Source organism: Tiliqua scincoides, chromosome 3 (genome assembly GCF_035046505.1).
Source record: "Tiliqua scincoides isolate rTilSci1 chromosome 3, rTilSci1.hap2, whole genome shotgun sequence".
Taxonomy (NCBI): Eukaryota; Metazoa; Chordata; class Lepidosauria; order Squamata; family Scincidae; genus Tiliqua; species Tiliqua scincoides.
In genome coordinates, this window is record NC_089823.1 from 229,488,522 (window position 1) to 229,560,610 (window position 72,089).

At 47.0% G+C, this 72,089-nt stretch overlaps 3 pseudogenes; all 3 read right to left on the reverse strand.

Moving 5' to 3' along the window:
* Positions 1 to 10,691: 10,691 nt before the first annotated feature.
* LOC136646189 (5S ribosomal RNA) lies at positions 10,692 to 10,811 on the reverse strand (annotated as a pseudogene).
* A 15,376-nt stretch (positions 10,812 to 26,187) lies between these two features.
* Positions 26,188 to 26,307, reverse strand: LOC136647142 (5S ribosomal RNA; annotated as a pseudogene).
* A 10,450-nt stretch (positions 26,308 to 36,757) lies between these two features.
* On the reverse strand, positions 36,758 to 36,876 carry LOC136646417 (5S ribosomal RNA; annotated as a pseudogene).
* Positions 36,877 to 72,089: the final 35,213 nt, after the last annotated feature.

The following is a 72,089-nucleotide window of genomic DNA, read 5'->3' on the forward strand; positions in this document are numbered from 1 at the left end:
CCTAGAAAATTTAAAGTGTGCTATAAATCCATGAATAAGTGTATTTGGAGGTGGTAGGACAGACCACACCACTTCACATTGTAGTCGCATTGTTCCTGTTCCATGTACAATTAAACTAGGACTCTCACATGGCAGGAAGGAAAGCTTAGTCCCAGCCATTTGCTTGCCCAGCCAGCCTTTGATCCAGAGGATGTTTTAAGCATCTGGAGAAGGGATTGCTTAACTCTTCCAACAATTGTTAGTTCTGCTCAGGAAATGCTCTCCTCTGACTGTAGTCACAATGGGTGCCTCTTGCTTTTTTGCTGGTCCCATCTTCTGCTTTATTTTTTCTTCTCTCTTCCACTTGGTTCCCTCCCTTTGCTTCCTGGTTCCACCTCTTATATGGAAGTTTTTGGTATGTGTAGAGCTTCCAGATGAACCACACGTGTGTGGCACCACAAACATCCAAAGCAAGGCTCAGGAGAGGCTATGGTACTGTGCTGGACAGGCCCTGTCCCGTGGTGTTTTTGGAGGAAATTCTGCCCTCCTCAGAGTCAGAGAGAGTATGAGAGTGAACTGACTGAGGGCCCAATCCAGAGCCCAGCACACCAATTTACTGCTGGCGTGCACTGTCGCAAATGTGCCTTAAGTCCATACTTGGCCAACTCTGGCCCTGGGCCTGCATTTGCCACCTGGCGCTCGCCCGGTCTACCGGGTGGCAGACAGATGAGTGGGTGTGTGGAGGGAGAAGGGGGAGGCATTTGGGGATGGGAGGAGGTGGGGAGGGTAGGGAGAGGGTGAGGAGGAGGCATAGCAGCGGGAGGCGGCAGAGCGGGACCGGCGGAACTCAGCTCCACTGGATCCTAAGCCCCATGTCAGGCCTCGCAGCCTGATACGGGACTCCTTGATTCTGCACTGGCTCAACAGCCACCCCAGAATCAAGTAGCCCCATTGTGGGGCCACTTCCCTTACCCAGGGGGAGAGGTTGAATGTCCCCTTCCCCCCCCGAGTAGCCGCCATGGGCTGCCCAGCGTGCTTTGGATGCCGCGGTAATCATTTTGGCACCGCGACAGCCTTGTGTGCCCGGCAGCTCAGAACTGGGCTGCGAAATAAATCGTAGAAGACAAATGCCCACCTTTCTTTTCACAATGGAGAGAAGTGAAAAGTGGTGTGCTCCAAGGATCTGTCCTGGGACCGGTACTTTTCAACCTCTTCATAAATGACCTGGAGATAGGGTTGAGCAGTGAAGTGGCTAAGTTTGCAGACGACACCAAACTTTTCCGAGTGGTGAAGACCAGAAGTGATTGTGAGGAGCTCCAGAAGGATCTCTCCAGACTGGCAGAATGGGCAGCAAAATGGCAGATGTGTTTCAATGTCAGTAAGTGTAAAATCATGCACATTGGGGCAAAAAATCAAAACTTTAGATATAGGCTGATGGGTTCTGAGCTGTCTGTGACAGATCAGGAGAGAGATCTTGGGGTGGTGGTGGACAGGTCAATGAAAGTGTTGACCCAATGTGCGGCGGCAGTGAAGAAGGCCAATTCTATGCTTGGGATCATTAGGAAAGATATTGAGAACAAAACGGCTAATATTATAATGCCATTGTACAAATTGATGGTAAGGCCACACCTGGAGTATTGTGTCCAGTTCTGGTCGCCGCATCTCAAAAAAGACATAGTAGAAATGGAAAAGGTGCAAAAGAGAGTGACTAAGATGATTATGGGGCTGGGGCACCTTCCTTATGAGGAAAGGCTATGGTGTTTGGGCCTCTTCAGCCTAGAAAAGAGACGCCTGAGGGGGGACATGATTGAGACATACAAAATTATGCAGGGGATGGACAGAGTGGATAGGGAGATGCTCTTTACACTCTCACATAACACCAGAACCAGGGGACAGCCACTAAAATTGAGTGTTGGGAGAGTTAGAACAGACAAAAGAAAATATTTCTTTACTCAGCGTGTGGTCAGTCCGTGGAACTCTTTGCCACAGGATGTGGTGATGGCGACTGGCCTGGACACCTTTAAAAGGGGATTGGACAAGTTTCTGGAGGAAAAATCCATTACGGGGTACAAGCCATGATCTGTATGCGCAACCTCCTGATTTTAGAAATGGGCTATGTCAGAATGCCAGTGCAGGGGAGGGCACCAGGATGAGGTCTCTTGTTATCTGGTGTGCTCCCTGGGGCATTTGGTGGGCCGCTGTGAGATACAGGAAGCTGGACTAGATGGGCCTATGGCCTGATCCAGTGGGGCTCTTCTTATGTTCTTTCCTGCCCCCCAAGACAAATTATTAAACACAGAATAATAACCTGTATACCTGTAATCAGCACATCATACCTGCCACCCAAGCTGCAAAGCCACCTGAAAAATGTATTGCACCCAAGTTTATTTCTAGAATGGCTCACCTGCTGTTTATGTTTTCTTCCACCAAGAAATTAAATGCCAATGAAGGGAGTAAATAGAAGCTGCAGATTTTCTTGCAAAGGTGTCCTCAATGCTGAAATTCCCTGAGCAACCCGGGAAATTGGAAGAAGTTTCTCTGCCTAACGTATGAGGTGGCTGCTGCCTTCCTTTCTACAAGGTGAGGCCAAAGTGAAGGAGGCACCATGTTCAAAAAAACCCTGTGCCGGGGCAAGTGAAGAGACAGCCCTGCTGGCAGTAGAAGGGGGCAGCCATTCTCTTGAGTTTCTTCCTGCTTTCTCTTTGTGACTGGGAAGCAGTAGCGTAGCTATGGGGGGCTCCTGCCATAAGTATTGCAGGTGCTGCAATGTGTGGCACCTATCACTCACCATTGGAGTCATCCTGGGTAGTAAGAGCGGTGTGTTGCCAAAAATGGTTGGCAACCTTCAGTCTCGAAAGACTATGGTATAATGTGTTGCCATTACTGCGCTGAATGACAGTGAGTGGGAGGGGCTGGTTACATGGTATATGGTGGTGCCTGCAGTATTTATCGCCCCCCCCCCCCATAGCAATCCAACTACCAGGAAGAGGAATAAAGTGCTGTCCAGGGAAGTTTCTCTGCAGTGGGTTAGAGGAAGGGGGATCCCATCAGTTCACTGACCCCTCTAAGGTGCTGCTCATCACAGGTTACAAGTCATAGTAGGTATGTGCAAGCTCCTGGTTTTAGAGGCAGGCTGCCTCTGATTGCCAGATGCAGGGGAAGGGCCCCAGGACGCAGGTTGTGTCTGTTGTCTTGTGTGCTCCCTGAAGCATTTGGTGGGCCACTGTGAGATACAGGAAGCTGGACTAGATGGACCTTGGCCTAATCCAGCGGGGCTCTTCTGATGTTCTTATGCTCCACACCATGCATTCAGACCGCATCATCAAGGGACCACCCACATTTGGAACTGAGAATCTTTTTTTGTAAAGGGTAAAATTTGACTGCATGCTGATGACAAATTGCTCCATGATATCATTTTAAAAATATTGTGCTGTACCAGACCACATTTTTTTTCTTTTGCTGCTCCAAAACATCTTTTAAATATAATTCTTTTGGCAGTTTAGGCGATGTCAAAAATTCAGGGATTGCCAAGTCCTTCTATTAGGCTCAAGAAAATCTACTGTGTAGTTTGAACGTTATGAGACTTCACAGTTTCATTTTAATTCACTCTTTAAGGAAGTTTGCCTCGTCCATTCAGTAAATGGAAGCTGCTCTGGTGCAATACAACAAAAATGGACTTCAGTCGAGTGGGTAAGCAGCAGTGCACAGTGCGCATTAGTAAATGGGGAAGTGGGTCCCCTGTGTGATGTGCATCTGTGCCGGCTTGCATGTGTGCAACATGGCGCTGTGTGTGTTTATGCATGATGCACAATCTGTTTTGGGAGAATAATGGTATGTGTTTGCATGTGGCGCATGGGTTTGTGTGTGACGTGCGCTTGATGTTTTTCACACTACAAAACATGTGCAACCTGTGCATACTACTGCGTGGTTTGCATGTGGTATATTCCAGTGAGTGCATGTGGTGTATTCTGGCATACACTCTGCACACTGCAGTGCTTGTTCGTACATGATTTGCACGTGGCGTGTGGCAGCATGGTGGGTGGCAAGTAGCATACTGTGACACATGTGCAGCAAGTTTGCATGCATATGTTATGTTGTGGCACCCATTTGTGCGTGGTGTGTTGTGATGTCTACGTGTGACATGTGCATGTCATGTTCTGGTATGTGTGCGGCATGTTGTGGAGTCTATTGCATGTGGTGTCTTCCCACATCTGTTTACTTGTGGTTGCTATGATGCTTCTTTGTGTGGTGTACCATGTGTATTTTGTCATCTCTGTGACATGTTTTGGTGCCTGTTTGAACACAAAATATCCCCCCCGCGTGCGTTTGTGGCATACATGTAGCATGTAATGGCTGTGTGAGTGTTGCAGCAGTTTGTATGTGCCATTTTGTGGCATGTATGTTACCGTGTGTGTTGGCTTGTGTGTGGCATATTTTGGAGCCTGTTTGCATGGGGTGTGTTGTGTCATGTTGCAGTGCCCCTTCATGTGGTATGTGTGTTGTAGTTGCAACAACATTCCCACGATGTGATAGGCAGCCCAATCCTTAACTGCGCTGGAACATTATGCGCCGGACCACGATGGACTGTGTGGCTCAGAGTCTAAGCCTCAAAACCATTTTTTGGGAGCAGTTTCAGGAATTTGGATCTGGTATAGCTGCAGGAATTCCAGTGTCAGCAGATAGTGAGTGAAAAAGCCAGGAATGACAGCACAGGCAGTTTCAGGAAGCAGAGAAAAGGATGTGGGGGATGACTGTGAAGATTAAGACATACGGTACAATTTGGGACATCATTGTATTGGAATTGTGGAAGATCTGGCAAGGAGGTAGATGTGGTATCAGCAGTGGCCCCTTTAAGGGTAAGGCCTGGGCATCCAGCAGAGTGTGCTGCACAGCTGCAGCCACTTGAAGGCAATAGGACCCTCAGGCATAAAAGCACCTGATGAAGGAAGAGTTTGGTGTGGGTAGCAGAAGGAGGAAAGGACAGACTGAGGAATTGATGGCTGATGTGTGAATGGACTTTGGAAGCTGCTGGAGCAGAAACTACTGGAGACACTAAGACTGGTGTTTGGCTGCTGTGCCCAAGACTTGCTGAGGACCAAGGGGCTGCTGTAGTGGTGGGAGGCTGCTGGCAGGAAGGAGGACCTCTGTAGGTTAAACAGGCGAGCTACCCTGGTGGTGGGGTCTAGCAGTAATGCAGGGCAGAACCAGGGTCATTTTTGAGGAAAGAAGAGGAGCTAATTAGCTAAAAGTGGGCATAATTCTCCAGGTGGAGCTTGGACTGGGAATCTGGCAGAACAATCATTGATACCTTAGTCCAATATATGCATTATTTTCATGACACTTTTATAATACTGGTATTACACAAGGAGCTGATTATTGTTGGCGGAATACCAACCAGTGATAGCCTTACGGTGCAATCCTGTACTGTTTACAATCTGTCTCCTTCCCCCTTCTGCTCTCTTCATGGGGTGAGAAATGAGTTCATGAAACATGCCTACAACAGGGACTTACAGCCCAATCAGAACCTGTACTGGAATAGGCAGGTCCACTGGCCTGCATCATATCTAGCACAGGGTTAGAGGTGATTGGTGTGCAACTCGGGGTAAGGGGTATTTTTCCCCTTACCGTGAGCAATGCCCCAGCTGCCACAATGAGGCTGCTTGGATCTGTGCCAGATAAATTGATGACATAGATCCAAGCAACTAGGTGTAAGGCTGGGCTACTCAGAAGGGGGATTAGGATCTGGCCTAAGTGCCAAAGGCCGGTCCCACCCCCTCCTGGGTCCAGTTCACCTACCAGCCCACCTGTTGCCCACCCTCCTCTGCCCCAGAATGCCCCCAAAATGCCCTCCCCTTGCCCTTTCCCAATCCTTGAGCTGCCAACCCACTGGTGGTTCGAACTCACTGGCACACAGTGGGGAGGCCTATGCATGTCCTTGTACTAGCCTTCCTGACTCCTGTGGTGGCAAAAAAATGTGCTTTACGGCACATTTGTGACTGCTGGAAGCCAGCGCAAGGGACTTGAGTTGGCTTGAGCGCAACTCAGGACTGAGCTCTTAAATTGTTTAAAAAGTATTCTTTATCTGCAGGGTGGTGGTTGGTTGGTACCCTGGGAACAATTATTTTGTGGCAGAGACTTGGGATTTCAAATGGCATCAAACTACAGTTCTTAGAATTCTTTGAGGGAAGCCATAACACTCCAGCTGGTGTAAACACAAGATCAGTTGGCCATGTAGTGCTGCTCCACAGTCTCCACCCCCCACCGAAGCTCAGTCATAATAATGCTTGTTGCTACTTTGCTGATTGTGTCCACTTAATATTTAATTTCAAGATAACCGCCTCTGCTTATTCTCTTTCCCCCCGAAAAGCTGCAGAACAGAAAACATCTTTTCCCTTTGCTCTGTGTGCTCTGGTAGAAAATGCCCAGTCACAATGTACTGGAGCTGATAATGATGATATATGGTTGTACTGTTCAGATTCTTAAGTGGTGTCTTGCAGAGAGAAAGAAAATTGACCTGATTTGGAAGCAAGAGAGTTAGTTTGCTTTGTGAGCCTTTTTTCTTTGTCCCAGCCATGCTTCCCATAATGTGCAAATGGTCATTTCCCTATGCAGCATTAAAATGAACCAACCTGAATGATGGCCAGCAATATATTTACATGTCCAGCAAGAGGGAACAAATGAGACCCGTGATTGATCGTTTCGGAGAGGAAAGAAAAATAAACCTAGGAAGCAGTATTGAAAGAACACTGGCCGAATCCTACCCCCCTCCCCAAATTATGGCAGCAGGACTCTCATCACAAGGCCCTGCAATGGTGCATATAGTGTACTGCCACTGGGCCAGTCCATGACACCACCAGAGAGCAGCATCAGAGCTGTGTTGCTATGGACCTCAGACCATGCCAGGGTAGGTACATTGGTGGTGATGGTGGTGGATGTTTTGTGGCTGGGGAGGACAAGGGGAGTTTTAGAGTGGATTGGGGATGGTGGTGAGCAGGCTAAAGAGGTGAATCTCAGTGGCAAATGTGTGTCAGATCCTATCCCCCCATTTTTCAGCCCACTCTGCATAGCTGGTGTATATCCAAAGCGAGAAAGGATGAAAAATGCAGGATAGGTAGTTCAGAGACCCATATTCCATCAGGGGGCCTATGCAGAGGGAAAGGAAGAATACTTTCTCTTAATTTGAGCAGGTATCCTGATTAGCCCCCCACTAGAGCATGCATGGCTTGCGCTGCATGCTTCTGCACTGTGGGGGGATAGGATTGCACAATATGTTTAATTGATAATGAGCTCAACAGATAATAATGTGTTCTTGTTGGTCTAAATGTTTTTAAACACATTATACCTTATTGTACAAGAAGTTATATTATACAAGAAGTAGCAGGTAATGAGGGTTAAACTTAGAAACTGTGTTGATTTTTTAAAATTGTAGTTTTAAGGGTAAAGACAATGCTTTCTTCAGCATTGCAGAGCTGAGAGCTTTCAGTTTTGGATTCCCCACCCGGGGAGGGGCTGATGACAAGGAATCTGTCAGTCGGGTCTTTGGTTGTGTGTTTTGTGCAATGATTTACAGACGATGTGTAGGGAATGCTCACCTGCTGCAAGACAGGTTGAAGAGTGGATTGAAAAAATTAAACCATCATGATGAATACAGTGGCGTAACTAGAGGGGGTACAAAGCACTAAATTTTGCAGGGAGCCTCACCACAGTGTGCAGGTGGACCCCCTCTTCATTGGAGCCATCCCAGACAGGGGGAGCAAAATGGCTCTGAAGGGGCCACTCATACGCTCTGCTGAGGCTCCCTGCAAAGCAGTGCTTTGCACCCCCCTAGCTACGCCACTGGTTGAATGCACCCACAACATATGCCTTTGAGAATAGAAGGACTGAATAATATTGGTCCCCTCTCTCACTGCAAACTTGACATCTTCTGGAAGGAAGAAAGGAAGTTTCCTTGACGCATTGTATGCTGCAACTAACATAGGCAGAGGAACCCCTAGAAGTATCCCCATTGTCCAGAAAGCACAGCCTCACCCCAATTGGCAGGACAAAGAAGGTAGGATGCCACGCAGGCAGTCTTACCATGATTTTCCAACATGATTTTCCATGATACCATGATTTTCCTACAGCTGCTAGGTTAACCCCTTTCAAGCGTTCAGAATCTATGACTAATACCAGGGCAAGGCACGTTCCAGCATCAAAGAATGACTTATATGAATTAATTAGAACACCCTGCAGAGGTAAAGTTCTCAGTCCTATAGACATTCTAATAAATGTGTGTAGGTTGGTAGTATCTCAGATCAAAAGTGTAGCTACTGGGGAGTGCAGCAAGTATTGCAGGTGCCACATTGTGCCATGTAAGTGGCCCCTCCCGCTCGCTGTTGGAGCCACTCCGGCTGTCACTGCCCAGAATGGCTCTGACCAGTGAGTGGAAGGGGCGGCTTATATGGTGAGTTACAGTGCCTGCAATACTTTGCTGTCTCTACCCAGAATGGCTCCAGTGGCGAGTGGGAGTGCTTACATGGCTTATTGAGGCACCTGCAATACTTACCAGAACCAACACTAGAACCAGGAGACATCCAATAAAATTGAGTGTTGAGAGAGTTAGGACAGACAAAAGAAAATATTTCTTTAATCAGTGTGTAATTAGTCTATGGAACTCCTTGCCACAGGAAGTGGTGATGGCATCTGGCCTAGATGTCCTTAAGAGGGGATTGGACAAATTTCTGGAGGAAAAGTCCATCATGGGCTGCAAGTCATGATAGGTATGTCCAAGCTCCTGGTTTTAGAGGTAGGCTAACTCAGAATGCCAGATGCAGGGTTGGGCACCAGGACGCAGGTTGTATCTTGTTGTCATCTGTGCTCCCTGAAGCATTTGGTGGGCCACTGTGAGATACAGGAAGCTGGACTAGATGGGCCTTTGAGCTGATTCAGCGGGGCTCTTATGTTACCATGTCAACACTGCCCCATAGCTACACTACTGGCTCAAGCTTCAGGCTTTAGTTTAGATTGAAAAAAATGCCTGTGTCACGATGCTGTCTTGAGTTCTGAATCCACATTCTTCGGACCCCTCCCGATTTTTAGGGTGTTTGCCTGCCTGCTTGCTGGTGATGTCATTTGCTGGAAAAATCGCCCTGGCTCAGAGTCCGCTTGTGTCAGAAAAGGTGGTGTCTCTGCCTGCCTGTGAGCCAGCAACCTAATTGAGCACAAAGCCCATTAATGTAATAGTCTGAAAATGGAAAGACCCAATTGCACCTGCAGAGAAAGATGAGAAGGAAAGATCTGGTATATAGATCTCCTTGCCAAGAAATGCAAGAAGCTGTCTTATGCCTTCAGGCAATCTAGCCCAGTGCTGTCTGATTGGCAGCAGCTCGCCAGGATCTCAGACAAACATCTTTTAGGAGGAGAATTGTTCCTAATAATATCTTAGGTTCAAATCTTTAAGGACTTTAAAAAGCATCACTAGCACTTTGAGCCGGGCCTGGAAAGTAACAGACAATCAAGTTCCTATAAAAATCAACGTAATATACTCTCTGCGGCCGTTATTGGTTAGCAACCAGTTACAGAATTCTGGGCCGGCTGAAGTTTCTGAGTGCCGTTCAGAGGGAGCCCCACATAAATCACTTTGCGGTAGCCCACTCAGGAAATTTTGAAAGCGTGTACGGCTGACGGATTATCCCCCAGGGGCAGCACAGTTGGTGAATCGACCCAAACTGGGAAGAGGCCACAGATATTACTGAGAGTTCCAGAAGCAAAGCTTGGACCACGAGCAACTCTGTGTTGTACAATTTGTACCAGGTACACAATTTCTGTACTCCTTTCTGTACTCTGTGGGCAGATTTGTCACATATGGGCTTCACAGAATTATGCACCCTTCAAAACTACAGGTGGAAAAGCCTGCCAGCTCAGTGGCAACAATACAAAAGGCACAAGGGGAACATATCAGACCTCCTAGTGAGAGGTTACATTCTTTCCTTAATGCTTATGTCAATTCTTACCAACCGTGTCTTCTCCACAGAGGATCCGGTAAATAATCTTCATAGGATCAGGTAGATAATCTGCAGTACACACACACACACCACTTTTCATCATAGGATCCTATTGCGCATGAAGGCTAGAGGTGTCTGTGCACCAGTGTACTGTCACTGAAGTACTGGGGGCCCAGCTGCAAAGTCCCCAGCCTGGTACTGTATTGAGTGTGTTACCATTGCACTGGCACTGATGATTCAGGGTGTCCAAGCAAGGCCTCTGATAGGCATGGGAACTCTGCCAGTGCCCAACCAGGCCAATCCCTGAGGAGTATCTTATGTGTATCCCTCTGTGTATCTTAAGATTACCATCCACTATATGTGGGTATCTGTCTCTGATAAGCTCAGTCATGATTATCTGTAGAGCCATGCACATGAGGTCCCCTCATACACAGTGCTTGATCCAGCAAGGCTGTTCTTAAGTTCTTAAGAGATGAGTAGCTAGCACGGTGATCATAAGAACATGAGAAGAGCCCTGCTGGATCAGGCCAAAGGCCCATCTAGTCCAGCTTCCTGTATCTCACAGTGGCCCACCAGATGCCCCAGGGGGCACTCAAGACAACAAGAGACCTGCATCCTGGTGCCCTCCCTTGCATCTGGATCACACCATGACCACGAAGGGAAACATCTGGAGAAATGGAGGGTCCTATGGTTGGTTGGCAACCTTCAGTCTCGAAAGGCTATGGTATAAACCTACAGCACCCAGTATTCCCAGGCAGTCTCCCATCCAAGTACTAACCAGGCCTGACCCTGCTTAGCTTCCAAGATCAGACGAGATCAGGCATGTGCAGGGTAACAGTTGCTGCAGGGCTCTATGAATTTCTCTCATAGAATAACACTTGTAAAAACCCCATTTAAAAAAATACAAAGGGGGGGGGTGGGAGTTATGGTCAGCATGCCTATGTAAACCACCTGAAGTCTACAAGAAAGGCAGGATATAAATGAATGAATGAATGAATGAATAAGGAGAATTTGGGGAGGTGTAGGGCCAGGAAAAGGAGGGTAGGACCTTGTGTGCAACTGCCACTGAGATCCATCCCTCCTGCCCTCAAACAGCGGCCTGTCCACCTTGTTCCCTGCCTTGCCCATTCCCTGATCCCTCCCCTGCACTGCCAATAAACTGCTCCTGCCACCACCTTACTTGCTCTGGTGCAGCTTGGGTAAGCCACTAGTGAGTGCACGGGGCCTCCGGACATTGTTCTGCCTCCGGACATTTCCCCGCAGCAAATAATGGTGGCGTACCTTTTGCAGCACCACAGCAGAACTTAACAGCAGTGGATCATGTAATCGTGAGGCTAGGACTGGGGTACTGGTCCATGTTGGACTGTGAGATGAGTTCAATGCAGAAATCTGAATTTTTAAAAAAATAAAGTACAGTTATTAAAGAATTCATAATTGGTTTGCTCGCCTCTCTTCCTAATCCAAACATCACACAGAGTCAAATTAGCAAGTAGCGTACATTACTGTGGTCAGACGGCACCCAAGCACGGTCCCGTTTCAATGACAGAAAGAGTCTGTAGGCAATGTAGTCTATGGGTGTTTTGCAAGAGAAAGGAAATCCAAGCCCATTCCCCTGCAGAGAACAAAATGAGAAAAGTGCGGCTTCTGAAATTCTGTGGCCCACTCTGACCATTGCCATGGGAATATATCCATCTGCTACAGCTGTGGGTGCCTATTGAAGTCTGAAGCCCCAGAAGCTTAATTGGGGAAGCAGGCAAAAAGTTAACAGATCTGTGTCCAGCGAGGTTAATGGAGAGGCAAACCGATTAAGATGCAAAGAAAACCATCCTGTGTTCTCCTGCTCCCAATGCAGGAGCCATGCTGCTACTGGAAGGGGAACAGAAACATCTCCATAGGTGGTCTTCACCAATGAAAAGAGGCTCCCCATGGATACCAGTTTCTCTTTATGAGTATAAATACGTTGGCCCTATTTTTCCATTCACTAGCCATGATTGTTTACAGCCCTGGCTATTCGCAGATCACCTGTTTCATATAATCTCAGGTATTCCTTTCCATTTTTGTCACACTTCCATGATAACAGGTGCTGTCCCAGGCAGCCTGGTAGTAGCTACAATTCAGTAGATATCACAGAGGCCAGCTGCTCCAATTTGCGACTTCCTGCATCATTCTGAGAAAGGGAATGCGTCAGTCATAACTAAGCAGGTAAGCAGTGTAGCTGGAGGGGGGCAGAGTGCTCAGTCCACCAGGGAGGCTCAGCGGGGGGAGCAAAACGGAGCTGTATGGCTTTGTTTTGCTCCCCCCCACTGGGAAGGGAGGGGCCGCTTGCCCGCCCCACTGAGCCTCCCCACCGGAGTGAGTGCTCCGCCCCCCTCCAGCTATGCCATCGGGCTTGGGGCTGGCTCCATCCTTAGCGGCTCCCACTCAATTCTTCAGTCAAAATGAATAAGTTGCACTCTGGAATGCAGGCGAGAGGGGAACCAACTGTGGTCCTAAACCAGGGTTTTCCAAACTTTTCGGCACGAGCGCTGCATCGTATAGCTGATACGGAGTTGAGGGCCGGAAAATAAATAAATAATAAATACATGGAGAACCGATGATTGAATACAATAAATGGGTGGGGGTGGAAGGAGGGGGGAGCGGAGGGCAAAATTGACTTGCACAGGAAGGGGGGGGGATGGATTTTGAAAAAGCATCAATGCAAACACAAAACTTTTTGTCCCAGTTTCTGCTCTGTTTTAACTTTAACAAACTTTATACAGGTAATCCCTCCTTATCCACTGGGGTTCTGTTCCAGAACCCCTAGTGGATAAAAAAATCTCTGTTTAAAAAGCAGTGGAAAAATAGATTTAAAAACCCGCTTCCAGGTTTCTTGCCCTCCATTACTCCTAATAAGGTTGTGTCTCGTCATTTACAAGGGTTTGATTCTGGGACTCCCTGTTGATAACAAAATGGGTTAAATAAAAGCAATATAAAAAAAATTAAAAAGTGTGTCTCTTCACAATTGTGGTTTAAAAACAACCTTTCTTACTGTTGTAGACAGGTGGTCAGCAATTAGAAATGCAAAGGATCCTTCGCCTGGCTCAGCTGAAGAATGGAATGATCTCTTGCATGACTGTCTCTCTACAACAGTAAGAAAAGCAGTTTTTTAAAACTGATTTTAAAGAGATGCATTTTCCTCTTCTCCAAGGATCATCACATTCCTTCTCATTTGCAGTGGCCATTCGTGTTGAATGGCCGTGTATAAAAAAATCCGTGTATAAAAAAATCCGTGTATAACAAGGTTGGTGGTGTATATTCCAGGTCTCCCTGCGTCAGTATACATCTCATTCAGCCACTAGAGGTGCTGAATGTAATGGAACAATTTCTTACCATTACATTGTATTACATTCAGCACCTCTGGTGACTCAAGTATATATCTGAAAGTGCATCTTTTAAGTTATTTTTAGCTGCAAGAGGCTGGGGAACCACAAGGACTGGATAAAGTCATCCAGTGGACAAGATGTGGCCCATGGGCCAGGGTTCGGAAACCCCTGTCCTTATTGCACACCCTGAAGCCACCATGGGTAGGGAAAATAATAATAATAATAATAATAATAATAATAATAATAATCTTTATTTCTATCCCACCCTTCTCTCTAAAGGGACCCAGGGCGGCTTACAACATATTAAAAACAGATTAAAACATAATATGTTTTAATCTGTTTGTTAAATTAAAAACACATTAACAGAAACCATAAAAACACTAGTCAGATAAAAGTCAGCATAAAAAAGAGCATAAAACAGCAGTTCATAGAGGAATCAGGCCTGTAAAAAACAACTAAAAGATGTATAAAAGATGTTAAAAAGGCCATGAAGTCAGAAGGCTTGTTTAAAGAGCAGGGTCTTCAGGCCTCGCAGAAAAGTCTCAAGAGAGGGAGCCTTTCTCAAATCAAGGGGAAGGGAGTTCCATAACGTTGGTGCCACTACTGAGAAGGCCCTGTTTCTTGCCGCCCCCCTCCCACGTACCTCCTTAGGCGGCGGCACTTGTAAAAAGGCCTTCTCTGATGACCTGAGAGGACAAGCCGGATTGTACGGGAGTAGGCGATCTCTAAGATACCCTGGCCCATAGCAGTATAGGGCTTTAAAGGTCAAAAGGGACTTGCACTGGCCCAAATGTGGGTCAGGATTGCACCCTCAATTTGATTTTTTGTGTGTGGGGAGTGTTAAAAATTTTCCTGTGTGTTGATGTGACTTCAGGCTGATCACTACCAGGTACCTGATCACTACCAGGTTAATGACATCACTTTTGGTGGATCCTGACAGATTGTCATTCTAAAAAGTGGGTCCCAGTGCGAAAGCATTTGAGAAGCACTGATTTATGAGATTGTTTTTGGTGCTTACCCAATTATGGACCCAATCCTATCCAACTTTCCAGGACTGATGCAGCCACAGTGCAGGTCTGAGGTAAGGGAACAAATATTCTCCTACCCTGAGGATGCCTTCATGACTGCCCTTCACTAGAGGATGCAACTTGTGCTCCATTGGCACAGCTCCATCATTGCTAGAAAGTTGGGTAGGATTGGGCCCTATGTATATCACATAGGGTTTTTTTTCCCCGAGAAAAGAGGTAGACAAAGTTATTTCTGTGCCTTTAATACTAGAGGAAACAACCCAACTTCCCATTGCAAATTTAGAAGAGTCGACTCACCAATAATAGGATTTGCTATCCATTCCCAACATGGTTTTGCTTTGGAGATAGCCCATGGTCCAACTATTTGACTCAGTTGGAGCTGATCTCTGCAAAACCGAAATAGGAAGAAGAATAAGATAAATAATATGAGGTTTCTGGAGACATCATTGGTTGAAAAATAGATTCCATTTCATTTTGTAACTGTCTTCCTAGAAGAGAGGAGACGTTGTAAAGAACCAGTGTGCTGACGACAACAGACATAACTGCTAAACAATCCCGGTGCACACATGGAAAAACACTTTTTCCAACAGAATGCCTGAATTTGCTTTTTACCCACATGAACTGGCCTTTGTAGTCTCTGCCCATTCTACTAAGCATTAGAGAGGAACATCTGTCAAGGGTTACAAACCATCCAGTTAACTAGTCTAACCAGTAATACCATGTTCCATCTGGAAACCAGGATCTGGAATCTGAAAAGCTATTGAACTTCAGTTTCTTTGAGGCTGTGACCATTATCCACCAGATTCTGTTTAGTCGTTGCTTCTGTTCTAGGGGACAGTTACCCCAGGAACCATCTGCTCCCACATGAATCTTCCTGGCCCTTGATGTCAGAGGACTTGCTCTTGGTTGCGTCTGTGAAATCAGACAAGCAGATACATTTTTTTTTTCCAATGCTAGAGCTGAGATTGTGGAATATCTTCCCTGAAGATGCACTAAACTCCCTCTTTTTGTATTTGTAGATGTTTTAGGGTTTGAGATGGACTCTTTCCAGCCTGATGAACCTGGGACCATCAGCATGCAAAGCATGTACTCTATCACTGAACTATGGTCTAGTGCCTTAGCTAGAGGGGATGCAAAATACTAAGTTTTGCGGAGAGCCTAACTGCTGTGTGCTATCAGCCCTTCCCCTTCGGAGCCATTCTGGACAGTGGGAGCAAAACAGAGGTGAACACCACTGCTGTAGCTCCATCCCCAAACCCCTGGGGCAGGCAACAGCAGTGGGGATTGTCAGACACCTGGCAGAACAAACAGACATGGTTGGTGGGTTGCTTTGAGATGATGCAGTTGTGTCATGTAGGCTTGATCTTGATTGAGGTTCCATCTCCAGATACCTTGGAGATGACAGCCTTCAACCTCTTGATGAAGGAAATGAGCCCTGAACAATCTGAAGCGGAATGGTTCAAAGGGCAGCCATTTGCCCTTCACAGTTTAGACCTGTGAAGGGAATCAACGTTCTTCTGATTTTAGTAGTCTCAGTTATTTAAGTAGCTAACCACTTGGTGTCAGGAAATCTTGGAAGACAGTTTTAGCTGAGAGAGAGAGAGAGAGAGAGAGAGAGAGAGAGAGAGCACCTGCAAATGCAAGAATAAGACAGAACATTATTTATGGAAGAATGTAGCCCTCCCAAATGTTTTTGGGTGTAAGTCCTCTTTGAGTTGGTTCTCGTCCTACTAACAATTGTTTTCCAGCTAATGGGCAGCCCAGTCCTACCTAACTCTCCTGGCACTGATGCAGTCATGCCAGTGGAATGGACACTGTATCCTGTGGGGCACAATTGTTCCCTTGCCTGAGGGCAAGCCTCAGCTGCCCCAATGGGCCTACTCCAGCTACTTTGGATCCAAGCAGGCTGCTTTACTGATGTAGGTCTGAGTGGACCCAGGAGGGTGGATTGAGGCTGTGAAGGCCTATTTTGCTCCCCCAGTTCTGCCTGCCCCCATTGCCCCCTCCCCCTTTGGGAAGGGGCCCAGAAGAAACTTTGCACCCCCTGATAAAATTCCTCTCAGAGGTGCTGCTGGTAATGGCTGTGACTGGGGAGAGATGAACTGCAAGACTCTGGGCAGAAGGCTGCCCCCTTACAGTCTCCATTCTCTGAGTGAAACTGATCCCCAGGGGGTGGGAAGTAATCTGTGGGGAAATAATGCCTCAGTCCCCCTCTGGCCCTTCAGAACAACTTCCTCCCTGAGAGCTGTCCAGGGTCCTGCAACTCTGATCTGCCTTGCCATTCTGCCATGGCCCAGTGTTGCTCTCTAGGCCTAGGGCAGGGGTCAGCAACCTGCGACTCTAGAGCCGCATGTGGCTCCTTCAGCTGTCTGCTGCGGCTCCTCCCAGTGAAAGTGGCAAAGGGGTTAACAGGAGGCACCTGTGTTGGGAGGGCAGACTGCTTCCCTCTGCCCCCTGAGCTCACTGCCCTCCTCTCCCTTCACCCCCACCTGCCCCGCATTGGTTTCCCTTTTCAATTTTGCCATTCTGCAGGCTTAAGCTCCCTGTTTTTCCCTTCCCCAACTCTCCAGCAGGCTCAGCCAATCAGCATCCAGCAGGCTCCTGGCTTTTTCTAATGGAATGGCTCAGGGCCCTTCACTGGCTGATCACCAACCAATCCTGAGCTGCCCTCCTCCTCAGCCATTGCAAGCCCTTGCAGCCCGCCTTTCCTTGAGCAGGTCTCCACTCAGTGCAAGGAGAGGCTTTTCCTCCACAGCAGAGGAGACATCCTGTGTGTCTACTCAGTAGTAAGCCCCATTACAGCAGATGAAGCTTACTCCCAGGAAAGGGTGCCTGGGATGGCAGCCTTGAAGCCTGCTCAAGGCCAAGCGCAAGGATGGGTGAGTGGGAGCCCGTGCAGGTCTGTTCAAGAGTAAGCCCCGATGTAGTCCCTGGGCTACTCCCAGGAAGGTGTGGAGGGCTGTAGCCTCAGCCGCCTCCTGTGCAGGTCTACTCACAAGTAAGCCCCACTGTAGTCAGTGAGGCTTCCTCCCAGGAAGGTGTGGAGGGCTGCAGCCTCAGCCCCCTCCTATGCAGGTCTACTCACAAATAGTCAGTGAGGCTTCCTCCCAGGAAGGTGTGGAGAGGACTGCAACCTGAGAGCTCCAACCAACTTGTCTGCTCAGAAGTCCCGTTGTAACCAATGGGGCTTACTCCCAGGACAGTGTGGAGAGGGTTGCAACCTAAGTGAGGGAGGGCAGGCAGGCAGGCAGGGTAGAAGCTGGCCTGTGGCTGCCCCCCCTTCTTCTCTTCCCCACCTCTGGAGTCTGTGTCCTTTTTTCCTTCCAGCAGGGTGCCTCTGGAAGGTGGGGGGAGTTCTTTAGTATCCATGTAAGATAAGCAGATGTCATAACCGACATATGTATTCGAATCCTGGAAGATCTGGTGAGGAGGTAGATGTGGTGTCAGCAGTGGCCCCTTTAAGGGTAAGGCCTGGGCATCCAGCAGAGTGTGCTGCACAGCTGCAGCCACTTGAAGGCAATAGGGCCCTCAGGGCCTTCCTTCTTTGCCTCAGGGCTATGGGCCTTCCTTCTTTGCCTCTTTGTCTCAGTCTGTTGGCCAAGTGTCTCTTCAAACTGGGAAAGGCCATGCTGCACAGCCTGCCTCCAAGCGGGCCACTCAGAGGCCAGGGTTTCCCACTTGTTGAGGTCCACTCCTAAGGCCTTCAGATCCCTCTTGCAGATGTCCTTGTATCACAGCTGTGGTCTACCTGTAGGGCACTTTCCTTGCATGAGTTCTCCATAGAGGAGATCCTTTGGGATCCGGCCATCATCCATTCTCACGACATGACTGAGCCAATGCAGGCATCTCAGTTTCAGCAGTGCATACATGCTAGGGATTCCAGCACGTCCCAGGACTGTGTTGTTTGGAACTTTGTCCTGCCAGGTGATGCCGAGGATGCGTCTTGCAAATAGCTTACACACACATGTATAGATATACAAACATAGGCTCGCCTTTTCAGACACCCTGCTGAACATGCAGACCTTGGGGGTGAAGGCCACAGTCACACTCCTGCTTCCTGATCCCTGTGTTGAAGGTACACATAGAGGAAAGGTGTATGAACAGCACTTAGCTCTTGCATAGTCAATAGCTATCAACACGGCAGGCCATTTCCGTCCCATTTTCTTGCAGTCTGAAATGGTACAACCCAAGAAATAAACTTGGCCTCTTGAGTAGTGATATAGGTCACAGGACGTCTTGGGGCTCCACGAATCCAAAAAAGAACCCTCATCAGCACCCAGTGAGAACCTCACGGTAGTGCTGGGAATGGGGCAGATAATACTGCATGTCAGACTCTGAACTGATCTTCTGACATAGTTATTCATCACTAACTTGGTGCTGCTTCTGTGGGTGGTGCAATGGAAGGCAAAGGTATTTTTGTCTCATCCATCACTTCCACCCGCTTCAAACTGCATAGCCAGGCTAGCTCAGAAGCTTGTAGCGCCAACATAAAATACCATATGCTTTGGAGTGCGTAGGCAACTTCAGATTCAGTCGTTGCCAGCCCAGCTTGATTTCAAGCAAGGTTTCCAAATATCATTTGCAAATTAGTCTTGTCCTGATTGTACCCTCTTCTTTAAGGGCTTCTGCAGGTCTAACACATATGTGCCTGTTTCCCGGATCATTAATGGGGATGTTCAAAAAGATTAGACCTAACATGTGTGATGACTACCTCTTTTTAAGTTGATAAGAGTGTTGTTTCTGCTTATTACCTTTCATCCTATGTGCTTACTGCTGGCTATGTTCTATGGTTATCTGAATGCATATTACCCTAAGAACATAAGAAGAGCCCCACTGGATCAGGCCAAAGGCCCATCTAGTCCAGCTTCCTGTATCTCACAGCGGCCCACCAAATGCCCCAGGGAGCACACCAGATAACAAGAGACCTCATTCTGGTGCCCTCCCTTGCATCTGGCATTCTGACATAACCCATTTCTAAAATCAGGAGGTTGCACATACACATCATGGCTTGTACCCCATAATGGATTTTTCCTCCAGAAACTTGTCCAATCCCCTTTTAAAGGCATCTAGGCTAGACGCCAGCACCACATCCTGTGGCAAGGAGTTCCACAGACCGACCACACGCTGAGAAATATTTTCTTTTGTCTGTCCTAACCCGCCCAACACTCAATTTGAGTGGATGTCCCCTGGTTCTGGTGTTATGTGAGAGTGTAAAGAGCATCTCCCTATCCACTCTGTCCATCCCCTGCATAATTTTGTATGTCTCAATCATGTCCCCCCTCAGGCGTCTCTTTTCTAGGCTGAAGAGGCCCAAACGCCGTATCCTTTCCTCAAAAGGAAGGTGCCCCAGCCCCGTAATCATCTTAGTCGCTCTCTTTTGCACCTTTTCCATTTCCACTATGTCTTTCTTGAGATGCGGCGACCAGAACTGGACACAATACTCCAGGTGTGGCCTTACCATAGATTTGTACAACGGCATTATAATATTAGCCGTTTTGTTCTCAATACCCTTCCTAATGATCCCAAGCATAGAATTGGCCTTCTTCACTGCCGCTGCACATTGGGTCGATACTTTCATCGACCTGTCCACCACCACCCCAAGATCTCTCTCCTGATCTGTCACAGACAGCTCAGAACACATCAGCCTATATGTGAAGTTTTGATTTTTTGCCCCAATGTGCATGACTTTACACTTACTGACATTGAAGCGCATCTGCCATTTTGCTGCCCATTCTGCCAGTCTGGAGAGAGATCCTTCTGGAGCTCCTCACAATCACTTCTGGTCTTCACCACTCGGAAAAGTTTGGTGTCGTCTGCAAACTTAGCTGCTTCACTGCTCAACCCTGTCTCCAGGTCATTTATGAAGAGGTTGAAAAGCACCGGTTCCAGGACAGATCCTGGGTCTACCCTGTCTACCCTGAAGCTAGACTACTGGGTCTACCCTGAAGCTAGACTACTGTAAATTGTTCTTATGTACCGTTCTTATGTACCGTAGAATTGTCCTTATGACTCTTCCACAGTGAGGCTATTACAGAATGAGGCAGCTTCCCATCTGTGAGCTACTAATTGGGTACTTCCTTGGGAGAAACCTCAGGACCAGCTTTCTAGGACCATCTAGATAGGTGCGGTGTCAGCCATCGACCAGGTCAGGCAGTGACCAAGATCCACCTGGATGGGCTGATTCCTGACCCAGTGCTGATGGCAGAAGTGGTACCCAAAATGCAGGGGTGCTCTGGGGCACTTAGTGCAGGGCTGTGCCCCAGAGCTCCCAATAGCCTGGTGCCAGTGTTGCTTCTTGGCACAAGTCACAGTTTTGATTGGATTTATCCCTTGAGCAAAAGAGCCAGGGTCCTGTTTGGGGTCAATCATGTTTTAAAGGGCCTTGCAAACTAGAATGGAATTACAACATCATTATCATTCATTATGAAAATGTGGCCATAATGATAAGCAAGAAACAGAGACAAAGAGTCTATAAATAGTAGTGAACTCTTAGCAGGATACAATTATTCGTCACTGAACTGTCAATGGAAACTGGGCCACTTTGTATCAGAAGTGTTACTAGATAGGTTTTACCCCCAGAGTCTGTGGTCTTAAGCAGGGTTTCAGGTTTCAGGGGACCTTGGGCAAAGTGATCTTTGGTGAGTGCCCTCCTATGAAAGTCGGCAGTGAAGGAAGTCTCCTCTCTGTCTGCTGCCTGGGGTGGTGGTGTGTGTACACTAGTACTCTCTTACACTCTACAATAATGGGGAACTGGCAGTGAGTGTGCAGCTGGGGACCTGTAACGGAGGCCCCCCCCCCCCAAAGGTGACACTGCTGCAGTTGCCTGCTCTCAAGGCCACTTCATACAAACAACAATTCCAGACCATCCGAGGAAAAGCCACACCACTGATGGTCACATTAGTTGGAGCCTGATAGAGCAGCTTCAGGAGAGCGGAATAGAATATAAGGCAAGAGAACTCTTGGCCCAGTGGGATGCAACTCTCTCCTCTAGCAAGCATCTCAAAGTGGCCAATGTCTTCTACAGCTTCAGCAGCTTGTACGCCAAGCCAGCAAAGAGCACTGAAACATCATGGTATAATTAGTGGTGTACTTTGATTCAACCTCAGAGTTGTCTCTGGTTACAAAAGCGAAATGGGTCTGCTCTGTGTGTCTCCAGCAGAAGAAATCTGCCTTGTCCATGCTTTGCTTATGTAAAAGAGACGCTGGGGAGGGTTACTGCAGCTTTCTCTTCCCTGGTGTGAGCCTGACAGTGAGTTCTGACTATCCACTCAAAGCCTCATAATTGAAGTCACTATCAACCATAGACCAGCTCTCTTAGGAGATTGCTTTTGGTGATTTATATGGGACTAGATGTGCCCAAGGATAATTTATTTCCAAACAGGAGAGAAATGGAATCAAAACAAACCATGCTGGACATGAAACCTCCCACGCTGGTCTCCTGTCTCCAAACGGAAGCTCTCATTTTTTTGCACTTGTAGATTCTGAGCCTGGCTTGTTCGGGCCAGCAGCAGAGTTTTGTTTCAATTTTAGCTATACTTCTATTATTCATTGCAATTGTTATCCTTAAAAGGAAAAAAAACAAAAAACAAAAAACTGTGAGAACCAGTGGCAAAAAACATGAATGTGTTTGTAAATGAAAATACAGAAGTAGCTATGATTTGATTCTTGCCATTTACAGACCACCTCTAAGGACTTTTATTTGTTTATTTTCTTCAGCTTTTCATTTAATTTCGGAAGTGTGCAAAATGGGTATATCATCATAAAACCACAAATGTTTAAAAAACATAGCAAAGCATGACAGATTAAAAAAAGAAGAAGAAGAAGAAATCTCAGGGGGATAACATTGCCCAAAGACTTGCTGGAACAAGTAGGTCTTCAACAGCAGCCATGAAAAAAAGAACTGAGTGAATCTCCTGGGGCACAGAGTTCCACTCCTCCTGGGTGCTGATACCCATGGAGAATAGTCTCCATGTCCTGGTTAACCACACCTCTGACAGTGCCCAAATGCACAGAAGGCGGTGATGTTCAACCTGACAGGCAGGTTCATGTCACCTGGTGTCTTCCTGCTTGCCTGGCTCTTCCAGGCTGCTTTAAAGTGCCTCCAGGCAAGCAGCAAAGAACTCTCCCTCCCTCACCTTTCCATAAGAAATCATGTGTTGACCATCAGGAAGTTGCAAAGGGCTGTGGCTCAGTGGTAGATAATCTGCTTTCTATGTGGAAGATTCTGGCATCTCCAGGTAGGGCAACTGTGGAAAACCACTAGCCTGTGCTGACAATGACCTAGATGGCTCAATGGTCTGACGTACCATAACGCAGCTTCCTATGAGATGTATTCCCCTGTTCTCCCAATGAACTAGTACCCCTCCACAGGTTGCCCCTTGCCCACCAGGTTTCCATGCCTCCAGGGCAACAGCTGCAGCCTACTCCATCCACTTGCTGTGGGACCATCGATATGAGCTCCGTTTTCCCAGTGGCACTTTGACCCGTGTCACAGAAAACATGGGGAACTATGTGGAGCGATTGAAGAGAGTGAGAACAAGCAGGGGACTGGAGAAGAGTCTGCTTACATCAGCTGGAGATGCTATCTAGAGAAGGAAAAACACTTTTATTTCCCCCGTGGACTGGCAGTTCATTTTGCTGCAGCAGAGACTCTAATGGAAAATAATAAAAACCCATTTTAGTCAGGCTGTATCTAGAACAATTACAGGTCAAGGCAATCCTCCAAGCAGGCCGTTGAGCAACATAACACATTACTTTGTCACACTGGCATGTTTTGTAGCCTGGGGATTTTTACCATTTGGAAGCGAACTGGAGAGGTCGAGGCCTCTTATGATGTAAGGAGAAACCCCACCCCCCGCAACCCTGGCTCTCAGCCTTGGCTGCCAGAGCTGGATTGCGGAAGAAATGTCAGCACATGAAAGCACACAATGGTCTCATATTTCTTAAGTGGTGTATTGATTTTTTGCACATTGGAACAAAAACGTACTTTTGTACAGAAAAGGGGCCATCATCTCCTCCCAGAAAATTCAAATCCTCCAGCTGGGTATGTGGAAAGGAACAGAATGAACCACTGACAATAAAACATCCAATATTGTGGTGAATGCCCTGTTTTTCCCCTTCCATTTTTTTTTTTTTAGTTTTGGACATTTTCTATCATCCAGCACAGCAATTTTCAACATACTGACCTCTATGGAAGTGTTTTTTCTCAAACTGTGGGTCGGGACCCACTAGGTGGGTGGGCCTTTCGTGGCACACCAGTGTTGAAATCGCTGCTCCAGAGGCTTCTGTGCTGGTTTAGTACCCCCAGAGCTGCAAGGCCAACTTCCTACAGTGGCATTTGTCTGAAATGCCATTCCCAAACAGCCCCATAGCTGGATGTACTGGGTTCCTTCTCTATGTCTGAACTTTCCCCAGAGACTGATCCAACCTAAGTCCCCTCCTGCTGATGCAGCTATGTCAGTGGGGCATGTACTGCATCTCCCCATTCAGGTCCCAGAGGCCTCACTTATTCCTTTTAGTTCTCATTTGTTCCCAGGCAAGCTTCCAGTGCCCCAATTGGTCCACTTGGATCAGCACCAGCTACAAGTCTGAGTGGACCTGAGCAGGTGGACTGAGCCCAGGAAAGGGAGATAGGATATCAGTGGGGCCGTCAATATCGCCCCATTCCTGACCTCGACACGCTCCCTCCCTGCCCCAGACTCCACCCTGTTCCTCTCTGCCCTGTTCACAGTAAATCTTCAGGACTGCTTTGAGTAGTCACCTGGAGACTGACACTGATTCCTGGAGAACTCGTAATCCTCCTCACACCAGATTCCGAGACAGAGGCCCTGCACCTGACCAGGTGCTTCCATCCTTCAGCTAAAGTTTCGCCATCCTGTTTTTCTCTGTTGCTCCCTGTCCATCCTATGCCGCTTATTTTATTTCTTCAGGCACACATCTTACACCCTCTCTTACACACTCTCTCTCCCTAGATGGAAGGGGGCAGGGTGTAGCTTCTTTCCCAGATTCCGATGGCTTTCTCCACTCCAAACATTCCCGAGAGACTCTGCATGCAGAGATTCCCTCTTAAAAATTAACCCCCCCCCCCCATAAGGTAGCACCATCATTAAGGAACAAGGACATTCTTTTGCAAATCTTGAACACTGACTAGGTACAGCTTTCAGGCAAACTTGCAATAATATTTTTAATATGCCATCAGTATAATGGTGTTCAACTTTTCCTAGATTTTTGCAAGTCAGTCACTTTGGCAGTGGGGAACGATTTAGCCATAGTTAACTTGGCACAGTCGATAACATAATATGGTTTGTTCCTGACAGCTTATAGGTGACACCATTTTCATATAATTGAAAATGCAGAGAAAATGATCCAACTTTGCCCTTAGATTTCATTTCCCAAGACTTTCAACACTATTTCAACACTATTATATAACCACACATGCAGCAACATCTTCTTTCTTCCACACATTATCAGCTTGTACCATTATATGATGTAGTTTCCAGAGCAACATAGGAGAATGAATAACTGTCTTATCCTCTGTAGGCAACCTTTCAGTCTCGAAAGAACTCTGAATGGTGGTTCTGGCACAGCGTCTAGTGTGGCTGAAAAGGCCGATTCGGGAGTGACAATCCCTTCCACACTGGGAGCAAGTGCAGTCTGTCCCTGGCCTGTCTCCCTGCCTATGGGCCTTCCTTCTTTGCCTCTTAGCCTCAGACTGTTGGCCAAGTGTCTCTTCAAACTGGGAAAGGCCATGCTGCACAGCCTGCCTCCAAGCGGGCCGCTCAGAGGCCAGGGTTTCCCACTTGTTGAGGTCCACTCCTTAGGCCTTCAGATCCCTCTTGCAGATGTCCTTGTATCGCAGCTGTGGTCTACCTGTAGGGTGCTTTCCTTGCACAAGTTCTCCATAGAGGAGATCCTTTGGGATCCGGCCATCATCCATTCTCACAACATGACCGAGCCAACGCAGGCGTCTCTGTTTCAGCAGCGCATACATGCTAGGGATTCTAGCACATTCCAGGACTGTGTTGTTTGGAACTTTGGCCTGCCAGGTGATGCCGAGAATGCGTTGGAGGCAGCGCATGTGGAAAGCGTTCTGTTTCCTCTCCTGTTGTGAGCGGAGAGTCCATGACTTGCTGCTGTACAGAAGTGTACTCAGGTTGCAAGCTCTGTAGACCTGGATCTTGGTATGTTCCATCAGCTTCTTGTTGGACCAGACTCTCTTTGTGAGTCTGGAAAACGTGGTAGCTGCTTTACCGATGCGTTTGTTTAGCTTACGGCACACTGTCTTATAACATGTTGAAAACTGAGAACCTTCGGAAAAGAGAAAAGGCCAGGCCTCATCAGGAATTATTGTGACCTACAAATCTCCATTCCACTTTGGGTCCAATCCTATCCAATTTTTCAGTGCTGGTGCAGCCGTGCTGATGGGGCTTGCACTGCGTCCTGTAGTGGGGAGGCTATCACAGAGGCCTCCTCAAGGTATAGGAACATGTGTCCAGGGCTCATCCAAGAACTTCTACCAACTGAGGCAGCAGCCCAAATGCTGCTCCCCTTACCTGGTGATGTGCCTCACATTCCCCCCTTCTGCTTTGATCTTTGATCTAGTGATCTGGGAGATGGGCAGGAGTCTGAACTAATGCACATTTTACATTTTGAAAAGAAATTCCCATTTTCTCCCCAGAACAGAAACAAAATTGGGGCCATGATATCGCAGGGACAGGTATCAGAAAATGAGGACTGCTAGTGATGAATAGGGTCAGCTGAAATCAGTGGCGTAGCTAGAGGGGATGCAAAGCACTGGTTAGTTGGCAACCTTCAGTCTCGAAAGACGATGGTATAAGCCTACAGCACCCGGTATTCCCAGGCGGTCTCCCATCCAAGTACTAACCAGGCCTGACCCTGCTTAGCTTCCAAGATCAGACAAGATTGGGCATGTGCAGGGTAACAGTTGCTGTCCACTAAGTTTTGCCATTCCTGGAGGGGGAGCAAAACGGAGACCTATGCCCGGAATGACTCTGAAGGGGAGAGGGAAGGGCTGCTTGCATGCAGCAGTGAGGCTCCCTGCAAAACTTAGTGCTTTGCACCCCCTCTAGCTACACCACTGGTTGAAATGTATAACAGCCACTCCATTTGTGAGTTCGCCCGTACTCCAGTAATTATTCTATATTCCGCCCATATTCCAGTAATTGCTGGTGATGGTTTTATTTATTTCTCTTTTTAACCTTTTTTTAAAAAGGGCTTTAATATTGCTGATTCCACAAATGTCCCTGCCCTATAATGAGACAACTTTTTTAATGACTAAGAGGTTTACTAAATTAAATGTAAAACGCTTATGGCTGAGATGCCCTGCTTTAGATTACGGTGCCATTCCCCGTTGGAGACGAGATTGTTTACTCCTGTAGAAAATTATCTTTGTTAAGCCGCAATCAATTTTTGCTACAGCTCTTTATGTTCTTGACAATTTGGTCGCTCGGCTGTTCAGAAAGTTCTTTTTACTTGATTACTTACATTGTTGATAATTGCCGTGGCTTTTGGCAGCCTGGGATCGTTCTAGCGTGCAGATTGCGATGCAAACGGGTGTCGCTTTGCTGCCGTTGCCAACGTTCTTGTGGTTTTTACCCAACACCTAGGAATGTACAAACTCAAGCAGAATCCTTAGAAGACCTATTTGGATTGCTTCACAGTCCCAGTCTGGGAGCGAAAGCACATTGTGCAATGGAGCAGACGGTTGTTAGGAGCCAAAGGACTGTTTGCACTTTGATGTGCAGAAAGGTCCCTTGGGTATGTTCAGAGTTTGATCAGGGTTGCTAGTTTGCCCAGTTTGCTGTTTCTTCAGCTATATTTATTTTCTCCTCCATTTTTCAAAGATTGGCAGTTGTCTGGCATCACCAGGTCTTACCTCGGAAATCTCAATTTATTTAATGCATTGAATTGGATAAACCTAAATTTAATGGAGAAAGCCCATTTGCACATACAAAAGCATGTACAAACCAGTTGGTTATCTTCACTGAAATGGACTGAGAAGCCATTCTGAATAGGGGAGGGGAGTGTCATGCACATTTCAAATCTCTTGTGCCAAATCTCTTGTGCCAAAAAGAGATGAATTTATCCCACCTGGTTGACTTTCTTGGCATTCTTTCAGAAATTGCACTCTTAAGCACCTCCCATCCACAACAGGTGGGTGCAGTGGCATAGCTAGAGGGGGTGGAAAGCACTAAGTTTTGCAGGGAGCTTCACTGTGGCGTGCGAGCAGCCTCTCCCCCTCCCCTTTGAGGCCATTCTGGTCAGGAAAGCAAAACGGAGGAATTCACCTTCATTTTGCTCCCCTCACCTGGAGTGGCTCGGAAGGAGAGGGGAAGAGGCTGCTTGCATATGGCAGTGAGGCTCCTTGCAAAACTTAGTGCTTTCCACCCCCTCTAGCTATGCCACTGGGTAGATATGGGAAGTGTCTTTGCACCCAACCCATGGAGAAGGACTATCAGCCAGTCAGGAAATAGGTTCTGGCCTGATATTTAAGATCTACCTTCTTTTGTCGTCTCCAGCATTCAGCACCTGCCTTCCTGGCCACCCTTATGGCAACCATGGGACCTTGGCTGGCCACATTTAGTGGCCAGGTAGGATTTTTGTTCCTTCTGTAATCCTAATTGTCTAAGGATGCACAGACATTTTTTTTTGCCTTTTCCTCACTGCAGTCTGGGGGTGGGGAAGCATGGCTTGTTGGGGCAGGCAGCTACAAAAAGAGACTTGTTAAATGGGTCACAGCAGCACAGTGAAGGCAGGAAAGGAAGAGGGTTGATGGGAGGGGTTGATGGAGAGGGATCACCAAAGGGTGCAGAGGGATTTCCTCCAGGCTAGAAGGCTGAATGGCGCAAGGATTGTGTGGCACTTGAGGCCCACCTGGCTCACTCACCCCAAAGTTAGGAGGCCCAGGAGGTGTTGGTGGTGACTTGACCCTACATTTTTTGAGGTGTGAGCCGGTTGAAGTCAAGAGCAGGAGGGCGCTGTTGTGATTTGAGCCAAGGCAGCATGGGAGGGCATGAAGGGGTAGGGAGAAGAGCTTTGTTGATCGTGTCCTGAGAACGTAGAACTCAACAGAGCGTAGGCACCTTTAAAAAATAAAACAGGACATTTCTTGGGATCACAAAATCATTAGCACTGAGAGGTGATGAGTCAGGGATGTGTGAATCATTCCTCGTAAAGCCTACATTAGTGGCTTAACATACTGATCTGTTGATTCACTGTTTTTCACAGAAACAATCTGATTTCAGAGTTCCTCTCCTGGCAGAACTCATTGTAAATACAAACAGGAAGCTGGATTACTTTACTAATAGCTTGGGCCATGATGGTTTCAAATGTGCTTTTCCATTGAGTGTTCTTAAGCAGTTGCTTTGGTCATTGGCTAAGGGGATGTTGCCTCCAATGGTCTTCCAGTATCTCAGTAGTGACCTGCTTCTGCCCTTTCAGTATGGCAGGAAAAAAAAATGGTTGCTAGATTGTTAAGGAAACAAAAACAGCCCTGATGGTTCCTCTGCATTTGAAGGTTGGCTGAATGATTGCTGGCTGTGCATTAATTCATATGCAGTCTGGTCTGCAGCATATGGTGACAGGTGACAGAAAAACTCACATAATGCTTTGGTCCCAGTTACGGATCTGCCCCCTGTTGTGTCCCATGGCACAGGTCCATGATGCCGCTTTCTGAGCAGTCCTAAACGCCATGCGGGTCTTTGCCTGCCCCCAGAATGGCACCCCTGCAAGGTCCATGGGTACAGTGCCCAGGGCTTTTGCCCCCCTGCTCCCCTCCAGGCCCACCACCATTTGGTCCTACTGACAAACACTTATTGGACCTCAATCAAACCTCAAATTTTCACAGTATGATCCAATGCACATTTACTTTGAAGAAAGTCTCATTGGGTTGAATGGAATTGATTTCCATTCCAAGTAAGTGTATACAGGAAAAATGACCTCAGCTAAAATATACCTGTACAGCAAACCACATTTAGATTTAGGGGTCATAGAGCCCCTTCAAAAAACCCTGGGAATTGGGTATATAATAACTTTCATTTGGAAGAGGCATCTACCAGAAGAACAAGTGGGGAATGGTTATCTCAGCAGTAGGGGCTGTACTATGCATAGATATGGTCATGGGTTCAATTTCCACTGTCTCAGTAAAAAAGGATTTGGGGAATAACCTCTGTCTTAGTTCATGGAGAGACAGTCAAATGTAAGCAATATTGGACTACTGGTTTGGTAGAAGGTCCTTCTTTGTTTTATTTCCAACTGGGGAATTGGCCCTACCTCAACTACTGCCATGGGAAAAGCCAAGCCCACCTCAACCCTGACACCTACTGGATAGTGTCTGTGACATCACTGATTCGGTGTAAAAACCGTTCTACTGTGTCTGTGTGCTGTGGTGTGATCCTCATACCAGTGCAGAGTTCAATGTGACAAAACTTTTATAATAACCCATGAAACGGACAAGCATAGTAGATCCACGAGTTGACTCCATTCAACTAGAGCCTGAATAAACCTGGAGGTAACGTCTTTGCTCTGCATAGTGGTGTCAAGAGATGTCCCACCTCTCCTCTTGTGATGATCACTAAGAAGCATGCTAACAGATTGCTTATATAGAACCTAGGAATAAACAAATATGAGAATAGAAGAGGAAGGATGCGAGATAAGAATGCATGAAGGGAAATGTGAACTTATTTATGCACAGAGTTTGTACATGATTGGCTTGTTTTTCTTACAGTGCAATCCTAACTTGTGCTGGAATAGGCAGGCCAGTAGGCTTGTGCTGTATCCAGTGCAAGTTTGGGACTGGCTGTGGCTTGGCCAAAGGCAAGGGGAAATAATTCTCTTTACCCTGGGTAGATCTGATACAGCGCCAATGGGTCTACTTGGATCTGTGCCACTTGAAGCTGCCTTGGGTTGGCCAGGAACAGAGTTAGGATAATAACAACCACCACCACCACCACCACCACCACCACCACCACCAGTATTTATATACCACCTTTCTGGTCATCGGATTACTCCTCTGACTTTATTCAAGGCGGTTTACATAGGCAGGCATTTCTAAATTCCTCAAGGGGATTTTTACAAACATATGAGGTTCTCTCTTTCAAGAACCAACATTTCAGATGGATCTTCTTGGTTTGGTCTCACTTCTGGCCTCCAGTTCTCCCACGCAGGCTGACAAGCAGCTCCATCTCTCACATGGAAGGCAGCCAAGAGGCATAAGAATCCAGCATAAGTGCCAGAACCTGGCCACAACCCCCACTTCCTCGCCACCCACCCTCCCCCTGCCCCAGGACATCTCCTCCCCTCCTTGTATCTGTCCTTCCCATGCCCCCTGCAAACCCGTGCGCTGGCTGAGCTTGGCCGGCGCAAACTTACCCAGCTGGGGTCTTGCTCTGGTGTGGGGAGGCCTGCACACATCCTTGCACCAGCCTCCTCAACTTGAAAGGAGGCGCAAGTGTGCTTTACGGCACGTTTTTGACCCTCCTGGGCTGGCGCAAGGGACTTGCACCATCCCAAGGGTGAATTAGGATTGTACTCTTTGTTTTTTGTTTTTTTACTTTTTTGGTCCCAAAAAAATAAGCAGTGAAGAAAGAGAGGGACTGCAAGTGTTTGTTGGAAGAACAGGCATAAAGGGAGGCCAAGAGAAATGAATGGAGATAATTAACGGAGGACGAAATGTGAGGTTTGATGGGACAGATAAAGGCAGAGAAATGGAGCTCACAGGTGAAGAAATACTGGAAGATCAGGGAGGGCAGATAAAGTGCAGCCAAGCCATTAATAGCTTAAAGAAGAAGAAAATTTTTTAATGGCAAATGTAAGGACATTGGAAGCCAATGAAGAGAATGAAAAAGCGAGGGGATATGGTTGTGACACTGAGCACAGTCAAAGGGCAAGATTTCTCATGATACCATCAACACACATCAAAGGCATGGGGAGTTTTCAAAGTCTGCTACCACCTGCCTCTGGAGTACTGAGAAAGATGGGAGATGAAGGTGAGAGAAGGCCTCCAATTTGTTAGTCCCCGGTGACTGAGACACACCCCAAATCTGATTGTTCCAAGGCATGATCCATCCATGGTTTCCTTGGGCCCAACCCTATTGGCTGCATCTTGCATGGGGGCAATTGTGGAGGTCTCTTCTGGGTAAAGGAAGGGAACCACAGTTTGGGGGTGGGTGGGCTACTTGGACCTGCTCTAGCTAAACAGCTGGTGCGGGTCTGCATAGACCCATGCCATGGGATTGAGTCTGGGAAGGGGGTAAGGATTAGGTGGCTGCTGCTGCTGCTACTGAGTACCCCAGGCCCCTTACCATCATCCCTTCTCCGCCCTTTTCTTCTTCTTTACTGTCCCACTGCTTCTGTAAAAACTCCCTCTTCTGCTCCTAGCAAGCCCCATCCAGCCTGTTTTGAGGAAGCAACTGGGCAGGGAGGAAGGTGACAGTGATGGAGGACTGGTACTGTTCCAATTGCTTCCCTGAAGGGGGAACAATCAGAACCAGATTCCCCAGAGCCTCCTGGTTTTTCCTTTAGTACCACCACCACCACCACGATTGCTTGCGCATGGCAATGGCGCTGGAGGAAGATGTGGGTTGTTGCTGTTCTTATTCTCAGGGAGGAAGAACAGGATCAGAGGGCAGGATGAAGGAGCTGTGTGGGCAGCAGGCTGGGAGAGGTGGCAGGCAGGTGCAGGATGTGGGGCGTCCCACCAATTGCCACCTCCTCCCTCCCATTCCTTGAAGCAATTGATGCACTTGGCTGGGCCAGCTCTGCTTGTTGCTGACTTTTCCCTTACTGCATGCAGATGTATCTCATGCAAATGATTCAGATTTAACCCTGGTGACAAGCAGAGATTGGCATTGTAACCATGCGGAAAGTCAGGGGAATCTTGATGTATTCCACCATCAGACAATGAAATCTTCACTGTCTGTTGACAATCAATACACAGATGGAAAGCAAAGACCATATCTATAAAATAAGCTATAGAAAGATGTAGCCAGGGACAGGTGATACCGTTGTTGTTGGCAACCTTCAGTCTCGGAAGACTATGGTATCGCGCTCTGGATGGTGGTTCTGGAACAGCGTCTAGTGTGGCTGAAAAGGCCAATTCGGGAGTGACAATCCCTTCCACGCTGGGAGCAAGTGCAGTCTGCCCCTGGTCTGTCTCCCTGGCTATGGGCCTTCCTTCTTTGCCTCTTAGCCTCAGACTGTTGGCCAAGTGTCTCTTCAAACTGGGAAAGGCCATGCTGCACAGCCTGCCTCCAAGCGGGCTGCTCAGAGACCAGGGTTTCCCACCTGTTGAGGTCCACTCCTGAGGCCTTCAGATCCTTCTTGCAGATGTCCTTGTATTGCAGCTGTGGTCTACCTGTAGGGCGCTTTCCTTGCACGAGTTCTCCATAGAGGAGATCCCTTGGGATCCGGCCATCATCCATTCTCACAACATGACCGAGCCAACGCAGGCGTCTCTGTTTCAGCAGTGCATACATGCTAGGGATTCCAGCACATTCCAGGACTGTGTTGTTTGGAACTTTGTCCTGCCAGGTGATGCCGAGAATGCGTCGGAGGCAGCGCATGTGGAAAGCATTCAGTTTCCTCTCCTGTTGTGAGCGAAGAGTCCATGACTTGCTGCAGTACAGAAGTGTACTCAGGACGCAAGCTCTGTAGACCTGGATCTTGGTATGTTCCGTCAGCTTCTTGTTGGACCAGACTCTCTTTGTGAGCAGGTTGAGACTAATTATTCTCCTGGGTTCCAAGCAGTCAAGCAAGCAAGTATCCAAGCAACTGGATAAAAAAAATGCACTAAAGCAAATAAATTTAAAAAACAAAGTTTCTTTGCTCCAGTGATTGAAAAACAGCCTTGCTGACCTTTTGACTCTAAGATAAGAGTCATTAAGAAGAAAATCCATCAGCACTTCTCTCAGCCCCTCCCTTCACCAATGCAAAATGATCACCTTTCTTTCACATGCTGGGGGAAGGGAGGGGTCCGCAGGAGAGAGAAGGATTGATGGATTGTCAGCCAGCTGCCCTCTCTCTCTCTCATTAAGGAGGCTGTTGTTAAAGTACTGTTCAGTTTTTAAAACTGATTTTAAAGGGATGCATTTTTCCTCTTCTCCAGGGATCAGCACATTCCTTCTCATTTTCAGGGGCCATTCGTGTTGAGTCAAATTCGTGTATAAAAAATCCGTGTATAAATAGGCTGGACCTGTATGCGATGTACAGTAATTCTAGTTATATGAAGACATATTGTCAGCTGGCGCACATTACCGCAATCTCCATGGAAGTCAAGAGGACCATCTTTTTCCCCACTGGGAAATTTTATCAGAGCAAAACACAGATGGCAAAAATAGAATTTTTTTTCAGTTCCCAAAGGGTTGAAGACTATTCCTTCCAGAGCCTGAAGGACCAGAAAATTGTAAATGAATAGGGGATACATGATGCTTCTTTCCTTGTTGCTGAATTGTGACTGCCCCAAACACATCACGTGGAGCACTATATGATGGTGTGAAAGGTTCAGGGGATGGACAGAGTGGATAGAGGGATGTTCTTTTCCCTCTCATGCAACACCAGAATCAGGGGACATCCACTAAAATTGAGTGTTGGGAAAGTGAGAACAGAGAAAAAAACACACTTCTTTACTCAACCTGTAATTAGTCTGTGAAACTCCTTGCCACAGGATATGGTGATGGCATCTTGCCTAAAGGGACCAGGCAAATTTCTGGAGGAAATGTTACAAGCCATGATGTGTATGTGCAATCTCCTGATTTTAAAAGTAGGCTACCTCAGAATGCCAGATGCAAGGGAGGGCACCAGGATGTTGGTCTCTTGTTATCTTGTGTGTCCCTGAGCCATCTGGTAGGCTACTGTGAGATACAGGAAGCTGGACTAGATGGGCCGTTGGCCTGATCCAGCTGGGCTCTTCTTATGTTCAGTATGATCATGTCTCCTGGAGCCCATATGGCTGCTTACAGAGGTGCTACTGCACTCTGAAGGACAGAAGGGATGTTTCTCATGGTCTCAGGTGGAGGTCCATGAGCTCTCATGTGGTCACTTTCAAATGTCACCACACAATCCTTAGAGATAGAATAATGACCCAATCCTGAGGACCCCTTATGACAGTGGGTGTTTCTTTCCGCTGTATTAACCGCTGCATCAATGCTGCAAAAGACATGCTTCTGCATGGAGCCCAGTAACCCTAGGAATTGTAGTTCAGTGGGAGTGCATGAATGCTGAAGATCTCTAGATTTCCTCTCCTGACATGACAGGGATTCCCCGGGGAAGTGAAACGACAAAAGAAGTTTACAATCTATGATGCTGAGATGCACACCGAGGTGTGAATGTAATCTAAGCACATGTTAATCTTTCTTTCCTACCGTCAGTCTCAGCAACTTCACCCCTTCTTCCCCATCTTCTCCAATAAGGCAGCCATGAAACCCTATATGTTATGAGCTCTCTATTCGAGAAAGCCAAGCAGTTGAAATTTGCTAATTAAGATCTAGCGGTTAACTATGTCTAAAGCTTTCTTAAGATCAAGTGAAATGGCTCTTCTCCCGGCTGCCTTTGATCTTGGGCTGTGAACATTTGTGTCTCTGAATTCCAAGTGCACCTCAGTTGAAAGGTACAGCAGCCACCGCTTGATACCTGAGTACCTCCCATTCTAAACATTCTCCTGAAGATGGCTGGATTATGAACTGCATTATGATTTTAGTTAGGAAAACTTGAAATGAAACTAATGGGGCACAGGAGATCTGTGGTCAGATCAGAACCATGACACTGGAGGAGGGGAGTTAAAACTGCTTTCCCTGCTGTTTTCCCAATTAACTCCCACCCCCAAAGCTATTTTCTGCCCCACAGGAAAAAAAAATAATTTACAGATGCCCATGTTGTACGTGTATGTTTCTCTGCCAGGACAAATAGTAGCTGTGAGGAATAAGCTAAACTGTCACAGTAAGCTTTCGGCAGTGGGCAATGGGAAGTTTAGCTGTGGGCTAAAGGGGGGGGCATAGTAACTATTGCAGGTACCACAATGTGCTGTGTAAACGGCCCCTCCCGCTCACTGTTGGAGCCATTCCGGACAGTGACGGCAACACACAGGTGCTCACAGAACCAAATGGCATCTCTGATGTGTTGCCAAAATGGTGAGAGTGTGTGTGTGGGTGGGTGGGTGGGTGGGTGGGGGCTAACATGGCACTTTGTGTCACTTGCAGTACTTACTGCTCTGTCCGTCCTGTAGTAGTGCCAATGAGCCAGGAAGAGGATTGCCATGGTGGGGTTGGAGGTGCTGAGAAGGAGGAGAAGAGACAGCAGGGGAAGTGACTAGAAGGGGATTGTGTGTCAGATGAGGTGTGCACCCACGCACAAAGAAAGGAGAGCAGAAATTTTTGGCGCTGCATCAAGAGCAGTGGCTGTTTGGGCCGGACCTGACCACACCATGGTAGGGCTCTGCTGCGATGATGCTCTTCTCATGGCTGGACATGAGACCACTAGGAGGAGCAGCTAGGCAGGAGATAGAGGTGGTGTGCAGGTACAGGTTGTGGGTCATTACCCACTAGTACACCATCCCCTAGCCACCACTAGAAGCTGCTATTTCAACCTGCCTTAAGAGTGGGCCAGTCTCGGTTGTGACAAAGTCCTCCTTCTCAGATAATATTTCTAGTGTTCTTTCTTCCTGTTTCAGCTGCAGTTGCAGGTTTCAGGGAGATGGGGGGGGGGATATGATTTTAAGATGTCTGGTCTGGTCCATTTATTTGAAATCCTAATACGCTACAGTTTAATGTCCTGTCAATTAAATTAAACTGCCAGGGTGAGGCAAAGGGAGCGTTTCAATTGAATCGCCAGATGAAAACTGATCTGCTTGTCATATAAAAGGATTCCCCCCCCCCAATGTCTGGTAATCAATCGTCTCGTATTCTGCCAGACATATTTGGCCAAATGCAACTCAAAGGAGCTGAAAGGAATTCTCATTTCCAGAAGGGGAAAGAAAGAAATGGTATTGTTAGCCCTTCTGCTCCATATTCAGAAAAAGGGATGAAAACCCTATCCCTGAAAACAGTACTTTTTGGCACTCAGAATTGCACATGGAATTTATACATTCTAGATTCTTAGGTAACTTTAAAGGCTCTGTGCAGAATCCTCCCCCTCCAGGCCAGAGGAGAAGGGGGCAGGTGAGGGGGAATCCACTGGCATTGCTGGAGTGGGGAAAATCCTAAGTTTCTTCAGCCACCTGGCCACTGGTTTAAAATGGCCCTTCCTCTTTGTCTTCAGAGCCAGTCTCAGTCACCTCCTTACAACAGTGGCTGCTTTATACCAGTGGCCAGGTACTGGAAGAAACTTAGCGTTTTGCCCCCCCCCCCCTTTCAGGAATGGTTGGCAACCTTCAGTCTCGAAAGACTATGGTATAAGCCTACAGCACCAGGTATTCCCAGGCGGTCTCCCATCCAAGTACTAACCAGGACTGACTCTGCTTAGCTTCCGAGATCAGATGAGATCGGGCATGTGCAGGGTGCAAAATCCAGTGGCAAAATCAGGAATGCCCCCTGGAAGCCCAGGCCATGACAAACCAAACTATACAGTACAGTCATGCTCTGCTTAACAATAGAGATGTAGACTGGCATTCCTGTCATCGAGCGGGGTACGATGTGATGCGAAGCCTCCGAAAGGTGAGGGGAAGCTCCGCTCCCCTCACCTCTGGAGTCTTGGCAGGTGCAACCAGGTGTGACCATGTGGCTGGCCAGCAGCATCTGTTCCACATGCAACCCGTCGCTGGTCGGAAGGTCGTAAAGGGCGCACACCAGTACAAAATAGATTACAGGAAAATTTAAGAAGGGGGTACCCAATCAGGTATCTTGCCCAATGCCAGCTCTCAGTGGCCCTGCCCTCTGATCTTCCCCCAGAATGCCCCAGAATGCCCTCCTGCTGACTGACCTTCTTCAGCCAGGGCTGAGTGCTCCATTGTTGCATGTGTTGGCCTGTGCACCATCACTGTAATTCCATGCCAGGGGTCAAGGCCTTGTGCTGATGGAACTCAAGTTCTATCAGTACAAGGCATGGACAGCATTGGGCCATAATATAAATAAAAATGGTGCTATGATTCCCCACCCTCAAGGCCCAATATTTGAAAGGCTCAAAAAAATATTTTCAGCTGTTGAGCTCTGAGTGGGTGATCCTTATTGTTCAGAGAGATACATTTCAGGTTTTAGCCTTTAAAAAAACCAAAACTGAGCAGCAATCCTAAATACACTTTCTTGGAATTAACATCCACTAAAAGAAAAGACATTTCCAAATAGTTAAGTTTAAGATCTGGGTGCTTGCAACAGTCTGAGCACTCAGTCATCTTCATTAAGAACATCCCTGCTGGGAGAAGGCCATTGGCCCATCTAGTCCAGCTTCCTGCATCTCACAGCAGCCCACCAAATGCCCCAGGGAGCACACCAGGTAGCAAGAGACCTGCATCCTGGTGCCTTCCTTTGCATCTGGCATTCTGACATAGCCCATTTCTAAAATCAGGAAGTTGCACATACACATCATGGCTTGGAACCCGTGATGGATTTTCCTCTAGAAATTTGTCCAATCCCTTTTAAAGGCATCAAGGCCCGATGCCATCACCACGTCCTGTGGCAAGGAGTTCCACAGACCAACTACATGTTGAGTAAAGAAATATTTTTTGTCTGTCCTAACTCTCCCAACACTCAATTTTAGTGGATGTCCCCTGGTTCTGGTGTTGTGTGAGAGGGAAAAGAGCATTCCATCATCTCTGATCAGATTTTGCAGCTGAACCAAGTGGCGCCTTCTACATTTATGAATTAAATTAGAGTGTGATATTATTCATTCAGGAAGCACATTAGCATTTGTTCATGGTGGGAATTTTGCATTTGACAAAAATTCTGTGGAAGGATTTGGGTTTTTTTACAGGTTTATTTTGGCCATGAAGCTGTTGCATTTTCTTCCGGTTTCAGAAACTTTGGCTAGAAGGGAAAATGTGATACACAATCATCCAACCACAAGTTACACAAGCAAGTTATATAACCCTGTGTTCAAAGGACCAAAGAATGTGCGATCAATGAATGGGTAGGTTATGGTAATCATGCTAACACACAGTCATGGTTACTAATTTTGTCTTTCCCATCTGTCAAAAAATTAAAAGTCCATTCAAACAGAGATTCTGTAACTCAGGCTATTGTCTGAGCTGTATTCAGATAGTACAGAACAAAAATGTGGATCAGTTAAAGCATAACTAACAACACAATACACCAGGGCTGGAGCACTGGTCTCCTGCATGATGACCTGGCAACAGCCATTGTGAAAGTGCCATAAAGCACTTTGAGGCAGCTGAGAAGAGGCAGGCGCTGGCATGGAAGCCATTGCAGACGGGCACTTGGCCTCCATCCTGGTCAAAGAGGCCCTGGGAGCCATGGCAGTAAGTTCACTGTGAAGTGGCGAGGAGGTACCCCAGGAAGGGGGAGAAATGGGGCAGGGGAGAGTGGCACAGGGGCAAGGATGGGTGGAACAGTTCTGGGAGGGGGCAGAGATGACTTGCTGCCGGATCCTATCCCCCTTTCTGGACTGATCCTCCAACACGATCCCCCCTTTCAGACCAATTGTCCAACATGAGGCTGCATTTTCCTGCACCAGCAATTTTGCTGGTGTAGGACCGAGTAACCCCATAGAGGCTGCTGGGTCTTTCCGCAGGGCAAGGGGTTAAATATCACCTCAGGGAGATCTCCAGTAGCCTCTTTGCCTGTGCTGGATACAGCAGTGGCTGTTTTGATGCCACTGAGTCATGGTATGGGAAGTTATGGATGGGAAGTAGGCTGCAAACTGTTTTAAGTGGTCTTGAGTATCCACTCTTGCTCATGAACATACAAACACTTCCTTGCTGGATTGCCTGAAAGTTGATCTAGTACATAATTCTTTGCAAGAATTCCAGTCTCAATCAGTGATACCAAGTAGTCGACCAGAAACTGGTCTTTTAGATGTACCTGTGGAACTTCTACCCTAGGGTCACTGTTAATGGGACTTTTATTTTCAGGGTAACTGCAAACACAGGAGAGATCCAGTCCAGATCATGACTCCATGCTCTCGGCCTGATCTGCAGGGACTCCTGATATAGGAGCGTGACATGGTATGCAATTTTACTCTCATCAGACTATTGAAATCAATCACATCATTATTGAGAACTAAAGGAATCTTTGCGGGGCTATGTGGCTCAGCGATTCATATACTTTCTTTCTGCTAGATAGGCAGACAATCTTTCCGCCATGCCTTTTAAACACCGCTTGAGTGGGGTGTTTCAGCATGTATTAATTAAGTGGGCTAGAGCTCTCCTAAGGCAGAGGAGAAGGAGAAATATGGTCTGAGAAAAGTCGTGTTCCACTGGCAGAACTTCCTCTGGCCTAGTTCTGTGGAAGGTAATGAAAGGAAGGAATTTAAGGTCATAAAAGGAGAACATGTGGTGCGTATTCAGAGTAAGGCCACATACCGATTTGCAGCAAAAATTTCATAAGGATTCCAAATACTTGGAAAGAACACGCTCACCCAAGCTGACAACATGGTATGCAGTCGTATCACATGCCCAGGAAAGCAAAAGCATGCTCAGCCAGATGGAAACCATGAAGGGTAAAGGAGAAACAGTCAAGAGGGATGTGCAGAAGCTCCCTTTTCTCAGCTCTGAGGTAGAGCATGTGCTTTCATACATAGCTGATGCAAAATTGAGTCCCTTGCATTCCCACCTTGTTGCTATTGACAGACTGCAACCCAACGCCAGCAGGGGTATCATTTCAGATTTCAGGAGAGGTTGTGCTGCATAAGACTCGGGCCTCAATCTCATAGGTGAGCTGGGACCATTTTTAAATTTGGTTTAGCAGCATAGTTGCAGAGGTGGTTCAGGTGACATGCCCACAGCCCCCCTTCCATGTTACTTAGGGCTCAATCCTCAATGGCCCTAGCTCTGGCACCGAGCTCCAGAACCAGTGCAGGGTGTCGCAAACATGCCATAAGGCATGCACATGGCACCTAGAGAGCAAGGGTTGCTGGCACCAGGCCAGCGCCAGTTGGCACTAAGCCTCAGTGCCATGCAGACAGCTGGCTGGCGCTCTTCCAGCACCGGATGGTGGTCAGACTTCTCAGGGCGGGGGGAGGGCAGGGAGTTGGTGGAATGGGGCAGAGGGAGGGTGGAGGATTGGGCCTGAGAGGGGGATGGAGATGGCAGCAGCCTCTGCCACTGAATCCTAACTATCCTCCTAGCCGGGGTAGCTTGACATGGGCCTCCCTGGGTCTGCGCTCAAAAGTGGGTGCAGATCTGAGGAGACCCATTGATGTCTTGGCTGCCTTACCAAGCCAAGGGAGCAAATGCTCTCTTACCCTGAGGAGACTCCCAGCACTAACCCAGCACCCATAGGATCTAGTGGTAGTCATTTTGGCACTGCTGGAATCCTGGGCAGCACCAGGTTTAGGATTGGGATGCCAGGAAACACCCAGCTGCAAGGGGAAATGCTTCCCCCCCCCCGGTAACCTCTCGCTTTTGTAGCATTCCTCCAAAGATCCTGTAATGGCAGCAACGCAGTGATCCTAGAACTCCTGAGCCACACGCTTTTTGCCCACCCTCCAGCCAGATTCTGTGGGGTTGCGCACTCAGAGGGGAGGCGGAGCTCATCCCTTATGAGGAAAGGCTATGGCGTTTGGGCCTCTTCAGCCTAGAAAAGAGACGCCCGAGGGGGGACATGATTGAGACATACAAAATTATGCAGGGGATGGACAGAGTGGATAGAGAGATGCTCTTTACACTCTCACATAATACCAGAACCAGGGGACATCCACTAAAATTGAGTGTTGGGAGAGTTAGGACAGACAAAAGAAAATATTTCTTTACTCAGCGTGTGGTCGGTCTGTGGAACTCCTTGCCACGGGATGTGGTGATGGCAACTGGCCTGGACGCCTTTAAAAGGGGTTTGGACAAGTTTCTGGAGGAAAAATCCATTACGGGGTACAAGCCATGATGTGTACGCGCAACCTCCTGATTTTAGAAATGGGCTATGTCAGATGCAAGGGAGGGCATCAGGATGAGGTCTCTTGTTATCTGGTGTGCTCCCTGGGGCATTTGGTGGGCCGCTGTGAGATTCAGGAAGCTGGACTAGATGGGCTTGTGGCCTGATCCAGTGGGGCTGTTCTTATGTTCTTAAACTACAATTCCCAGGAAGCCTTGCAGGTCACTTGTTACCTGGTGTGCTCCCTGGGGCATTTGGTGGGCCGCTGTGAGATACATGAAGCTGGACTAGATGGGCCTATGGCCTGATCCAGTGGGGCTGTTCTTATGTTCTTATCACTGCTGCACCTTTCGTCTTTCCTTGTATTTCCAGCTAAGCTCCGCAAATTTTGACGATAAAAATGGTTGGAATCATACAGAAATAACATTTGCAACGGATCAGTGGAAAATTCTTAATCTTTATATAATTTTTTTAAACTTTTCACAGCAGCTATTTTCATTGGAGCATGACAGGTGAGGCTCTGCCTCCCCCCCCTCTATGCCTCTGAGTTGTAGCAAGGTCTGCACTGTGCTCAGGGAACTGGTGCTTGGGTGAACACTGGCAGCTGTTGCTGTTACTTGCAGAAAAAGTGACAGCAGCTGCATTTAGGGCAAGGGCACCACAGGACTGTGCTTTTACAGAGGATCGATTCCTTTCAGCGCTTTTCAGAAACACCAAAACACACACACTCAGGGAAGGGAAAAATGTGGCTCCTATTATATTACATTCCTAATGAAGACGCCTTTTCTCCCGAACAAGGCAGTGGCACAAGAGATGGCATGGTTCATAAAGCCAATTCATATTAGTAATAGATATTTTTCAAAGAAAAGATAAATGGCAGAGGATGTCAAAATAAGGGAGCGTCAAGCGATGAGCATTCACTAGGGAGATTCATTAGGTGACTGTTAACAACCTTGGGCTTTGATTCTAAAGAGCTCCCTTCAGATGTAACTCTCCAGCAAATTAAAATGACAAATGACAATTATCTGAAAGGCAAGTGTCAGGGACAGCCAAGAAGCACATTAGATTGCTCTCCTTCTCTCTCCCCCTGCCTTTATAGATGGTCTTTAGAGCCAGGGGGAAGCTGTTTTTGTTTTTCCCTTTTTTTATGAAAAGTTCTGTCATTCATCACCCACACTGTTTCTCCTAGAACTCCCAGAACAAATAGATGCTATATCATCCGAGCATTTCAACATGCATGTTATTGAGCAAAACAGGGAGACCCATCAGGAGTTCTTGCTTTTACAAAACCATCCTTCATTTTCCTCCGGAGATGGGGGTTTAAAAAAAAGTAATAAAAAAAGCACACACCACATTTTATATGGGTTATTTATTTAAAAATTAAAGTAGGACTGCAAAGAGATTTCCTTTTGAGAACAGATGCGGCTAATGTTCTGTTTTTCGGGTAATTTATACTAATAACGATTGTCATAATGTTTTCGTATAATTCAAAGGCTTCAGCAGCTTTATGGGGGAAGATTGCTGTGACTCCAGAGACCGGCTTTATGGAACAACCGTAGCTTTCTAGACGGTTAGCTCAAAAGCAGTGAGGAGGGCAAATAATAAAACAACAATAAAGTCCCAACTCAGGTTGGCAAAACAAGGACCTGAGGGAGCCAAAAAGGAGTTCAGCACAGGTGCCTAATTAGGAAATTCATCGGTCTGCCAGGGATATAGCTGTACAGCATGGTAAAGTTACATCTTCCACTCTAGAACAAACCAAGAGACTCCCTTAGCCTATGTTGGATGTCCATGAAGCCAACTAAAGCAGCCACTTCCGACAGCAGATTCGTAGGGGCACCCATCTCTCTCCACCAACCACTGTTCTCCCTTCCACTCCCTGGACTGGAAAAGATGGAGACAGAGAGGAAGAGGAAATGTGGAGAGGAGTGCTGAGCTAAAATATGAGATAATTCTTAGTTTGCATGCTCTGCCTCATAGAATCAAAGAGTTGGAAGGGATCTAACAGGTCATCCAGTCCAACCCCCTGCCTATAGCAGGATATTCTCCTAGAGCAGTGGTTCTCAAACTTTTAGCGCTGGGACCTACTTTTTAGAATGAGAATCTACCAGGACCCACTGGAAGTGGTCATAACCAGAAGTGACATCATCAAGCAGGAAGATTGTTGATAATCTTAGGCAGCAATCCTACCCACACTTAACCAGCATTAAGTTCCATTTAGTATTATTGTTAAAACATAGACATAGTAGCCTGTTCAAAGTACAGATCTGCAACATTTCCCCAAATGCAGTCATCATTAAGTCCAACATATTAAAAATAAAACACACATTGGAATGAATGGGGATCCACCTGAAATTGACCCTCCTAGTGGATCTCAACCCACAGTTTCCTGGAACTGTCCTAGAACATCTCCAACCCTGTCCTAGAGCATCTCCAACAGGTGTTTGCCGAGCCTCTGTTTGAAGATCTAAAGTGAGAAGAGTCCACTTCCTCCCTTGTTAATCTGTTCCACTGTTGAACCGCCCTTACAGTCCTTAATTTTTTTCCTGATGTCCAATCGGAATCTCTTCTCTTTCAGTTTGTATCAATTGGATCTAGTCCTACTTTCAGAGGCAGCTGAGAACAAATTTGTCCCTTCTTTCATATGACAGCCCTTCAGGTATTTGAAGAGCGCTATCATATCCCCTCTCAGCCTTCTCTTCTCCAGGTTGAACACACCAAGTTCCCTCAACCTTTCTTTGTAGGGCTTGTCCTCCAACCCTCTGAACTCCAGTTTGGCTGCATCTTTCTTAAAATAAGGTGACCAAAATTGGACACAGTACTCCAGGTGAGGTCTAACCAGTGCAGAGTAAAGTGGAACCACAACTTCTCATGACTTGGAAGCTACGGTTCTACTAATGCAGGCTAAAATTGCATTAACCTTCTTTGCAGCCACATCACACACTCGCCAAATGACCCTGTTTACCAAGGACAGTCTCTAATTTTGGGGTAACTGTCCCTGGGAACATACTGCCCCTAATTTGACCCTGTTGGGATATTTTTTAGGATGTCTCATGTGATCACTATGCACTAGAACAGTTCAGTTTTTATACTCTGGCTTTCTAAAAGTTAAATCTGGGAGTGCAGATATTTAGGGAAGCAGGCTACATAATAGCCACATGTGAGGCTTGTGAGGGTCTCAGATTAAAGGGAGTAATGTGTGCTGCTGTGCACAAGGCACAATGTGTGTGCATGTGGCACCACTGGAGGGGTGAAAGAGGATTCACAGAATCCTCTGCGGATTCCCTCTGTGCACACAGAACTGCATGTGTGGGAGGTGATTAACTGTGGCGATGGTTCTTTTATCAAACTGAATTTAGCCATGTGAGAAGGGGTGACAGCAGTATAATTTCCTCGACAGTGTGATTTTGACTTCAGAAGGCTGTGGGATTTCCTTTTTTTTTTTCTAGAATCATTGAGAAGGCTGGAGGCCTTCAACACCAACCAGCGAAACCCTTTATCAGAGATAAAAGACAGAGTAATAACAGCGAGCTCTGAGAATTAGCAGTATCTGAACAAATCTCAAAATGAGCCAGATAAATGTAAGGGATAATGATCTAAAATTTATTAAATCTTATTAAGAGATGAAAGATGGTGAAAATAACACTTAGATGATGTGGGAAAGAGACATGGATAAGTTATTCACTGATGAAGAAAGTTGTATATTTATAAAATAGGGTATAACACTTCTGCCTGTGTTAATTCAAGAGACAATTTCTGGGGTCAATGCTGCAGCTGCTAGCCTGCAGACAAGGAACCCTGCAAAAGTTAGTTGTGGCTAAAGAACAACATCACCAGAATGGGCATCATCACATGTTACTTTTTTAGGTATGCCACTTGAAAAAAAAAAATCTATGGCACATATGTGGAAAATATACAGGGTAAAACTACAAATTACATGCAGTTCTGCAATTGTTTTAAACGACTTGCTTTTGACACTCTGCAGGTGCTTAAAAACATAAGAAGCTTCTTATTGGGTCTGATCATTCTATTTCTTGCCCACAGGGCGCAAACTACCATATGCCTTCATGGCTTTTGCACCCACCCAGCAACGGGCGTTCAGTGGTACACTGCTTTTGAACATGGAGGTTCTACATAGCTGCTATGATATGGACCCATTGTCCATAAATGGGTTTAATCCCTGTCAAAGCAACCTAATCTAGTGTTTACCTGCAAATTCTGTGGAAGTAAACTCTATATGTCAACTATGGGTTTTATTCTCTGCTTGCAATTTGCACTGGAAGATTAGTATTTGTTTATTTTCCCCAGTAGGAGTAAAAACTTGGAAGAAGGAAGCCATTTTCAGTGGGGGGAACAGCCCAAGAAAGGTTCTAAAAGCACGCACACACTTAACACACATGCAGAATTGTACGTTGTGTTGACACACTTTATACAAATAAAATACTTCTATTATTATTAGGTACATTAGTCTCTTGACTAATCTCTTATCCCCTGGGGCCTGGGGATAAGAATAGGCCCTCAGTTTGGCTGTACTTGTCGTAAGAGGTGACTAAACAGCCACCGGGTAGATGGGACTCGTCAGCCTGGGAAGGCAGCTCATCTGAGAGAAGGAAAATTCTGATCCCAAACCTCCACTGCCTTGTAGCTACATCCAGTTATGGAAAAGGCTTCAGGAGTCAACCTCAAGGCAAAATCCGGAGCCAGAGTCCCTGAGGCAGTGCATGGCTGAACACAGTCACGTTCTGGCAACTCCTGCGACACCGCTGGAACCAACCGTATTGGCCTCTGCCTTTCCATTGGACCATTTCAGCGACGTGGGGAGGGGGGATTTGCTGCATGGGTAACAGCCTATCCTCCATACCTGCTTTACCCAGGCTTCACGCACTGGAGAGGACACTCTGTTCCAGAACCACCATTCAGAGCATGACACCATAGTCTTCCGAGACTGAATGATGCCAACAACCAGTCTCTTGAAGTTATGTACTTTCAAGCTCTACTGATTTCAATGGGAGGGTGTAGCACAATCTCAACTGTCCCACTGAAAACAAGTAACATATTCTTGGCTGGTGAGTCTGTAAACACACAAAAACATATTGGAGGAAAAGTCACTGGAAATCGATTACGAGTTAAGGGATAAAGTGTTGCCCTGAGTGGAGGTGGTTTCTCTTGGACTGCACAAGGATTTCAAACATCCAAGCATGGAGATTTGGTTTCAGAACTCAGTTACAGCTGCTAATGCATGAGCAGCAAGGAAGTGGAAAGAGATTCCAGGACAAGTGGACCAGCTTGTGAACCTAGGCGACATGATGAGTATGAATAAGCTGACATGCGTGCTGGAGATGTTAGAAGCATCAACAGGCCGTTATGGGATATATGGAGTTAACTACAGAGACAGAAAAAGATTACAGTGATACAAAGGTCCAGTGGTGGACCTCCCCAGCCCTTCACCCTGGGGCAAAGGTTCTCATTGGCACCTTCCCGCAGGATGTCGCCGCCCCCTGTGTACAAATCCACCGCCCCCCACTCACCCGGAGCCAAACAGTACCTTGCACGACTCCACGATGCACCGGGAAGTCTCCTGCACTCCTAAACCGTGATTCCGGCAAACCGTAAGCACGGTTTCTGTGTCGGGCGCCTCAGGGAGGATTCCGCACGATCCTAGAGGCCCGTGAAGCTCTGCGCCAGGGGCATTTGCCCCTTTCACTCAATGGCAGGTCTGCCACTGCAAAGACCTAACTTGCAGGAAAAATTCAAAAGCCTTGAATTTCTATGCAGAGTACTCATGCATACGCCGTGACTACGCCGTGAATTTCTACGCAGAGTACTCGTGCTCTAGTTCAGAGGTGGGCAAACTTTCAACTTTAGGGATCCTGGACCTTCAGCAATTGTATAGAAGAGGGAATTTCTGCAGGTGCAACTTGTCATCTCACATCTGCTGAAATTCCCACTTCTACACAATTGTTAAAGGTCCAGGATTCCTAAAGTTGAAAGTTTGTTCATCCCTGTTCTAGTCATTTCTATGGGGGAAACTTTGGGTACTTTGCATTGGAACTTAAGACTGGAAAACCGTTTCAGCTTTAGACTGGACCTAAGGACTATGATCATGTATGGCTCTCTAGTGTTTCTACCATTTCGAACAGGCATTTTGGTTCCAGAGGAACACTGGGAACTGTAGTTCTGTGAAGGCAGAGGCGCTACCTGGTTTCTAGTAGAAGTATAATCTACTCCAGCAATGTTCAACCACTGTGTCATGGCACATTGGTGTGCCACTGATGGTCTGCAGTGTGCTGTAGGAGTTTTGGGGATGGTCATGTATTAGTGGTCTATTGGGGGATGTAAGCCCCCCTACCAGCATTACAGTGTGCCTTGTCAAAAACACTGATGGTGTGCCTTGACAATTTTAGGGCCTTCTTAGTGTGCCATGAGATGAAAAAGGTTGAAAATAGCTGATCTACTCCTTTGCCAAACTACAGTTGTTGAACACTCTTGGTGCCAGATGCTGGGGGCTGTGGGAAACTGGGCCTTTCACGGACCTCTCACGATGCCCCTGATGGTATATTGGGTGCTACCTGCTGTCACCAGTGCTGAAGATTCAGAAGTCTGTCTGACCAGATGAGATCTCTGATGGATGTGGGTCCTTGACCAGTGCTCAAACTGGCCAACCCCTGCCCAGGACTCTGGTAATAAACTGATATGAAAAAAGTTACGTTTGCTACTTAAATCCTTATCTGTCTTCTGCATGCTATCGCACTTACAGTACAACTAGATGAAACTTTAAGCACAAGTGATGCTTTTTTCCTGTGTGTAAAATAGCATAAGAACATAAGAAAAACCCCAATGGATCAAGCCAAAGACCCATCTAATCCAGCTTCCTGTAACTCACAGTGACTCACCAGGAAAACACAAGACAAAGCTACATCCTGTTGCCCACACCCTTGCATCTAGTATTCTGAGGGAGCCTACTTCTGAAACCAGGAATTTACACATATCCATCATAGCTTGTAATCTGTGATGGACTTTCCTTCCAGAAATCTGTCCAATCTCCTTTTAAAGGCATCTAGGCCAGACGCCATCACCGCACTTTGTGGCAAGGTGTTCCACAGACTAATTACATGCTGGGTAAAGAAATATATAAAAATAATTAAAATAAATAGCACCCGGGCAGTGGCCTGTTCTGGATCAAAGTGATGGTGATGTACCCTTGCCACAGTCCCAACACAAATTACCTTCCATGCAATGGAGGAAACCCCCCCCCCCAATCATTGTTCCAGATCCCAGCAAGCACAATTTCACATTAAAAAAAAAACAACCCCAAGTGTGCAGTTAAATAGTGTGTGCTTATAATAATGCCACTTTGACCTTAATTTGGCCTATCATTCCTGCAGAAATCAAGATGGAAATAACCTCACTGATGCATAATATCCTCATTTCGGGAAAGGCAGTATATTCCCAAGTGTTTTGACCCCACCAGCTGTACATTGTGACTCAACGCTAGAAGATTTATAGGGCCTCCCTAGAGAGAGACAATTACAAAACCCAGTAATAAAAATTCACATTTAGGACGTTTTATTCTTGGTCCCCTGCCTAGATTCTTCTCCATCCAGCCTCATTTCTTTAAAATTAGGTAGAACTTTGCCCTTCCTCCCGCCCACATGCTCAGCCTAACCTCAGCACAGCCTGCGGTGGTGTTTATGTCCTGATTCTTCTCTCTGCTCCTGGTTGAAATCGGTCCAAATGTGATCTTGTTTCCGAACAAACAAGACTCTCAAATCACTTCCAGCACAACCCAAAGCACCACCCCCGAGTTCACTGGGGCTTACTCCTGAGTAAACATACCTCGGTCTTCATTCGTTTTGTTGTTCTTCTATCAAGCCATGGTAATATCCCTCGTAATGTGGAGGATCCATTCCAAAAAGTTAAGCACTGAGCAAAACAATTCTATAGAATATATCGCTAATTGGCAGGTAACAGGAGCGGATTGACCCAGAATGCTCTGCTTCCCTTGGCTAGAATCGCCAATGCAGGGACAAAGATCATATAACAAATCAGGTCCAAAGGAAGGACTGTTATGGGAGACTGCTTCTCCCTGGATTTCCAGAAATACGAGGTTGGAAGCCTACTATGTAACTGTCATCGTTTGTGGGGGGGGGGGGGGAATAAGTTTTAATACAAAGATTATTTGCATGGGGCTTGGCGGTTCGCCTCTCTCAGACTGCTGCTCCAGTGGCTACACTGGTTACTGGTTTGCTTCCAAGCTTTATTCAAGGTGCTAGTTCAGACCATTAAAGCATTTTATGGCTCAGGACCAGGGCACATCAAGAACTGCCCCCTTCCATATATTTTCACTCATCCCCTAAGTTCTTGTAATCCACCAGTTTGTGTAAAGCTTCCCCTACCACTTTAAGGGGCGAGGGGAAAGGAGAGGCAGGGAAGTGATCAGCAGGATCATGTCCCTAAGTGAGGTGAATGGAGGGTGCTTGCAATTACATTTATGTAGTTAGGGCTGCTGGATGCTGTAGGAGGTGTGGGGAGCCCTGCACAGCCCTCTGCAGGGCTCTCTGAGGCTTGGAATGTTCAGAGACCTTGCAATGCACTTCCGGTTTCCAGGTTTAAATGTAAATGCAAGCACCCAGTTCGCCCCCCCCTTAGGAATGCTGGGGATCATGTCACTGCCCTTGCCCCTCCCCCCAAGACTTACTGAGGTCTTCCTCAAAGTTTGAGAACCACTGCCCTAAGATAACACAGGTCTACAAAATAGAGGGTCAGAAAAGTTTTTCCCAAACTTTATGGTGGTTTGATATGAATTTGGGGTGCCGATTCCAAAAATGGCATCCGTTTTACCCCATCACGTCTAGTTTTGGAGTTATAGTATAGCCTCATTAGTGAATGGTTCAAGCAGCTTCCTCATGAGGAAGCCATGGTTATGCGGTTAAGGCTGTGCGGTTAAGGCTATGCCTTTTCTCCAAAACTAGACGCGATAGGGCAAAACGGATGCCATTTTTGGAATCAGCACCCCAAATATACCCAGGAATTGGTGTAACGTTTAAGGAAGCAAAATGTGTCTTGGCCTGTGTAATTAGAGAGAGGCTCTTCTGTGTATGCTGCCCTTAACTAAGGTTAGGGTGGTGCCGCCTAAAGGTAGAAATATTTCTGTGGTGGCACCCCAATTACCCTTGCCTTCGACTTGAGAACTGTGCCCTCCCTAGAGGCCATTTGGAGGGGCCAGAGGACCTTCTTTTTGGGTAGTTTCCTTTTGATTAGGCTGATATGCTGCCACTGTTGATTATTGATTGGTGTGGTTTTAGCTTATAGGCTGCTGATGTTGGTTTTATTGCATGGTGTTGTTTTAAATGGTGTTTTGTTTTTATTGCTGTTTTATGCTGTGTTCTGTTTTTTAGGTTACGCTTTCATGATTGTTCTTTCAATTGATTTTTATGGCATTGTTGATTTGCATTAGTTTCCATGATTTATATCAGGGCTTTTCAAACTGGGGCATCGCGACGCCCCAGCCTGTGGGGCCTGGCCCCTGCCCCCTTAAGGGGCGGGGGCAGCCTGGAGGCAGGGAGGAGGCAGCGGTGCGATCCCCAGGATTGCTCCGCATCTACTTTCACTACTGCGGGGAGCCCTGCTGCAGTTCGCGCCGGGCTCCCCACACCCCTGGGAGGCTGCAGGGGCTTGGGTATGTGTACCGAAGCCCCTGCAGCCCCCCTGAGCAGTGTACCCAAGCCCTTGCAGCCCCCCTGAGAGGTGCGATCCTGGGGATCGTGCCGCTGCCTTCCCGCCCACGCAAGAACTTAGAGGCTCTCAGATTCTCCCAGAGAGTTTGAGAACCACTGATTTATGTTGTATTGTACTTTATATTATTTTTATTTGCTTTTGTAAATTGCCTTGGGGGCCCTTTTCTTGGAGAGGGTAAAAATTAACTAAATGACTATAATTGATAGAATAGCTTTTGGGCAACCCAATTCTAACCTGCTCTGGAACAGAAAGGCCAACTGGCCTGCACTGTAACTAGTGCAAGGTTGGAGGTGGCTGCAGCACAACCTGGGCTAAGGGGATAATTATCTCCTTATACCATGTCATGTACCAGCTACCCCTATGGAGGATCTGCATCTGCAGAATTGGTGGCGCAAAGCAAATTCGAGCAGCCCAGTGTAAATGGCTGGCTGGAAGGGAGGGTTAGGATCCAGCATAAGTTACCCAGGCTGGTCCCACCCCCCTGTTCCATCTACTGGTCCACCCTCCCCCTGCCTCGAAATGTCCTCGTTTCATCCTCCTGCCACCCTCTCCAACACTCCGTGCCGGCCTCCCTAGGCCACTGCAAACTTATCTTTTGCCAGTCTGGATCCGGTGCCGGGAGGCCGGCGTGTATCTTTGCACTGGCTTACCTGGCTCACGAGTTGTCATAAATGTGCTTTATGGCACATTTGCAGCACTTGTAATCCAGCACAGGGGATTTGCACCAAGCTACAGGTCGGTTGGATTGCGCCCTAGTTACAACTGTAGATTAGGTGTGTGTTTTGGGACACAACTTTCAGGGACACTGATCAAGGCTGACCTATCCATGAAGCCTACTGAGGCAGTTGCCTATGCTAGTGGGAGACACCCACCCCTGTTTGCTCACTCTCTTCCATAAGAACAGCACCACTGGATCAGGCCATAGGCCCTTGTAGTCCAGCTTCCTGTATCTCACAGAGGCCCACCAAATGCCCCAGGGAGCACACCAGATAACAAGAGACCTCATCCTAGTGCCCTCCCTTGCATCTGACATAGCCCATTTCTAAAATCAGGAGGTTGCACATACGCATCATAGCTTGCAACCCGTAATGGATTTTTTCTCCAGAAATTTGTCCAATCCCCTTTTAAAGGCATCTAGGCCAGATGCCATCACAACATCTTGTGGCAAGGAGTTCCACAGACCAACCACATGCTGAGTAAAGAAATATTTTCTTTTCTTTCCTAACTCTCCCAACACTCAATTTTAGTGGATGTCCCCTAGTTCTGGTGTTATGTGAGAGTCTAAAGTCTGAGCATGAAGGAGTGTGGAGGAGCTCAGGGATACAGCTGCGGGACTGCAGCTACTGCAAAAGTCGGTTTTGGTGTACTTAGGATGCCTTCCATTCTAGTGTGAGCCTAAATACAATGAGATTAATCTCCTGCAATGATTTTATATATTTGAAAGCTTTTCAACAGACTTAGGAGTGTGTTGGGTTTTCCATATCTAGCTGCCAGTGCCAGGCAGGCAGGTAGGTGTGAGCTCTGCATTGGGAATACTGGTAGACCTGGGTTCCAAAGACTATTCTGGCTGTTGCCACTTTCCCCCTGCCAGTTTTGCCCCCATTCTGTCTGCCCCCATTGCCACCGCCCAATCTGTTTCACCCCCTCCCTCTCTGGGAAGGGGCCCAAAAGAAACTTGATATCCCCTGATAAAATTCCTCTCAGAGGCCCTGATCCACTCTATCCTTCCCATGCATAATTTTGTATGTCTCAATCATGTCCCCCCTCAGGCGTCTCTTTTCTAGGCTGAAGAGGCCCAAACGCCTTTCCTCATAAGGAAGGTGCCCCAGCCCCGTAATCATCTTAGTCGCTCTCTTTTGCACCTTTTCCATTTCCACTATGTCCTTTCTGAGATGTGGCAACCAGAACTGGACACAATACTCCAGGTGTGGCCTTACCATCAATTTGTACAACGGCAGTATAATATTAGCTGCTTTGTTCTCAATACCTTTTCTAACGATCCTAAGCATAGAATTGGCCTTCTTCACTGCCGCCGCACATTGGGTCGACACTTTCATTGTCCTGTCCACCACCATCCCAATATCGCTCTCCTGATCTGTCACAGACAGCTCAGAACCCATCAGCGTATACGTAAAGTTTTGATTTTTTGCCCCAATGTGCATGACTTTACATTTACATACATTGAAACGCATCTGCCATTTTGCTGCCCATTCTGCCAGTTTGGAGAGATCCTTCTGGAGCTCCTCACAATCACTTTTGGTCTTCACCACTCAGAAAAGTTTGTGTCATCTGCAAACTTAGGCACCTCGCTGCTCAACCTTGTCTCCAGGTCATTTATGAAGAGGTTGAAGAGCACCGGTCTCAGGACAGATCCTTGGGGCACACCGCTTTTCACCTCTCTCCATTGTGAAAATTGCCCATTGACACCCACTCTCTGTTTCCTGGTCTTCAACCAGTTCCCAATACATGAGAGGACCTGCCCTCTAATTCTCTGTCTGTGGAGTTTTTTCATTAGCCTTTGGTGAGGGACCATTTCAAACACCTTCTGAAAGTCCAGATATATAACTTCCACGGGTTCTCCCACATCCACATGCCCCTTGACCTTTTCAAAGAATTCTATAAGGTTTGTGAGGCAAGACTTACCCTTACAGAAGCCATGCTGATTCTCCCTCAGCAAGGCTTGTTCGTCTATGTGTTTTGAGATTCCATCTTTGATGAGGCATTCCACCATCTTACCTGGTATAGATGTTAGGCTGACCAGCCTATAGTTTCCCGGGTTCCCCCTCCTTCCCTTTTTAAACCAGCAGTCTGTTACCATTCTGGTTCAAGTGAAGCCCATCCCTCTTGTACAGTCCCTGCTTGTACCAAAATGTTTCCCAGTGCCTAACAAATCTAAACCCCTCCTCCCTACACCACCGTCTCATCCATGCATTGAAACCCCTGATCTCCACCTGCCTAACTGGCCCTGTGTGTGGAACAGGTAGCAGTTCTGAGAACGCTACCTTTGAGGACCTGGCCTTCAGCTTCCTACCTAATAGCCTAAATTCGGCCTCCAGGACTTCCTGGCTACACTTCCCCACATCATTGGTGCCGACATGCACCACAACTGCTATCTCCTCCCCAGCACTACCTACCAGCCTGTCTAGATGAGAAGTGATGTCCGCAACCTTCGCACCAGGCAGGCAAGTCACCATGTGGTCCTCACATCCGTCGCAACCCCTCCTCTATGTTTCTAATAATCAAATCCCCCACTATAAGAAGCCCCCGACCCCCCTCCCACCAAAGAATAACCTGAGTGCATTTGGATATGGGCCCATCCCCTGGAGACAGGGTCCCCCCTAGGGGATTGTTTCCCTCCTCTCCAGGATGATGTCCTCCAGCCCTGAGGCTTCCCACCCAGGCAGCTGAGGAGCTGCACGCCTGAGGGTGGGATGAAGCCTAACCGTCCCTGGAAGTCTCCCCATGGTCCCTCTCTGCCAGCCTCTGCTTCTCTAGGTTGGCCACCAAGGCTTCCAGGGAGCAGGTGCGTTCTCTGAGTCCCCGGAGCTCCTTGCACCGAGGACACACCCATGACTCATGTCCCAGAGGCATATAATCATACATGTTGCACTCGACACAACACTGGATAGCCCCCACCCTGCTGCTGGTTGCCTGACTGCATAGTTTTTTTGTTGTTGTTGTTTAGGGGTACTTAAAAACCTTACACTGGATGGCTGCCCCTCTTCTCAAGGGAAGAGGAGGGCAGTATTTGGGCCCTGGCTTCCTTGCCCTGTTGCTGAACTCACACAGATGCTAAACTTGCTCTGCCCTGCCCTAGCACTTTGTTCCCAAGGCACTGGGTTCCCAGAGGCCACACAGGCTTCTGCAGAGAGGCTCATATAGTGGCAGGCTTCATACTCTTCATAATCTTAGCTAGTTCCGCCTCCCTCCCTCCTTGCTGATTGAAAAGGGGCTGGTCTTCCCAGGTAAGATCTCCAAAGATCAGGAAGACAATAGGCTGAGTCCTGGTAATCTGCTGATGGGCTTAATCTACTCTGCAGGCTCTGGAATGGGTAGTTGGATTTGCCTAATGGGGCTCTTATCCTCCTAAAGGTCAATGACTATGCTAAATTGCCCTGGCCCTTTCTAGATTCTTGCCCTCCTAATTCAGCTCTCTTGGGCTGTTTTTTAACCTCAAGCTGGTTTTTATTTGAATTTAAACTGAACTGGTTTAAGAGCTTTTGGACTTAACTTACACACTAAGTTTTAAATCCTGTTTAGTCCTGTTTATAAAAAAGAGATGCTAGGAGCACAATCCTAACCAGGTCTACTCAGAAGTAAGTCCTATTGTGTTCAGTGGGTCTTACTCCCAGGAAAGTGAGGTTAGGATTGCAGCCAAAGTGTGCTTTATCCCTCTATTACCCTCTTCCTCTGTTTAGTTTGGGCTCCTACTCACTGCTTCCACTGCATCTTCTCCTTCCAGTCCCTTGACTGGAAAAAGAAGGAGGGGACAGAATCGAAGAGGAAATTTGGAGGAGAAGAGGGTGATGGTCTCGATTGTCTCTAGCCCGCCATTCTCCTTTCCTCCCTACTTCCTCTCTGGCTCCATCCCCTCTTCTTTTTTTTCAGATCCAGGAAGTGGTTGATACAGAGGTTGGCACATCACCAGGTAAAGGAGGGCCGCATACACCACATCATCTTAGGCACCTGAATGTCTTAGGCTGGCGTTGCATCTGACATCCTTACAAGGGCACCTGAGACTCCACTGAGACTTCTCTGTCACCATTTTTGCTATTCCTGCCACCGGATTAGGTAAGTGGGAAAGTGAGGGTCAGGACTCACAACTGGGGCTCAGCCCCACCTTCCACTTCCTTGCAGGACTGAGCTCCCATAATGCCTTTCTGGATTGGATTGCCAATTAGACAGAGAGAGGAGAAAAAAGGCTGGAGTGCTAGGTCTCTTTGGTCCATTTCCTAGAAAAGTGTCACAGGAGGCTTTCTCTACCTCCTTCTGTTTACAATTTAGCTCTGAATATTCACAGGGAGCCACCAGAATGGCTCCTTTTAGCGCATGTCTTAAGAGGTTTTGTTGTGCCTTAAGCCCCATTGTTTCTGTGTCTCCCTTCTTAAATGTAGCTGGGCCTGGGGCAAAGGGACTGCCCACATGGCCCTAGTTAATGCCCAGTTGATGTGGTGCATCATTTGATGTGTTGACATAGGCTGTGCGTGCATGATCCAAAACCCATCTGCCTCTGGCGTAAGCAGCATGTAGGAGCTGGAAGCAGCATGTCATTGTGGTTTTCAAAGCTGAGACAGACCAATCTGTCACCAAGGCACACCTCGATTTGGGCACAGGAGTTGACTGTTTCCTGGTACAGCTCACACTGAGCCATTTGGATGGAGCCAGGATGTCAACCCTCTTTGCGCCATAACAGCTGAACCATGTTTGACAAAATGCAGTCTGGCGCGGGGACTGCAAAGCCTTGATGGCTTCCTCATTGGTATCCAAGCTGCTGCCCATTATGTTGCTCATATTAACATGCCACCAAAGCAGGCCTTCTGCACAGAGCAAGCCTTATTATCCCAGTAATTACACAAGCAGGGTGTAATCAAACTTTGTCATTCCGCTTTTGGAAGGAGGAAAGCATCTAGCCAATGTGGTCCCAAAATATTTGCCTGCATATGGAGATGTGTAGAACTGCCCTTAACATGGTAGAGGTAAGGCATCTCTGCACCCCAGGCTTCCACTGGTTCATCATCATCATCATCATCATCATCATCATCATCATCATCATCAGCCCAGGTGGCTTTAAAAGGGGGTTATATAAATTAATGGAAAATAGGGCTACAGGTTGAGTATCCCTTATCTGTACTGCTTGGGTCGGGAACATGCCTGATTTCAAATTTGTCTGGATTTAGGAATAATCGCACAAAAACAATGAGAAATGCTTCCTCTTGCACTTTTCACTGTTATCTGGTGCCTGTGGGCCTCTTTGACACGTTTCAAAAATGTCTGTACAGGTGCACACCACAGAGCAGAGAACAGATCTTACAGCCTGTACCTGCACTGTAGGTGGGAATGAGCACAAGACCTTCTGGTGTACACACCACCAAAAACAAACCTTGGACAAAAGTGCCTGGCTTTCGGATGTCCGGAAAATAACACGGGTAATCTATCCGTGTTAGTCATGATAGCTACATGAACCTCCCTGCTCAGAGGCAGAATGCCAGTTCCTGGGGGCAGAAGGCTTTTGTCTTCATGTCCAACTTAAGGACTTCTTGGAGACATCTATTTAGAACACTATCCTGAGAAACAGATTGGCTGGCGCAAGCCCTTGCACTGGCCCAAGAGTGTTGCAGACGTGCCATAAAGCACATTTGCAGCTACTCTTGAGCCGGCTAGGCCTGGGCAAGGATGTTCACCAGCTTGCTGGTGCCAGATCCAAACCCAAAAACGGTAAGTTTGTGCTGACCTGGATAGGCTGGTGCAGGGAGTGGGAGAGGGTCTTTGTTGGCAACCTTCAGTCTCGAAAGACTATGGTATTGCGCTCTGAAAGGTGGTTCTGGAACAGCATCTAGTGTGGCTGAAAAGGCCAATTCGGGAGTGACAATCCCTTCCACACTGGGAGCAAGTGCAGTCTGTCCCTGGTCTGTCTCCCTGGCTATGGGCCTTCCTTCTTTGCCTCTTTGCCTCAGACTGTTGGCCAAGTGTCTCTTCAAACTGGGAAAGGCCATGCTGCACAGCCTGCCTCCAAGCAGGCTGCTCAGAGGCCAGGGTTTCCCACTTGTTGAGGTCCACTCCTGAGGCCTTCAGATCCCTCTTGCAGATGTCCTTGTATCGCAGCTGTGGTCTACCTGTATGGCGCTTTCCTTGCACGAGTTCTCCATAGAGGAGATCCTTTGGGATCCGGCCATCATCCATTCTCACGACATGACCGAGCCGCAGGCGTCTCTGTTTCAGCAGTGCATACATGCTAGGGATTCCAGCACACGTGGGAAGGCATTCTGGGGGTGGGGCGGGACTGTTTTTGTATGGAGGGTGTGGGCAGACCTGGAGGCGGGTTGGGCTGGGCCATGGCAGCACAGGCTGCATCCTAACCCCCACTCTCAGCTTGATTGACCTTACACGAGCCACTCAGATTTGCAAAGCAGGAGACTGGACTAAATGGATCCTTGATCTCATCCATTGGGACCCTTCTTATGAGTTATTCTCTTTTCCCATAAAAACCTGAGAACAGAGCTTTGTGAGGGGGAGGGGATGCCAGAGAAGCCTCAGCCCCCATGTCAATCTCCAATTCCCAGCATTCTTTGAGAAAGTCCAAGCAGTATAAAACCAAGAGAGGTTCATTGTGCAACTGTGTAGTGTCCTTATACAATAGCTCCGGATTAGAGCACGGGATTTGCATGGAGATGGTTCGGGTTTCAGTCCTTGGCCCATTTGTCTGGCAGTCCTGCAAGCTGCTGCCCTGGGATTCCAGGGATCTTGTGCTGCAAAAACCGCTGGCTTTGTCTGGGGACTGCAATGTATATGGACTTGGCTTGGGCTAGTCCTGGGACTGGCTTTGGCCCCAGGGTGGACACCTGCCAATGACGGGCAGCAGCCACAAATCTATAGCTTTATTATCTTGAAGAATGTTCTGCCAACGTCTTGGATCTCCTCTTTCCACCTTTGCCCACCCCTCCAAAATGAGACGCAAGCCACGCTTCAGAATGCCATGTTAGCATCTCGGCCAGGATAACAGGAGGGACCTGCGTGCAAGCCTATTTCAACAGGCTGACAAGGGACTTTGTTAATTGGCTACATCTGCTCTGGGAATCTGGCTGCCCCAACTTGGCGGCCACAACATGGAATATTTATGTTTCAACAAAGCCTTGATTGAGAGAACCAGGTTTCTCACTAATTTCAATCGACAGGCTGGTTCCACTATCTATTTTTGATTAAAGCGAGAAACTTATTAATAGCGAGAAAGTGTGAAAAGGCTCTGAGGTACGTTTCAATCTGAGCGGATACCAAAAATGGTTGAAGGCAGATTTCACTCTCCACAAGCTTTTTGAAAATGAGAGTAAGTAGCCCTGGGCCCCCAATCCAGTTTGTCCCCATGTATCTGTGATATGAACTGTATTGGTGGGGGAGGGGGGAATAGATTTAACAACTTGTTTGAAATTATGACTGGGAATGAGTGTGGTTTTGTTTCTGGAATGTGGTTTTTGGAACTGGTTTGCTCAGGCAGGACATTTGCAGTCTGCCTCAGTCTTCCACCTGTAAAGTGGGAATAATGATAGCCTCCCTCATCTGGCTGCTGTGAGCATAATGAGTTAAAGTTTGCAAAGTCATTTGCAAACAAAACTGTTAGAAGAGGTTAAGAATTGGGATCATTCTACATAATCGGGTGGCAGCTATTTATTTGACTGTTGTAGTCTCACACATCTCATGATTTGTGCAAACCAGAAAGTGAAGAACTTGTTTTTTTAGAGAGTGCGCCCATAAAGGAGCTCTTTAATTTGCATTGTCCATTTAAATAAAACCAAAAGTGCAAAAAGCCCATGACAGAGCACAGTAAGGAGCTATATATTTTAGCACGCCATGGCAGAAGTGGCTGACCTGGGGCAGTGACATCAGACAGCATCCCATTTACACCACCTCTGTACACCTTCTGATGCACATGCACCTGGAAATAAGTCCTATTGAACTCAATGGCCCTTATTTCTGAATAGACTCATCTAGGATTGTGCTATTAGAGACTGACATAGGTAAAGCTTATCACATCATATGAACATAAGAAGAGCCCTGCTGGATCAGATCAAAGGCCCATCTGTTCTGCCAAATTCTCGACTCCTGCCGACCACGGCAATTTGTCCCGTCCAAATATCCCAACTCCCTTTTAATGCCCGCTTTTTGGCTAATTAACACCCTCCTTTTCCAAGAAGCACAGCTGCAGTGTGCAATGGAATGAACACAGAACTCCTTATCTATAGCAAATAACAAGAATTTATTGCTACAAACACAGCCACTCCCTGCAAGTCCCCTTGTCCAGAGGCTTTCCCTCCCCAAAACTCCACTTAACTCCGGGGGTAACGTCTGAAGCCTCCAAGTCCAATCCGTCTCCAAAACACAGTCCAGTCTTCTGCAGTAGAGTTCCTCCTCTCCAGCAGTGTGTCTCCTCCAGCAGGGTCCTGGCAGTCCTCTCTTCCTGTAGGTCTGGGTCAGGTAGCCCTCTTGGTCAGCGTCCGGCTTCCGGCTGGGTCAGCGTCCTGCTTGGCCAGCCCTTTGCTCCTTCTGAAGCTGCCTTTTATCCTGCAGCCCCTTGTTAAATCCAAATCCAGCTCAGCTGTGAGAAGTCCAAGTTAGGCTCAGCTGAGCCATCTCTTCAGTCCATTCAAAGTCTCATCAAGGTCAAATGAAGCTCAGGTGTCCATCAGAGTCTCCATTGGCCTTGATTGATTACAGCTGTGGAGCCAGCCCTGCCCTTCCCACAGCTGTCAAACAGCTGTCAAAACATGGGATCACTGTCAACACCACATCATCCACCTGATGATCTTCTGATCTTCCATTACACCATCTAGTCTTTCTTCCTGTATCTTGCAGTGCCCAACCAGATGCCTCAGGGAGTACACAAGTCAATCTGCATCCTGGTGCCCTCCTTTGCATCTTGCATTCTGAGGTAACCTATTTCTAAAACCAGGAGGTTGCACTTACTCATCACAGCTTCTAACCTGTGATGGAATTTCCTCCAGAAATCTGTCCAATCCCCTTTTAAAGGCATCTACGCCAGATGCAATCGCCACATCCTCTGGCAAGGAGTTCCACAGATTAATTACCCGCTGGGTAAGGATGCTCAAATAATCAGTTATAAATATGCTGTAATCCACAAAAGTTTATGACATAATTAAAAAAAAATACTCTGCAAGATACCATTTTACTTTTCTGATAGGGCTCCCATGCTGGAATTGGGTTGTATGTTATCTGTGCACCTTCTATTGGTCAAAAAAAGAACACATGTTTGTCCAGCAAACCATTCAGCCCTCTGCTCACGTCCATCCCTTTTGAGTGACTAGTTAAGCCTGTGAGTGTCAAAGACAATACAAAAACACATTTCCTGGACACAAAGAGGGGCAAGAAAAGCTCTTGCAGCACTTGTTTCAAGGGGAAGAGATTTTGCCTAAGGCAGCGCAGGTTTCAGAGGGCTGAGGTGGTTGGCAATGGCAACAGGTTGTTCCTTATTTTATCGGAGAATGTAAAATCTGTGCCGAATGAACCGTGAGTGGGCTTATGGGCACAATTGTCTGCCTGCACCCTTTTTTTTTTTTAAGGTCAGTAGTTACTGTTTTTAATTGTTTGGTTCAAAATAGGCAAACTAATTTGTTGGACTTTATTTTTTTTAATTAGTTAAAAACATTTCTATTGAACCCGACTCAGGGCACTCCGCCTGTTACGATTTCCAAGCCAAAGATTAATCTGCGAGTTGTGTGCGAGGGCAAGCCAAAACCCAGTGATCAGTATAAATTATGAACATTAAGAGCAGGACATGCATTTATTTTGTTCTCTTGATTGATTTCTCCACTATATTTATCAGTCTCTGTACCACCAGCTGGTCAATAAGGTATACACAGCATGATCAGATATAATGGAGGACAGAATGCCTATACCTTTAACCATTGTATAGAAGAGGGAGTTTTAGCAGGTGTAGTGAAAGGTTTAAAAAGCTGCACCTGCCCGAATTCCCTCTTCTCATGTATTGGCAACCTTCAGTCTCGAAAGACTATGGTATCGCGCTCTGAAAGGTGGTTCTGGCACAGCGTCTAGTGTGGCTGAAAAGGCCAATCTGGGAGTGACAATCCCTTCCACACCGGGAGCAAGTGCAGTCTGTCCCTGGTCTGTCTCCCTGGCTATGGGCCTTCCTTCTTTGCCTCTTAGCCTCAGACTGTTGGCAAAGTGTCTCTTCAAACTGGGAAAGGCCATGCTGCACAGCCTGCCTCCAAGCGGGCCGCTCAGAGGCCAGGGTTTCCCACTTGTTGAGGTCCATCCCTAAGGCCTTCAGATCCCTCTTGCAGATGTCCTTGTATCGCAGCTGTGGTCTACCTGTAGGGCGCTTTCCTTGCACAAGTTCTCCATAGAGGAGATCCTTTGGGATCCGGCCATCATCCATTCTCACGACATGACCAAGCCAACGCAGGCGTCTCTGTTTCAGCAGTGAATACATGCTAGGGATTCCAGCACGTTCCAGGACTGTGTTGTTTGGAACTTTGTCCTGCCAGCTGATGCCAAGGATGCATCGGAGGCAGCGCATGTGGAAAGCGCTCAGTTTCCTCTCCTGTTGTGAGCGAAGAGTCCATGACTCGCTGCAGTACAGAAGTGTACTCAGGACACAAGCTCTGTAGACCAATGTCAAACATAAGGCCCACGGGCCAGATGTGGCCCCCGGAAGCAATTTATCTGGCCCCCATTATAATTGGGCTCTCCCAGTGTGGTAATTGGGCTTTCTCATATCCTGAAAATATGAACAAAATTCGCACATGTTCTCTTCTGTCATTTGCAGTTAATGAGAACAAAGTGCTTTTTTTCTGCCCATCATCTGCTTTTTTGATGTCAGTTCCTGCTTAATGATGTCACTTCCAGCCCACAGCAGACACCATAAATGCTATTGCCACCTGGAATGACTCTGAGTCAAAATCCGTGGGTTCTGAACCCACAGCTGAAAAAGGACCCACCTATATTTTGAACAGTCACAGCACAATTCTATGCAAGTGTACTCAGAGTTCCATCATGTTCATTGAGACTTACTCCCAGGAAAGTGTGTATAGAATTGTAGACTTACAGCCCAATCCTATGCATGTCTACTCAGAAGCGAATCCCATTAGAGTCCATGGCACCTACTCCCAGGAAAGTGTGGATAGGTTGGGCTCTAAGTGAGGGTTTGGAAAGGAGGCAAAGACACTGTGGACTGTGAAGTGAGCAGGGACTGTGTTGTGGAGGGCTGGAACTAAAGGTGTTTTGGAGGGCTGGAATTGGAAAAAAGAGAGAAAGATGGCTTGTGTGGGAAGGAGCAAAGGTTTTTCAAAGTCTCCCCCCCCCCCATTTTTTCCAGTGGAAAATGTGGAGGATGAAAAAATATATATTTTCACACACACACATACAATGAATGAGTATGTGTGATATAATGAATGATGCTTTTTAAGGCAGGGCAGTACAATCCCTGTACAGAGTAAATGTAGAAAACTCAAATCAAAGACGCATTTCTTCAACTGAAGAACATTATGCTCACAAAAGGAACCTTCTCAGCAGTGGCGTAGCTAAAGGGGGTTCAAAGCACTAAGTTTTGCAGGGAGCCTCACTGCGGCGTGCAGGTGGCCCCTCCCCTTCAGAGTCATTCCAGATGGTGGGAGCAAAACAGAGGCATTTGCCTCCCTGCATTTGCCTCTGTTTTGCTCCCCCACCCAGAATGGCTCCAAAAGAGGCCGTTTGCATGCTGTAGGAAGGTTCCCTGCAAAACTTAGTGCTTTGCACCACCTCTAGCTATGCTATTGCTTCTAGGGCATTTTTGCTTGTGGGTCATTCACCAGGTTGGCCCAGTTGCTTCAAGCAACTGCTCTGAGCAATGGGTTGTGGGGAGTAGCAAACTGACTACCTCTCTAGCTTATTCCTCACCCTGTTGCTTCAGTTGGCTCTGTTTCAGCAAGTGAGGCATTCTTGGCTGTGAGCATGTTCCTTTTGAGTTGGGCAGCCCTATGCTGCCCTGGAAGCACATGGTATAGTGGTGCCAAAATGGCCATTGATGTATCTTGGGGGCCAGAGCATGTTGGGGCAGATGACCTGGGGCAGATGACCTACTTCATTCCCTCTCTCTCCCCACAATCACTGTTGACCCCCAGAAAGAAATTTGGTTTTTATTTTCAAAAGTTATGTGTACTGTTTTAGAACAACTAATAGCAGAGGAAATTCTATTTGAATATGAATATTCCACAAGGAGATAAATGGTTTTGTTGCAAATGGTTTCTTAAGGCTCTAATTAGAAGATTTTGAAATATACAGCAGGCTTTTAATGGTCTTCTTGATAAACAGAATGTCTGGTACACAGTAGGGATTTGTGCTAATGTGATATTATTTCAGCATTAAGAATAACATGGCAACAAATAAGGAAATTCTGAGTGGATCTTTTTGCTTGAAAAAGAACCAGCCAGCATTCTATTAATCACTTTAAAGGAAGTAGGTAAGAAAAATGAAACTTTGCACATTCAGGAGACATTATACATATGATATTTAATATAAGAAGTTAACATTATATATTTGCTGGTTATTATGATTACCTTAAGTGCCCAATCCTATGCATGTCTACTCACAAGTAAGCCCCATTATAGTAAAAGGGTCTTACTCCGATGTAAGAGATAATAGGATTGCAGCCTTATAGTTCTAACTGGCTAAGGATCAAGATCAGGACCATCTCCTCGTGTTTGAACCTGCTCATCCATTAAAATTGGCTGGAGGAGGCCTTCCGCAAATTATCCTCCTTCAGTGGCTCAGATTGCAGTCTTCTCTGTGATGATCCCAAAATGAGGAGCTCCCCTGCCCTGCTTGGCTCCCAGACTCTCCTGTTTGATAAAGTCCTTTTTTCAACAGTCCTTTTGAGAGTTGATTCTAAGTTTCCGTTTATGTGCATTTTTTACACACTCGTTCTTGAATTATCTATGATTTTGGTCATCTCTGGGTTTTGTTTTGCATTTATATTTATATAAGCTGCCTAGAACTTTCTTCTTGAATAGAAAGACAGGACAGAAATTGCCTTAATAGATAAAGAACATATTGTAGTCTGTTTACTACAACAATGTTGCTGTCTATTCCTCTGACAAGTTTTAAAATATAAAATAATGGCTCTCATTCTCCAAAAGACATGATACAAAAGGGACCGTTTCATAATAGTTACATCAAGACCAGGTAAAATGCTACTGTGGTTCTGGGAAGAGAGAAGCTAAATCACTTCTGGTCCTAGGCAGGTCAGAGGGCTCTCGGTCTGGCAGCCAGGTGGAATAACTTCTGGGGAAAAGGGAGCCAAATAGCAGTTGGACCCAGCCAGGCTGATGGAGAGGGCCTCACTCTCTCACCTCTCCTGCAGATACTAAAAGGATAGAGGACGCAGAGGCCAACTCCCTAACTGAGCAAAGAGGCACCTTTTAAAGTGGTGACTCAGATTTAGCAGGGAGAAGGAATTATGCCTAATCATCCCAGAACACCATGCTTTCCACTGTCTGTTTGCTGGCATCTCCCTTGTGTCATATTTATTTTTATGACTATGGGCCCCTTTGGGACAAGGAAACATCTTCGGATTTCTTTGCTGTGTAAACCTCTTTCAGAATGTCGGCTGAAAGCTAAAATTAGTCTTGCAACCCAATTCTAACTAAATCCTCACGCGGCAATGGAAGGGCACTGCTGCGGCAGGGTTGGGACTCGACTCGGATGACGGACTTGCGTCGCAAAAAATGTGTGTCTTTCGCTGGCTCGTGGATTCGTGGGTCGTGTGCATGGAAGACTTGGAAAAAAAGGCAAGTCAGGGGCCCCCTGACTCGGCACTCGTCCCCACTCGAGTCTGCCTTTGTCCGGGTTTGCTTGCTTACTGTTTCTGCGGCGTGAAAAACCTCATGAGGCTGTCATTCAGACCAGATGAGCAGCAGGGAAGTTCCAGCCAGAAGGCAGGGGAGGGTTAAAGCTTGTTTTTGCATTGGGGGGGGGAGGTGGGAGCAGGCTCTCTTTTCCTTTGATGATCAAGGATGGGCAGTCTGGTATTTTGTTTGGCTGAGGCAGGGCAGAAGGAGAAGCCAAGGGGATTCTTGCCATATGATTGGTTTCAGAAGCCCAGGGAGGGGAAAGAGGCAGGGAAGTTGGGGAGGCAGTTCATTGCAATCACACTTTTCACTGCATGGCTGCTGTGAGACTACTTCTGAGTAGAGCTGCCAAGGATTGGGTCGTCCTGGTAAGCCTTGCGGCTGCTGCTTATAACCCTCCTCCCTCTTGCCGCCTCTGTCCCTGCTCTCTCACAGTCCCTCCCACCCCCTCCCACCCTGTTTACCGATGGGCAGGAACATCTGGGAAGTGTTTAAAGTGAACTCCCACACATACATACACACAACCCGGCAGCAGCCCTGTTTCCCTCTGTGGAGCTGTGGAGGGCTTTTTAAATGCGGGGGGGGGCAACTTGATTTGAGTCCTATCAAGTTGTGAAAGGGTGACTCAGCGACTCGAAAAGTGCCCCCATTAGGACTCGTTTTTGAGACGAGTCGCAGGGAGTGGAGACTCTAAACTCGACTCGAGTTGAGCCGGGCTGTGTTTTCCCATCGCTGTGCTGTAGGGTATGCTGCATCCCAGGGATTGCTGCAAAAAGGTTTCTGACGGATGTCACTATCCATCAGTGTAAGTCTGCCCCCCCTGTCACACAAGCTGCTCTGACATTGAGCACCTTGTTACTGATAGCAGGGGAGACAAGAAACCCTGTACTGGCAGCAGTGGGTGGTAAACCTCTGCTAGAGTAGGTAGGTCAGTGAATGGGGCAGTTTGGTACAGGATTGGGGTGAACTGGACACAGATTTTGGTGACAGCTTTGTTCATGAGGTCCTTTGGCGACAGCTTTGTTCATGAGATTCTATGTCTTTGGCTCAGGCCTGAAAACATCTCCTCTTGAACCTATTGGATTTATGCCAGTAAAATAGGTAGCACGAGTCTGTAACCAAATGGGACCCAGGGAGCAGTTGAGTAGGCTTGGGCCCCAACCAGCCCATGGAATGCAGCAGAAGCTGTTTTGGTGCTTGCCCTGGATAGGACTGGGCAGTTAATCTTGTCGCTAACTAGAGTGGAGGCAATCTTGACCCAATCTAGGGTGATGCTCAGAATCTGAGGCAGGATGTCTTGTTGAACCACTTGAGAACACTGACCACGCTGCTCATTGGTTCAACATCTAATATTTGATTATTATTTAAAACATTTCTGTTCTGCCTCTTAATCCTGGAGTTTCCTCTAGCAACTATAAGTGTAAGTGGAAAACTGCCGAAAAGTTCACCGTGGTCACATTTAATTTCAGAAGAAGCCACTTCTCAGAAATGAAAGGTTTCGTTAGTGCGTAGTTTGGCCACAGGGGGAACCAGAAGTACTTTTATAAAATTATGAATGATGTGGAAAAAGCAGGCAGAAAGATTTTTTTTTCCCTTTCTCATAATACTAGTTACTACTCAGGGTCATCTAATAAAATTGACTGGCAGGAGATTCGGGAGAGAGAAATGAAAGGATCACATATGGAAGCTGCAGCCTTACCTATGTTGCTTGGACCTGGCCACGCTGACCCATGCCTTAATGACATCAAGATTAGATTACTGTAATGTGCTCTATGTGGGATGCCCCTTGAAAACTGTTCAGAAACTGTAGTGTGTGCAAAATGAGGCCACCTGCGTGGTCACTAAGGCTCAGTGGTTCGGTACATCTAGGCGACTGCTCCAGTGGCAACACTGGCTGCCGATTCATGTGTTCTATTTATTTTATTTTTCACATTTTTATACCACCCTTTCTCCAAAGAGCTCAGGGTGGTGTACACAGCTGCTCCCCTCCTTTTGTCCTCACAACAACCCTGTGAGGTAGGTGAGGCTGAGAGAAAGTGACCGGCCCAAAGTCACCCAGGAAGCTTTGTGGCTAAGGGGGGATTTGAACCTGGATCTTCCAGGTCTAAGTCCACCTCCCAAACCACTACACCCCCCTGGCTCTCTACCACTTCTTCTACCACTGAGATATGATCTCCTCTGTCCATGAAAACAGGCAGCTACCAGTCTTCGACAACTGTTGACTCTGACTGCCACTCCACTACTAATGGCCCCCTGCACCTGCTCCCATGTGTCACAAACCTGCTTTAAGGTACGTTTGTACCTACGAGAGAGCAGGCCGTGCAAGATAAGTCCCTGTGACAGGTGGAGCAGGTAAGACTGTGCCAGGTGATGCAGGGGGTGGGAAAGTGTGGTGGAAGAGCATTCCTGGGGTGAGGAGAGGGAGTTTCTGGGTTGGGGGGGAAGGGTGGGCTAGAATGGGCCTGGGGGGTGGTTGGATTGGCGATGGCAGGGCACGCTGTATCCTAACCCCTGCTTTTGGGCCAAGCGGCCCTATATAGGCTGCTTGGATTTGCTCCAGCTAAATAGCCCCACAGGGCAGGTTGGGGTGTTACATGGAGTAACGGGAAAAATATCCCCTGATCCCAAGGTGACCTCCAGCCTGCTCCCAACCTGTATTGGATACAGGGCAGGCCATTGTGGCCTGGCTGTACCAGCACAGGGTAGGATTGCACTGTGTGTTGCAAAACACGGAACTCTGGGAATTAAAAAGAATTTGCATTGTATTTAATCACTCAGGTCAGAAGATTCATTAGGCAAATGTGCTAATACAGAATGACAGTGTCTGCTATAAAACGCAAGCTGGCAATTCTCAAGCATAGGATGGATGACAGGCTGGGACCAACAAAAATCATGGTCATATAGAGAAGCAGTTTCTTTGCTGAAAGAATGAGCATCATACATGCTAACCTCTGGCCTTTCAGCAGTATATCCACTCAGTATAAGTGCAGTCGACCAAGCTGGATGATGTCCCTTATTGTAAAGGATGTTCCTTACATGAAAGAGTTGCCTTTTATTTTAGAACTTCACGACTGCCATCAAATGCCATATTTATAGACATCCCAACACTCCACAGAACAAACACCACAGCTGTGCAGTGCTTCTGATTTTCAAACAACTTGATCTGACGTCCAAAAGCAACACAGACGATGCACTCTGGGATTTTTTTTTTTTTAAACCCTCCATGGAAGGACAGCAAGCTGGCTACCTTTCATCTCTCCTTTGTTGGAACTCAGTGCAACTTGCTTTTCAAAAAGCTTTCACATCAGACGGTCGAAGAAAGGTAATTCACATTTGGCAGGAAGTTCTGGACTCCGACCAAACTGCTCTCCCTCGTCTTTGTATTAGAAAAACATGAGGGGCCTGGATTATTTCTAAGGACACAGAAACATGAAATATGTTGAGCTAGAAAATGCTTGTGTACCGACAGTATTGTGTTGAAGGGCAATTGAATTATTTCTCAGAACAAGGGTGGTGGTAGAAGCTGCTAAGCTTGTTAAGGTGTATTTGATCCGTGAAGTGCAAATTCCAGAAGACTAGGAGTATTGTGTTAAGTGAGTATCACCTGGGTGTGCTTTGTAATGCCAGTGTGGGGTGCAGGGGGCATTTTCAAGGAAGATTCAGTAGGCAGAAGTGGTTACCTCTTCCCCAACCTGTTTATTTCTCCTTGCAAATCCCTCCATTACATTTGTTAAAACCCATTCTGCCCCCTCCTGGCTCCAGGACAGAAAAAGCTTGAGAGGGGCACTTGCAGCGGAGAATCAAAAGCCATGTGGTCAGTGAAATACACCCCAGTGAAACACACCCCAGTCTGCTGAGTCTATCCGACAAATACTCCCCCATTTTCTGTGGTTGCATATACTTGGCAAATACTGGTTTGGCATGTATGTGTTTGCAGTGTGTGATTCCACAATTGGGCCCCCACCAGACATGCAGTTGCCCCATGGTAAAACGCACCTGAGAGTCATATCCGTGCGTGTCAACATCCATGAGTGTCAACATTGCAGCTGCATGTTCATGCCCATTTAGGGGTTTCTTTATGGCAAGGGTCCCTTCTCCCACGTTGTCAATCACCTTTCATCCTTCAGCAGACTTCCCAGCAGAACTTACCCACCAAAAAGGGCAAGAGTTTCTTCCTGAGAGCTTCCTTGATTTTGTTTCTGCAAGCCTTAAGGTCCTTGCAGCAGCGCATGTCCTTGAGCCTCTCTGAAATATCATCTGGACAGACTCTTTTTGCCAAATGAAGATTCTCAGCTTCTCCTCACCCCATAAAGGATTCCTCAGATGGCAAGGTAGCCCCTTGCTGCTGACAGGAATAGCCAGAACAGTTGGACCATCAGTTTTGTCTGTCATTACGTGATGCAAAATCCAAGCTAGGTCTACTTCCATGCCTTTCTCTCCTACATACCACAAGTGAAGGAGGGAGATTGTTGCCTTTTAAAGCCAAAAAACAAGGAGAGGCAAGCTATGATGAAGGAGGTCTCTGCTGGGAGACAGCCCCGGGCACCATCTCCCCACCTTCAAGGACTCTAAACACACAGTATATCAAGAGCCATATGAGTTTTACCACCATACATTCCAAACCTTCATGGAATATTTGCTACGCATGGAATAAAACATGAAAAGGTAAGTACTGTGGCTTATTCCATGGAAAATCTGTCACAGTTACAGAAACCCAAGTGGGTTTTGTATCTAAACATGCAGTACATCTGTGGGAATTGATGGTTTCCAGGTTTCTACACATTTAGTCTGGGCATTAGACTGCAATTCTATACATGCTTCTCTGGGTATGTGACCCATTGAGTTTTATGGGACCTACTTCTGAATAGACATGCATAAAATCATTCTGTTGGTCTGCTGTACACCAATCCAACGATTGCTGGGGCACTTTAACACAATAGGGCTGTGTAGGACTCTTCTCATACTTGTAGGTAAAGGGTTAAGTTTAAACATGCAAGGATGATCTGATCTGTAACAGTTGTTTGAATTCAAGAAAATGGGAACACCTACAACTGAGGAATGCCTGCTAACTTGCAAAGAGATACTTTTTAAAGAAGTGCTCCTTACATATTTAGCAGGGAGGGAGCAATGTTCCTATTCATTTCAGCCTAACATCTTTTCTAGTGGCTGTTTCCTGGTGTTTCTTCAGCATTTTTTAAAGACTGTGAGTTCTTTTTGGACAGGAACTCCCATTTATTTATCCTGCAACTGAAACTACTTTGTGAACTTTTTCGATGAAAAGCATACTGTATATAAATATAAATACTACAGCTTGGGCATCCCTTATCCCAAGTGGTTGGGACCACAAGCATTTTGGATATAAAATCTTTCCGTATTTTGGAATACTTGCATATACATCATGAGAGATCTTGGGGATGGGGCCCAAATCTAAGCACACCATTCATTTATATTTCATATACGCCTTATACACACAGCCTGAAGGTAATTTCATACAATATTTTTAACACATGAAACAAGGTTTGTGCATGAGACACAGTTTGTGATTTCATTTCTTTAGGCAAATAAGTTTTTTTTTTTTTTAAAGTCATTTTGGCACTCAAAAAACCGTATTTTGGAATACTCTGCATTTTGGAATTCCGGAAAAGGGAAGCCTACCCTGTAACAACATCAACAACAACCGTATAGTACAATAACTTATAGTGGCCTGATATATAGTGGCCTGTCCAGTGAACCCACTGAATGCATGTTCAATGATAATTTTAAATGAGCCAACATGTATCCAGGGTGTGGAGGTTATTCTGAATAGGAGGTGAGGTGTGGGGTTGAGATGACCATCCATGCATTCAGTATGCATGCATCTTTACAGGAAGAGATCTTTGAATGAACAATTCCAGCAGAGACTTGCCTTAGTCGAGGCTGGTCAGCTTGGAGCTGTTCTTGAGAGCTGTTTTTGCAAGCACATGGCAGCCAAGAGTTTAAGCTCCAAACCAGGAAGTCCTGGGATCTGAATTTCACCTCTGCTGCCAACCCATTTGCTTTGCAAGCCTCTGTTGCCTCTCCAACCAAGGGGCTGGTGTAAGAATGCTCACTGATGCTTCAAGGTGATTGTTGTAAATATTACAAGAAGAGGATACTTGGGAATTGCTTTGGGCACACATAAGTGCTATAAAATGGCTAAGCATGATTATTCTTAATCAGATGCTCTAGGCCTGGAGAGAATTCACAGGTGAGCAAAAAACAAAAACACTTTGGAAGTGTCTATTTGCAGTTCATGCCAAAATGAAACAACTGGGTCCATGTTTCAGGAAGCAGCAAAAAAAAAAGGGGGGGGAGGGGGAGTGTTCAGCTTTGCCAAAGAGATTTCATTTCTAAACTCTTAAGACATAATTAAAAAAAAATGTATAGAGTTCACCCAGCTCAGATAATAATATCTGAGGCT